We start from the raw sequence: 72089 nt of genomic DNA on the forward strand, positions 1-72089 counted from the left end.
CACATATTTGAATCTCACATTACCTAATCAAGCCTTGTTTTGACCCTTACATTGGTTCCCTTTTTGATGCACCCCCTTTGAGCCCTAGCCTATTTCATTTGGCATAACCACAATAAGCTACATTCCATAATTACCTTCTTTAATCAAGAATGAGTCATATTTGTAGTAGTGAGTTAGTAGGTGTATTGGGTCTTTTGTTAGTGGGTGACATGAGCATTCACTTGGGTCGGAATTTTTGTTTCTATTTGGCAAATTGCATATAAATAAGAGGTCTTGAAAAACAATGGAAAACAAAAGAAAAAAAATTAGAAAAAATTTGAAAAATACAGAAAAAGAGAAGTTGTGATTGTAAATACTTGTTTTTGAAATAGAGAAAGAGCAAGCAACACCCCTACTCATCATTTAAGGGGTATAAAAAGCCGTTGTTAGAATAATGGACATTTGATGTTTTTCCAAAGTGAGTCGGGTTTACACAATTTTTTCTTGATTTTGGGAGTCCGAACTCTTGTTAGGGTGTAGACGTTACTCATTTGCTGAAATAATGGGAGTATTTTCAAGTTTTTCCAATTTGAGTTGGATCTATGCAATTTTTGCATAGTTTTGGTAATCAGTTCTATGTTACGGCATAGACGTGTCTCATGTGTTGCAATAAGAAGTGGGAAGATTGATGTGTTGACTATTCTTGATTTGAACCTTACATATCCAAATGTTGCTTGCAATAATCCCATTTCGTCCTACTCCCTAGCCCCGTTACAACGCTTGTTTCGTATTATGTGCATTACCTTTTTTTGCATCTCACTTGGTCGTAGGATGGTCTTACACATTAGATTGCGGACACGTTCTCACGAGTCGTAGTAGGAGAGTGTTTTGGCTACTTTTTGTACACAAAAACACCCGTTCTTAAAACGAATGACGAGTGAAAACCGTGAGGATGTCGTTGACTTGGGTCCTTTTAGTCATGGGTCTTCAGTTGAATCTTGTGTCGGTCTTGCAAACCTTTGAGGACTAGCTCCATTTCCCCTTTCCCCGCTCTTGAATTTCTTTCTTGAGCTTTGGTAGTCGCAAAGGGGTTTCTTGGGCCATCCTTAGGGGGTTGGCACCTCCGTTGGGATTCTGAGACGGTATTTCCCTACTAAGACCATGTTTTTGAGATGAAAACTCGGCCACTTAGACGAGGAAAGTGGAACATTTTTGTTAGATGCATTCTATTACTTGATTATGTACTTACATGTTGGATGCATCGCATTTTTCTGCAAGCCCTCACTTGCCTTGCAAAGGAGTGCATACCTCGTTAAACCTCATTGTGAGTTGAAGGGACGGAGGAGGCCCGTTAATTGCCTTCTATCGGATATTATTAGTATAGTTAGTCTATCGTTGAATAAGGGTCTCATTTTGACTCACCCACTTACTCGAGGACGAGTAATGATCAAGTGTGGGGAGGTTTGATATAGTATTTATTAACATCAACTTCCTTCCTACTTTCATGCATTACGACTCAATTCGAGTCGGTTTTCTATGTCTTGCATTGCATTGTGTACCCCGATTCCTTAGTCTATGATATTATGTCTGTCTTGCAGGTTTTAGAGCGGAAATAGAGGAATCAGAGCAAGCGAGACGGTTTGGTAGACTTAGCATGAAGATATGAGGAAGAAAGGCTGAGAGGAGCTCCTAGCCGGTAGGCCGGCAGCCGGTCAACTGGCTGGGACTCACCCTTCACTTAACATTTACATTTTTGGGAAGAAGTTACAGAGAACTCCCAGCCGGTCAGGCCACGGGCAGCCGGCCACCCGGCTGGAAGAACAAGAAGAAGGAGGAAACCAAAGAAGTTCCAGCGAACTCCCAGCCGGGCAAGGCACCGGCAGCCGGCTGGGAGTGCAGGATGAAGATCAAAGGCAACAAAGTAAGAGGAAAAGTCAATTGAGCTCCCAGCCAGTGGACCACCGGCCAGAGGCACCTGATGACACCTTTCAAGCTCATTTCGTCCAGCAAACTCCCAGCCGGGCAAGGCACCGGCAGCCGGGCGACCGGCTGGGAGGCCCTCTTCCGCATTATACCCCTCTTTGTAACTCCCTAATTGTTGTGTAACCTATAAATACCTCCTCCCTAACGATTTGAACACACAACCCTATATCTAAAATTATTTCCCTAATCCTTTGCAAACCCTTAATTAAAACCTTAATTTTTTCTTAATCAAATATTAATTACTTCTTAGATTAGCTTAGAATTAGTCATTATCAATTGTTTACATTTAGTATTGAGTTGTTAATTGAAGATTGATGAAGATTATTCTTCTATTTAGTCAAAGATTGCGACTTTGTTTTTAATATTGGTATAATCTCTTCTCTATTATTGTTCATCTTTTAATTGTTTACATATTTGAATTGTTTAGTTAGTAATATTTACAAACATGTTTTCTCTTGCTTGTTATATGCTAAAGTCTCCATCTTTTACCTTTGTTATCATGAGTATGTGTGAGTAGTGCCTTACTAGGATGGAGGGGGAACTCTTGTAGGATTATAGGGGAGGATTAAGGCATAGGAAGAATGAAACTATTGAGTTTATGCTTGTTGATTTTATCATGCACACAAGGTATTTGTGAGAATGCTTAGGTGAGAATTTGAGCATTTAATCTATCTTTCTACTTGTTGTGTGAGAGCTTGACTAGTAATTAGGAAGCACATGTTAAAATCAAGGTTGGGTTAATTAGGTGAGAGCTTAATCAATCCTATCTTAGGGGTTAGTGTCACATCGAGAGATCGAGTCTTCCTCTTATGTATGCTCTTGGTTTTATTTATCTTTGTTCTTGTCCCCCCTTCCCTTCATGAGTGAACCCGATATCCTAGTTCTTTTAACCATCATCTTTTATCATCTTAAACATCTAGTTGTCCTTTCTCTTGTTCTAGTCTAGTTCTTAGTTAGCTTTAATCAACCCATTCCTCTTTAATCGAGCTAAACTAGTAGTTTAAACAAATGATCTTAGAAACATAATTTCGTCCCTAGGGTTCGACCTTTGAAATCTACAACGTTCATTTGTACACTTGCGAAGCTAATACAAATAAAAAGCACAACACCATCCCCATCGCCATTGCCTCCGCCGTCCCCCTCCGTCATCGCCAGTTCAACCTGGCTTCTCCTATTTGAAGAAGTAATAAACCTTACTCCTTCATCTCCTTAATGTATTTATTTTCTTTTTAAGTGGTGATATTATATCCCCTAATTATCTTAGGTTTATTGTGTGTTAAACAACACCTATTATTTTAAGTATATTGTGTATACTTTTTGGTATACTGTGTGATCATTTATTTGAGACGGTGCTCCTGCTATATCGACTTAATGCTTAAAGTTACTAGTTTATTTATTTCTCATTTAGATATGGGTGGAAAGAGGAAAACAAAAGATGGGAAAAAGTCAGGTGAAGAAGATTCAGGTGATGAGAATAATTTGCAATCGGTTGCTCGGCGAAGGCGCCATAGGGTTTCCCTAGAAGCAATAGAAAGAGGGATACCTAATAAACTTCAATGGGATCCATTAACGGGGATGCCAGATGGTACCTATGCTGCAAATTTTGCGAGTTGGATTGGTTGTTGTGTAAGAAAGTATTCGCCTCTCGGTTTGTCGCGTATTAATCAGTTGAGTGAAGACCTGAAGGAACAACTAAGGGAGAGAATAAAGGTATGTATATACAGTAATAAATGCTTTAGATGAAATTATCTTAGTATTCGATATGTGCTATTAGTCGAAACTAACCAAATATGCTCACCATATATGCAGTTAACTTACACTATCCCCAAACAAAATGATGGTTATCTACAAAAAAAGATAGGTGAATCCTTCAGAGCATGAAATTTAAAGCTTGCTTGGAACCACTTGTTCAACAAGAAGACCGGGAAAAAAAGATGCTTAGAGAGAGAGAGAGAGAGAGAGAGAGAGAAAGTAAGAAAAAAAAGAAAAACTTAGGGATTGTTGCGCAGCCATGACAGTTTCCAAAAATAAAGGACGACCTTCATCGTTTTCTTCATCTCATTATAATAAAAATTCCAAAAATAGATTCTTACCTCTAGATTTTACAGTCGCTGGTCCTTCTTCTTCGGTCATTAAAATCTCAAACCCAGTAGATCTTCAACCTTTGGATTTAGATGATTTAGTGACTGATGAGGAAGCGGAGAAATGGATCGAGCAGAACAGAGGGAAAACTAAGCATGTATTGGAAACGGTCGTGGAAAAGCCTGATATGCTGCAGTTTTCAGAAGCGGAAGTACATGTAGAGCTTGATTTGTGGAAAAACTCTGTAATTTGCTATATCCTGGGGGAAAACTCGCCACGGGAAGTGGTGGAGGGGTTTATTCGCCGGTTATGGGCATCTTATAGTGTTGATAGAATCTACTTCCTCCCTAGTGGTGTATTTTTGGTTTGTTTTGCGAAACGTGCTGACCTGGAAGCTGTGTTGCAACAGGGACACTACTTGTTTGATAACAAGCCCCTGGTTGTTAAGCAATGGTCTAGCACTGAGCCTCTGACCAAGAGTACTGTCACTGTTGTACCAGTTTGGATTAGAATGATGCATTTACCTCTAAAATTTTGGGGAAAATGTATTCCCAAAATTGTTGGTCTTGTGGGTGATTTTGTGAGATGTGATGGAGCAACAGAGGATAGGACAAGGCTGGAATACGCTCGAGTAATGATTGATGTACCGTTTGATAAACCAGTCTCTGATAAGGTTACCTTCTTAGATGAGAAAGGGGAAAAAGTTGTTGTTAAACTTGTGTGCGAATGGAACCCTATCTCATGTAAGGTTTGTGGAGGGATTGGTCATGAGGGGCAGGCTTGTGTGAAGAGTAAACAGCGACCTAAACCAAAGGTGGTCCAGAAATGGCAGCCTAAGGTTCCTCCTAAGGTAGTTAACCCTAAGAGTGTTAAGAAAGTAGCAACATCAGCACAAAAAATTCATACACCAAAACCTGTCACTCCTTTGGGTCCCCTTACTACCCCTATGGAGAAACCGACTGGATTTCAGGTGCAATGGAATAAGAATGGTACTTATAAGATGGCTACTCCTGCTAGAGCTGTGATAATATTAAGTAGATAGGAACTCATTGATAAGGGCTTTAGCTCTGTCAAATTTGGGAATCAATCGTTTTTGGAAGCTCTGAATAATGCCACCCCAAAAGTTGGTATTGGTACGCAGAATAGTGCATTGCCCCCTGAGGGGGGTGATACCCAATGATAGGTGTTTGGAACATTAGGGGGTTAAATAGTTCTGCTAAACAGAAGCATATTAAATGGTTTTTACATAAGCATAGAGTGGGACTATTTGGCCTCCTTAAGGCGAAGGTCAAACCTTCTTCTCTAAACAGAATCAGAAGTAATGTTTGTGATGGTTGGCGTGTCTCCACTAATACTCAATGGCACAATGGAGGTAGAATTTGGGTCCTTTGGCAGCCAGGAATGTATCAGATTCACTTTATTGAGTATAATGCTCAATTTATACATATGTTGGTGGATGAAATTGGTACTGGATGCTCCTTTTATTGTACTATAATTTATGCTTTTAATGGAGTTGGGAAGAGAAAGCCTCTATAGGATCAGCTCAAGCCTTTCAGTGTTCAGATTCAGGGGCCATGGTTAGTTTGTGGTGACTTCAATACAGTTTTAAAGCCTACTGAAAGACTTGGAGGTAATAGTACAGAGGAGGAAATGACTGATTTCCAGGACTGTGTGGATTATTGTGACATTCAAGATAGTCCTGCAACTGGGTCTTTTTTCACGTGGAACAACAAACAGGAACCCCCTTACTAGGGTTTATAGTCGACTTGACAGGGTGTTGGTTAATAAGGAGTGGCTTGTTCAGAGACCTGACACTTATGCTCACTTCCTTGTGGAAGGATATTTTGACCACACCCCTTGCCTCATTCAGAATCATTCGTCTACTCATGAAAGGAAGAAATGCTTCAAATACTTTAATATGTGGAGTGGGGTGCCTCAATTTGTGCCTACTGTTCAGGATACTTGGAGAATTTGGATTTATGGTTCTCCTATGTTCAGAGTGGTTAGGAAATTGAAGCTTCTTAAAAAGCCTTTGCAACATTTAAACTCTGAACTTTTTGCTGATGTTGAGCATAATACTATTCGAGCTTGGAAGCATTTGGAATATGTGCAGGAATAACTCAGAAGTAATCCTACTGATGCAGCTCTGATTACTGAGGAAATTGCTGCTGCTATAGAATATAAGGACATGCAGGTAGCCAGGGATAGCTTCCTCCTTCAAAAATCCAAGGTTACCTGGTTAAGAGATGCGGATAGTAATACAAAAAATTTTCACAGTTTCCTTAGGCGAAGGCAATCCATGAATAGGGTTCTGAGAATTGAAGATGAGCAAGGTGTTGTCTGTACTGATGCTAGCCTTATTCAACATGCTTTTCTGAAGTTTTACCAAAACCTGCTGGGTAAGGCTACTCCTGCTAATCCTGTTAATGTACATGTTGTCCAAAGAGGAACTGTTTGTAGTCCTGAACATTGGGACATCTTGTTGCAGCCTGTCTCTAATAATGAAATTAAAGAGGCTGTTTTCTCCATACCCAACCATAAGGCTGCTGGACCTGATGGTTACTCGAGTGCTTTTTTCAAGGATGCTTGGCCTGTGGTAGGAGAGGATCTTTGCCTGGCTGTACAAGATTTCTTCACTAATGGTACAATTCTCAAGCAAGTTAATCATACTTTTGTTAACCTCATTCTAAAAGTGAATATGCCTGAGAGTGTGACCCAGTTTAGCCCTATCTCTTGCTGCAATGTGATATACAAAATAATCTCAAAAATCATTTGCACACGATTAGCTAAAGTTTTACCTGATATCATTAGCTTAAGTCAAGGTGGCTTTGTCAAGGGACAGAATATTATTGAGAATATATTGGTTTGTCAAGATGTAATCAGGCTTTATAATAGAGCCTCTGTGTCTCCAAGATGTTTGATCAAAGTTGACCTCAAGAAAGCCTACGATTCTGTCAATTGGGGATTCTTAAAACAAATGTTGGAGGCACTTAATTTCCCACCAAAAATAATCAAATTGATCATGGAATGTGTTTCCACTGCCTCCTATTCATTGGTGTTAAATGGGGAACCATTTGGTTTCTTTCAAGGGCAGGAAGGTCTCAGACAAGGAGATCCTTTGTCCCCTCTACTCTTTACAATAGCCATGGAGTATTTATCTAGAGTTTTGAAGTTCACTACTGCTGTTATGGACTTTAGATATCACTCTTTATGTGCTAGACTAAATCTGTGCCATTTAATGTTTGCGGATGACCTTATTTTATTCTCTAAGGGGGATACAAAGTCTGTTATGGTACTCCTGAGATCCTTTGCTACATTCTCTGCTGCCTCTGGTCTTCATATAAACCAGAAAAAGTCCAATATATACTTCAATGGGGTACGAAGAGCTGATAGAGATCAGATTATAGCTGCTTCTGGCTGTTCTGAGGGACACTTGCCTTTCAAGTACTTAGGTGCTCCCATTACAGCAAGGAAGTTGAAAACAAAAGACTGTGATGTTCTTATTGAGAAAATTGTTGGGAGAATCAGAAGCTTTGGGGCTAAAAATCTGTCTTATGTTGGCAGGTTGATGTTGGTAAAGTCTGTTTTAACTTATCTCTATACCTACTCGACAAATATTTTTCTTCTTCCTAAGGGTGTGATGAGGAAAATTGATAATATATGTAGGAACTACCTTTGGGAGGGCTCAAGTAATTACCTGAGATCTCCTATGGTGGGATGGGATCATGTTTGCTGTCCTGAAAAAGAAGAAGGCTTAGGTATTAGATATAGTCAGACTTAGAATGAAGCCACTGTAGGGAAGTTAGTTTGGTGGATTTATAGTAAGCCAGATAGCCTATGGGTCAAGTGGGTGAATCAGATTTACATAAAAAGCTCTAGATGGGCAACTTATCTTCCTAAACCCCATATAGGGGGTAATTGGAAGGACATTTGCAGAATCAAAGAATTACTTAATCCTGGTTATAGTCCTGGTGTCTGGCTTGTAGCTCTGAAAGGTTACACTGTTTCCTCAGGTTATGAATGGCTGAGGAGAAAGGAACAAAAGGTTGGGTGGGCAAAACTGGTATGGAATACATGGTGTTTGCCTAAGCATAGCTGTTAGGCCCAGATTAGCCTGGCCTGACCATAACCTGGTCTGACCTTACAAGGCTGACTGAAGAAGACGAAGACCGGACAATTCTAGTTGTTATTGCAATCAGGCTGCCTTATCCTGGAAGAGAAGCCTGATGGTAAGTACAGAATAGCCTGGCAGAGTATTAAAGCAGGCTAAATTAAGCTGAGGAAGAAGAAAAACGGTTATATATAGATATATATTCGTGTCCTATCCTCAAGGAAGACTAAGTCTAATTATAAAACCATATTGCCCATGAACGTGGACGTGCAAAGGAAGAGGAAGTTAAGGATCAATCAAATAGGAACGAGTCAACCGGATTAATAGGGAATATGCCCTATTAATCCGGTAACAGCTCCGACAAAAGGGAAGGGCGTTGAAGACCAGTACAACGTTCGTTTTTATGATTATAAATATTGCAATTCTAGCATTGGCAAATTCATTGATTATTCATTAGTGTGAAACTATTCTATTACTTATCTTTTCGTCATTTTACGAGCATTCACTTACTTAAACAAAATTTGTATTCAGCTTATCAAAATAATATAAACACTATTCTTTTCTCCTAGTCTTTCCTCATTATTCATATACAACAAATCAAACTTATAGAACTAGATACCCAAATTACTCTCTAATCAAAGCCGGATCCGTTCAGGAAAATCCGCTAAAAAACAATTGGCGCCCACCGTGGGGCATCTAGTTCTTCAACAAATAAAATTCCCTTTATCATTTTTCATTTAATATTCACACACAAAAATGGTGGAACTCACCGCATAACAACAATTAGCGGCGCCTGGCCAAGATCAAAGAATTGGAAACAATCCAAGAGAAGGCAGCCCAGGCAGAAGGTAAATCAATAGGTCAAGGAATCGAGTCTAGCACGAGGAAAAATTGGAAAATCAGGCTTCGGGCTCCAAGACCGATTCGAACCAGAACCCCATTCTCATCCATTATCAAAAACATTGACTTTTCTAATTTTGGAACCCCGGAGAAGGATACATTATCCGCCACCCCAACCATTCCCAATGATGAGACAAACAAAATCGAAGCAAACAATAATGATGGCTATGCTTCAGAAATCCAAAACTCCACAACAAAATAGAAAATATACCCGGAGTGCGGACCACTCGTGGTCTGAAGTAGAAGTTGATGACTTTGCAGATTCACCCTTTGCAGTTGAAATTGCAAAGATTGATCTCCCAAGAAATTTCTTTCCATCCATGAGAACTTATGATGGAACCTCTCGATTCACAAAATCATGTTGCCATATTCAAACAGAAAATGTTGGTTGCCTCAATACCCAGTGAACTCAAGCAAGTCCGCATGTGCAAGGGCTTTGGTACAACCCCGACCGGAGCAAAGATTACGGTGGTTCATCAATCTCACAAATGGAGGTATCAAGAATTTTGCAGAATTAATCAATGCTTTCAATCAACAATTCGCAAGCAGCAGAGATATGGCCAAGAGACCCAAGAACTGTTCAGGGTAAAGCAACTTCTGAAGAATCTCTCAAAGAATTTCTCGGCCGATTTGTCAAAGAAAAGGTGGCCATTCCCAGTGTGTGATGAAGAAACACGGTGGAAGCCTTCAGGCAAGGAGTCCCGCTTGACAAAGTGACATCTATGCCGACCGACCAAGAAAGCATACCCAACCTTTGCCATCATTCAGTCCATCGCCTTAGAGCATGTCGATTAGAAGAAGATCTCAACTTCAGAACGAACTCATCCGGCGGAAAGCAAGTCTATGGACACACTAACAGGAAAAGCTCCTACCAGAAAGGAGGCAACCCCAGATCAAAGCACCCTATTCCGGGCCCGAAAGATCCAAGTCAACATAGCACAAGAACACAAAGGTAACCTTTCTAGCTTACCAACTATTCCTGAATATAACTTCTCTATTAATACTGCAGGATTAATTAAACACCTGGAAAGCCTGGGAGATACGGTCGGATGGCCCAAGAAATCGACAATCCCGGGGAAAGACCCAACGAGATGGTGTGACTTCCATCGGGACATCGGACACACCACGTAAGAATGCATCCACTCAGAAACAGGTGGCATATCTCCTCAAGAAAGTTTTCTTGAAGGATTTAATCCAACAACCAAAGAACAAAGATGAAGGACAAAACAAGAGAGATCCAGGAAACAGCAGAGACCCTCCTCCTCCTCCCCCATCTATGAAGTCAAATTCATAAATGGAGGATCGAAATCGTGGTCCGACCACCACACCGCCAAAAGAATATCCGGGGAATCCAGACTTCAACCTCCTTCCAGGCCCAAGTCATTGCCCGCTATTACCTTTGATGACTCGGACTGCAGGGGAATATCGATCTACACCATGACACCTGGTAATCACCATGCAAATTGGCACAAAGAAAGGTATCAAGAATCCCGATAGACGGAGGCGATTCAATCAACCTGGTGATGCTTGGCGTCCTTAAAGCTATGAAGATAGACGAAGGAAAGATCATGGAGAAATCCAGCGTCCTGGTTGGATTGGTGGAGAAACGAAGAACACCCTGGGAGAAATCACCGCCAACCTATGTGGAAGGCGTGGCTTCATATGAAAGATTTGGAGTAATGGATTGCCTATCCTCGTATAATGTAATCCTGGCAGACCATGGATCCACAATGTCAAAGCAATCCCATCAACATACCATCAATGCGTGAAAATTCCAACAGAATGGGGATAACCACCATCAGAGGAGAACAGAGGACGGCTCAGAATGTTACACTCGAGGCTTTGAAACCTTCAAAGTCCTAAGTCCCTTGCATAACAATTAAAGTCACTGTCTGGGAAGAATATGTAGCACAATCACAGATGGAAACAGGAGAAGTCATATTAGACCCAGAATTCCCCTGACAGGAAAGTACTTGTAGGGTCGATGCACCGACTCAATTAGACCAAATCGGGTCGCTTTCTCAAAACTAAAATGTCTTGTTTTGCTTGGTCACATTTTGATATGACTGGTATAGATGCTAATGTTATTACTCATAAGTTAAATATTGACAAATCCTTTAAGCCTGTACAGCAAAAGAGAAGAAAATTCGCTGCAGAGAGGCATGAAATCATCAACCAAGAAGTTGACAAGCTACTAGACATGGGAATGATCAGGGAAGTAATGTACCCGATCGCTTGCAAACGTAGTAGTCGTCCAAAAGAAAAATGGCAAATGGAGAGTCTGTGTAGACTACACCAACTTAAACAAAGCCTGCCCAAAAGATCCATTTCCCCTGCCACACATCGATGCAATGGTAGATGCCACTGCAGGCCACGAAATGTTAACATTCATGGATGCCTCATGGATTCAATCGAGATAAAAATGCATCCAGCAGACCAGGAAAGCCACGACTTTCATCACTGAAAGAGGTATATATTGTTATCTTGCTATGCCCTTTGGATTAAAAATGCGGTGCAACCTACCAAAGGCTAGTCAACATGATGTTCAAAGACCAGATAGGAGACACCATGGAAGTCTATATAGATGACATGGTAGTCAAGTCAAAAAAGGCGGAAGACCACGTCAAAGACCTGGAAGTAGCCTTTCAAATACGGAGAAATTCAATATGAAGCTCAACCCACAAAAATGCCACTTCAGAGTCTTAGCAGGCAAATTCTGGGCTACATGGTGACAAAAAAGGAATAGAAGCCAGCCCCTGAACAGATCAAAGCTATTCTCGGAGCTAGAACCACCAAAGACAGTCAAAGACATACAAAAGTCGATTTGGAAGAATAGCGCCCCGAACAGGTTCATTTCAAGATCATCGAGAGGTGCAAATCATTCTATAACTCGCTAAGGAAAAACAAGGACTTTCAATGGACCCCCGATCATCGACCGCCTTTGAAGACCTAAAGATATATCTATCCTCTCCTCCCTCGCCTGGCAAAACCAATCAAAGATGAGCCCCCGACAGTATACCTTCGATCCCACAGCTAAATCTTTATCGGTGCGTCCTGGTCAAAGAAAGACGGACAACAAGACCCGTCTATTATGTAAGTAAAAGTCTCATCTGGATGCGAGAGATCGGTATGGCTCGCTTGAAAAATATGTTTTAGCTTTAATTATGAGTTGTACAAAATTAAGACCATACTTTGAAAGCCACCTATAATAGTCAGAACCAATCTTCCTATCAAATCAGACTTAGGAAGCCGAGAATTATCCAGGACGAATGTGTAAATGGTCAAGACATGACTAAGCACATACAACATAACATTTGAACCAAGAAACAGCAATTAAGTCACAAGCACTAGCAGACTTTGTGGCTGATTTTAGTCCGACCCTAGAACCCGACCTAATAAAAGAAGTAAATAAACCGACCGGCGACAGCGGACCTAGAATGGACCCTATTTGTCGACGGTGCAGCCAACATGAGGGGCACAGGCCTGGGGGTAGTACTAAAATCGCCACAAGGGGATATGATAGTACAGGCTATAAGCTGTGCATTTGAAGCCACCAACAATGAAGCAGAATACGAAGCTCTAATAGCTGGACTAAAGGTATGTATTGACCTTGGTGTACAAAACCTAAAGGTACGTACTGATTCCCTCCTTATTTCAAATCAAGTAAATGGGATATATACAGCTAAAGACTCAAAGATGATGCTTTATTTGGATGTTGTTCAAATGTTAAAATCAAAATTTCGCAATTTTAATATTGACTAAATTCCCAGGGACTTAAATACCCAGGCCGATGCTCTAGCCGGCCTAGGATCCAACTTCAGTCCCCTAGACTTCGACAAAATACCCATTGTACATTTACTAGAACCTGCAATAAATAAACAAAATGAAAGCTTCCCAATTTATATTGCCAATTCTTGGACAAAACCCTACTATGACTGGCTACAACAGGGAATCCTTCCCCTAAACAAGCAAGATGCCAAAGCACTAAAAATAAAAGCTGCTTCATATACTATTATTGACAACGTGCTTTTTAAGAAATCGCAGGCCGGGCCGTACCTCAGATGCCTGGAACCACAAGAAGCTGAGCAGATATTATCAGAAATCCATGAAGGATACTGTGGAAATCATAAAGGTGGAAGAAGCCTGGCAAGCAAAGTACTTAGAACAGGATATTATTGGCCTACCTTGAGAGCTGATTGCCTGGATTTCAGCTCTAAATGCAAAGCTTGTCAGATTCACGGACCATATATCCATCAACCATCTGAGGAACTACATTCCATATCCGCACCCTGGCCATTTATGAAGTGGGGCATGGATATAGTAGGAAAACTACCTCAAGCACCCGGACAGAAAGTTTTCATGCTAGCAATGACTGATTACTTCTCCAAGTGGATAGAAGCTGAATCATACAGGCAAGTCAAGGAGAAGGATGTCATAGCATTCATCAAACACAACATCATATGTAGATATGGCATCCCCTCTGAAATAGTATGCGACAATGGCACGCAATTTGTGGGAAAAAGAAAGCCTTTGACCTTTCGTGCTCAATGGAACATCAACTGGTAACATCCACACCAGGATATCCAAAAGCTAACGGTCAAAAGAATCCAAAGTAATAAGGTGGTAATCAGTGCATAAAGAAAAAGCTGGAAAGAAGAAAAGGCAGATGGGTGAAGAACTCCCCTGGTCCTTTGGGCTGACAGAACCACGCCTAAAACATCCACAGGCCAAACCCCCTACTCCTTGGTCTATGGATGTGAAGCAGTAATCCCAGCTGAGGTGGACATTCCATCAGCCAGATATAGCCTGAACACAATAACAAGCAATATACCTCTAATGGAGGACAGCCTGGACTTTACAGAAGAGCTAAGAGATGCAGCCAGCATCAGATTAGCAGCATATCAGCAAAGAGTTGCGAAAAGCTACAACAAGACTGTCAAAGCCAGGGTATTCAGGGTAGGAGATCTTGTCCTCAGGAAAGTCTTCCAAAACACAAAAGAAAAGAATCTTTGGCAAATTGGCCCTAACCTGGGAAGGTCCCTATCGATTGATTCAATAGTCGGCCAGGGAGCTTATAGATTACAAACCCTGGACGGCGAAATGATCCCAAGAGCTTGGAATATTGCACATTTAAAACTATTTCACATATAAAATATATCTCTCAATCCAGGTATAATTTTTCACCTTGACATTTCTTGCCTGGAAACTACATGTATGACACTTGCAATTATATGAATAAATGCCGTATATTATTTCTTCAAATTATGTGCCCAAGTACTTATCTATGTTCTCATATTTACTTAGTGAAATCTTCAATACTTGTTTTACATATTGCATTTTATTTAAAACAAATCTTAAAGATTGGGGCCACCCCCACCAAATATCCAACTGATATCCAAATTTCGATTTTGCAAAAACAGCCTTTAAATATTGAGCTCCACTTAAACATACAAAGTCTGGAAAACTCCTTCCGACTTGTATAGCATAGATGGGTCATAAGCCCTCCAGACAGGCAGGGGACGTAAGCCCTCCGGACAGGCAATAACCCCACCCATAACATACAATAAAAATAAGGACTGGCGGATCGACAAAAAAGCGGCCCGATCAATCAAAAAAACTAGTCGATCCAAAAGTACACATCCAACATTTCAAAAGTACCTTGTCAAAACACAAAAAGAAACAAACAAAGACCAAATATTTATTCATCCAAAATAATTGGCCTTACCACACACCTAATAACCATCCATTCCAGGGACATCCCCTGGATGGGCCAATTTTTTTTTCTAAATATTCATTCCGGGGACATTCCCCCTGGATAGACCAAAACCTAAAAGAAAAACAAAACTAAGTTATCTTTGAGCCAGTGACCGACTCACAACCATCCGCCATTTCCTGGTCATCGGACTTTGCCTTGGAAGGAGGAGAATCCACTTCTTCTTCTTGACCCATATTGGCCAAATCGGATGCGGCGTCCAAAGCTATCTCATCCCGGTCCGGATTCCATTAGCCCGGTCGATTCCGGATCCCTCATAGCATCGACCGGCCTTTCCCGAAGAAGTATTGAGCAAAGATCAGCCAACCTCGCCTCCACCAATTCCTTTTCAAAGCAGCAAGCTCCTCATTTTTTCTCAATCGATCCTCGCATTGCACCGCTTCTCGGCCTCCAACTCTTGCCGACAACCTTCTCAAAGCATTTTTGCAGCCACCTCACAAACTATAGCGACCCTACAGGTTGCCTCCCTAGTCATCCCAATCGAGATTGAAGTACTACTTCATTACCCCTGGATGTGTACAGGTCACGGTTAAGTTTATCCAGTTTTTCCTCCAAACTAGAAACCCTGGCCTGGGCATCTCCGAGTGACAAGCGTAGCCAACCCGGCATCCAATCCCTACATATATATAAAATCAATCAGCCAAATACAAGGCAAAACAAAAAGCACATGAACAATTAAAAATATCCCTTTACAACTAACCTCCCTAGCTTGGGAAGCAAGTTCGGCGACCTTTGTTACAAGAGAAGTCAGAATAGAAACCACTCGGTAGACGACTCAAGGGTACTAGCAGACAATAGCTGGCCGCTCATTCTTGCAGAAAACTCATCTATCCGTGCCCGGGCATCATCCATGTCATCAATCCTAGCAGGCACTTGCCTTATACTCTGATTGGCGAGCCTGGATAGGCTCTTTCTCTCCCTCCTCCTCTTCCAGGATAACATCTTCCCTCTTCCTTTTTGAGCCGGACGACCTCCGGTGACGCTACCCAGGTGGATCTTGAGAGAAGGTGGACATCGAAACCAGGATATCAAGCGTTTTGTCACTCCCACTAGCCTCCCGGCTCTTGGGACTATTCAGCAATCCTAGCCACCTGACCTTCAAATCCTTTTGAAAAAGCTGGCCAACCTAGCAGAAGACCTAAATACTGAATATATAAAAAATATACGTAAGTATCAAACGAGAAATGACAAGAAGATACGGTTAAGATTAACATAAAGACATACGAAGACGTACGGGAAAGAGCAAGAGAACTAGGCTTGCCTTTGGGTACTACGACCCCGATCGACTTGGTCTTCATATACCGGGGCAACAATTCCCCGCCCAAACTAGCTGGCAGTCCTCTCTTCTCGGGAATAGCAAGGAAAGCCTCTATCCGGAAATAGCTTCCTCATCAAGAGGATTAAAACTCCAATCGGGAGAGCTGCAAAAACCGTCAAAATTACACAGGTAAGAATCAAAATCCATTAATCTCATGTAATATATATTGCAAAATAAAAGTACAGGGAACCTACCACTCTCCAAAGGAGGATATCTCGAGATAATCAAAGTCGATCCCGAGTCTCGGTCCGGATAAACAGGAAAGTCTTTGCCCAACTTTTATCATCTCCGAGTCCAGTTAGTAATTAATGGAGACATTTTTGACTTGATTCTCAAATTAAAACGACCGTCAACAGGATTTTTCATATGATATCTTTGCCTTGATATCATTAATAGTAATTACAAGATTGTGTTTAGCACATAAATTTTCAATAGAATGGACAAGTTTCCAAACCATTGGCATAATCTGAAAAGGTGATACCTCCATAGCACGAATGGTGTCAATCATTAAGGGAGTAAAAGGTAACTTACAGCCTGCTTTGAACGCCCATTCAAAAATACAGAACCAGCCAGGTGACACCCAGTTAGCTCCCGATCGGACAAGACTCAGGAATCCATACCTCGGTTGACTCAGAATTATTTTCTTCTCCCTTAGAATCTTGTCATAGTTTGTTTTTAGTAAGTTTTCCTCAGGAAAAGAAGAATCCAGAGATTGAAGGGCAGTGAAAACAGAATCCTGGTACTTAAAAGCCACAGCACGAGCAGGAGGATCAATTTCCCTCACCTCTTCCTCCTGAACATCTGAGGGTTCAGGCTCAGCAACAGCCTTCTGAGGTGCAGCAGTTTTCTGGGGAACATGACGTTTTTTGGCTCCCATATCCTTTATTTTTTGATCTACTGTAATGGATGTTAATTATTGAATAATTGTAAGTTGACAAGAGAAGAACTCAGGAGAAATAGGGAAGAATTCTAGAGAGAAATTTAGCAAAGAAAGTGGAAGAAAATTGGTGGAAAACAAATTCGTCCCAAATACCGTATTTATAGAAGATGTATAACGGTATGAAAACCCTAGAAATTGCAAAACTCTCAGCATGACATCACCTAGTCGTTACAGTGTTCAACGGTAACTAGGAGTCTAAGAGTCATTGATTAAGTATGATTCTCTTTATTATTTAACCCGGTAAAGTTGACATCTCACCCCTGGCCTGATCCAGCACGGGTAAAATGTCAAGGGGCAATTGTTAGGCCCAGATTAGCCTGGCCTGACCATAACCTGGCCTGACCTTACAAGGCTGACTGAAGAAGACGAAGACCGGACAATTCTAGCTGTTATTGCAATCAGGCTGCCTTATCCTGGAAGAGAAGCCTGATGGTAAGTACAGAATAGCCTGGCAGAGTATTAAAGCAGGCTAAATTAAGCCGAGGAAGAAGAAAAACGGTTATATAAAGATATATATTCGTGTCCTATCCTCAAGGAAGACTAAGTCTAATTATAAAACCATATTGCCCATGAACCTGGACGTGCAAAGGAAGAGGAAGTTAAGGATCAATCAAATAGGAACGAGTCAACCGGATTAATAGGGAATATGCCCTATTAATCCGGTAACAGCTCCGACAAAAGGGAAGGGCGTTGAAGACCAGTACAACGTTCGTTTTTATGATTATAAATATTGTAATTCTAGCATTGGCAAATTCATTGATTATTCATTAGTGTGAAACTATTCTATTACTTATCTTTTCGTCATTTTACGAGCATTCACTTACTTAAACAAAATTTGTATTCAGCTTATCAAAATAATATAAACACTATTCTTTTCTCCTAGTCTTTCCTCATTATTCATATACAACATATCAAACTTATAGAACTAGATACCCAAATTACTCTCTAATCAGGCCGGATCCGTTCAGGAAAATCCTGCTAAAACAATAGCTTTCTGATATGGTTAATGTTTAGGAATGGCTTGCCTATAAAGGACAGATTGTTTAGGCATGGTATTAGTATGGATGATCAGTGTTGCATCTGCTATGCTTCATCTGAAAAGATGGTGCACCTGTTTCAGAATTGCAGGTATGTAACTACTGTACTGGAACAGATTTCGATCAAGCTGCACATTTCACCCCCCAAAGGCAATGCTATTGTTTGGGTTGGTAGGAGACACTGGTCTAGAGGGGAGACTGCTGTGTGCTTATTTGCGTTTATGTCAAGTTTATTACAATGTATGGCAGCAGCGAAACTCAGCTCGCTTAGAAGGTCTAATTGCTCGTCCTGAATACGTAGTAGAGCAAATATTTAAGTTGTTGAAAATTAGAGTCAGGCAATGTAGTAGTATATTTACTAATGCTAATCTTGTATGGCTCAACTCAATTGGCTTGTAACTGAGTTGATTACAACAAACGGTGATAGCTTGTAATAGCTTTTGTGCTTAATGGAATTACTAACATTTCACCAAAAAAAAAACAAGAAGACCGGGGAGATGAACAAGAAACCACCAACGAAGAAGTATCGGCATGTCAGCCAGGAAGAATGGGATAACTATATCGCTTATAGGAAGTCCGACAAGTTTAAGGTAATTTATCAGCGATTCATTGGGATCACTTTATTAGTAATCACTTACTAAGCAAAGAAAGATGCTTACGTTACTCGATACAATTCATTTTATAAAGACTATAAGTAAGAAGAACATAGAGAACATTTCAAAGAAAGAGAGCATCTTTCGTGGTTCCAGAGGTGGTTATAGATTGATTAAGGCGAAACTTGTAAGTACTTAATTCTTATATTATTAGGTGTTTTATACCGATGTTATATATATATATATATATATATATATATATATATATATATATATATATATATATATATATATATATATATATATATATATATATATATATATATATATATATGGTGCACCTATTTCAGAATTGCAGGTATGTAACTATTGTACTGGAACAGATTTCGATCAAGCTGCACATTCCACCCCCCAAAGGCAATGCTATTGTTTGGGTTGGTGGGAGACACTGGTCTAGAGGGCAGACTGCTGTGTGCTTATTTGCGTTTATGTCAGTGTATTACAATGTATGGCAGCAGCGAAACTCAGCTCGCTTGGAAGGTCTAATTGCTCGTCCTGAATACGTAGTAGAGCAAATATTTAAGTTGTTGAAAATTAGAGTCTGGAAATGTAGTAGTATATTTACTAATGCTAATCTTGTATGGCTCAACTCAATTGGCTTGTAGTATATGTGGAACCTGCATTCTTTAGGCCGAATGGCATGACGTTGTAACAATATATTCCTCTTTCACACATGAATGCCGTCTTCTCTTGATCTGCAGGATCCATCTTGATTTGGTTGTAGCCACTCCATGCGTCCAGAAACGTTAGCATCTCATGTCCAGCTGTTGCATCCACCATTGCATCGATATGAGGTAGTGGGAAGGGATATTTAGGACATGCTTTGTTGAGGTCGGTGAAGTCCACGCATACTCTCCATTTTCCATTCTTTTTAGGCACCACCACCACGTTGGACAACCACTCTGGATACTTTACCTCTCTTATTTTCTTTGCTGCCAGAAGGCTATCTACCTCTTGATTTATTACTTTATTTCTTTCTGCTGGATGGGTTTGCACTTTGGGTCCACACTAAGCTTATGTGTTATGATGGACGGATCTATTCCTATCATGTCGTCGTGTGACCATTCGAAACAGTCCATGTTATCTTACAGGAATTTGACTAGTTGTTGTCTCAAGCTTCCTGTGCATCCAGCTCCAATTAGCACAATTCTCTCTGGGTGCAGCTTGTCCAGGTTAATTTGATCTAGTTCTTCCACTGGGGGCTCGATGTACTCATCCTGGACAGTGCGTCAGAATTGCTATCTTTGAAGGGGCGGTGCGGTTTAGTGCCTTCTTGTAGCAGCCTCTAGCTTTCTCCTGATCTCCTCGTATTGTCTCTACTCCCCATGGCGTGGGGAACTTTATACATTGATGGTACGTTGAAGGGACTGCTTTCATTTGGTGTAGCCACGGCCTTCCCAGGATGACATTGTAAGTAGAGGGTCCGTCTATGACCAGATACCTGATCTGCTTGTTGACTCCTCCCACATAGGTTGGGATGACTATCTCGCCCAGCGAGTTGGCTGTTTCTCCGCTGAAGCCTACCAACGGGATAGTTTTCTTCAGTAAATCCTTCTCGCTGAATCCCATGTTTTCTATAGTCTTCAGCATGATCAGGTTGACCGAGCTGCCTGTATCTACCAAGACATTTCTAACTGTGCAGTTAGCCATTGACAGGGTGATTATGAGTGCATCATGATGTTCCCGCTCGTCATATGTATCTCCTTCATCAAAGGTAACAGCTGGTAGATCACTGTAAGAAATTGTGCAAGATCTTGCTAGTCTCTCTCCTTTGGTCTCGGTGGCATGTCTTTTACCTGCTGAGTACGTTAGCCCACTTAGATCTGAGCCGCCTGTTATCACGTTTATGATTTTGGTGCATGTGGGTGGAGTTGCAGGCTTTGTGGAGCCTACCTTATCCTGCTGCTTGCCCCCTCGTGGTAATAGGTGGCTCAGCTCACCTTGCTCATACAGGCGCTTGATCTCTCTTCGCAGTGTGTAGCAGTCTTCAGTGTTATGCCCGATGTCACGATGAAACTCGTGTAGGAAATATCGGTATACTTCCTCTAATATTCGGATTATAACGAAATTATAATTATGAAAAACTAGTCATAAACGAATTTACATAAACAAAAAGAGTAGAGATTTAGAATTAACCTTTGGTCCTAGCAATTTGGCCTAAGAACAATATCGAAATCGATATTCTCCTAATCGTTGCACCCAAAATGCTTTGAGAAATGCCTCTCAATTTGCTAGAATGAGATCCCCAAAAATTGATAATTATTTTTAGGGTTTTGTGTTTTTTGTGATGAGAGAAAATTAGGTCAAAAGAATAAGAGAAATGATCTCCTCTCTTTGCTCTTTCAAACCGTCCAAAAAAAAATGAGATGATGGGGAAGATATTTTTCTTCCCTTTTATTCTCATATTTCGGTTTTACCAACCACAAAAATAAGGAGAAAAATCTTCTTATTTTTAGTTGGTCTCCAATTGTATATAATGTGTATTATCTTAATTGTCAATTATGTCGACATGTATTAATAAGTCCACACTCAACAGTTTGTAGTCGATTTATTAATACCGGTCTGTCAACATTTTATTATGACAATTTCGCATAATATATACATGAACTATAAATATAACATATTTATAATTTGCTAATTAAATATAACTGGTTACTTTTAATTACGAATTAACATCTTAATTCGTTTAAGCTAACATTATATACATTGATTAAATATAACAGTTTATATTCAATTTACGAATTAACAGTTAATCCGTCTCAGCTAATATTATTTAATTGAATTAAATAATCGTCTCATCATCACATTGACTAACCTTTTAGTCAAATACATGGACTAACCTTTTAGTCATATAAGGCATCAATGTGATTATATTTTCATACAATCACATCTCTCAAACACATCCTTTAGGTGTAACTTTTAGGGACCAGTTGATCACCGCCATCAGTATGATAATAACGTCAAACTTCTAGCAAGCCAACCGTTATTAAGTAAACGTTAATCAACTGATAAAATACTAAGTATACCCTTGTGAACCTATAAGAGATTTATATATGTTATCACACTAACTGTGGAGGACACAAGCTCCAACAAACTCCCACTTGTCCTCACAAGTGTATGTGCGATAACCGATTCTCATATCCTAAAATTTCTCCCACTCAATGTAAAACAATTTGCAAAATCCGTATTCACAAAGGTCGTATTTTACAAGTGATCAATATCAAGAGTGGTTTTCCCGACTAGAGAGTAACTTAACTGATAAACGAATCATCATTCGAGCATGGCCATGCATTTCAGTTACAACTCCTCGAGTGGCCCTATGGAATAACTAAACCTAATAAAGGTTGGATATTTTCTTCAACTCGAATCCTGCAGATATAAGCACAGTATGAAATGACCCAGTGAAAATCTGCTTAGCCTCCTGTTACGGTCGACCATGAGAAAGAAACCAAAGTCACCCCAAAACTGCCTTAATCTCAAGATACAGTCGATAGTCAAAAGAATCGACTCTAGGAACACAATGGACGTCCAATCCACGACCTGGCACCGAATGTTTTTAAACATTTAGGACTCCATTACGTTGTCACAATTTGTCCTACGAGGTATCGTTATAACTAGCATCTGTGATCGATCAGCCAACTGTTTGACTTATGGCTCGTTGAACCCACCATCAATCAACTTCACAAAATAATAGCCAGAGTTATCAGCTCATATAGGCGATTACGGACCAAAACAAATATAATGTAATTCAGTTCACTTTGTGGCGTTCAATGTTGTCGTACAATCCACATGAAAAACAAAATATGAAATAAAACGATGAAGTTATAAATAGCATATGAAAAAGATAATGTATCGAATCCATAATCAACTAATACAACTCAGGAACACGTTTAATTCCCATGGAAATAATGTGCCCTTCATGCTTATCATATGACAATGGTTTAGTGAGAGGGTCCACGATGTTGTCATCCGAAGCAGGTACAAGGGGGAGCAAAGAGGAAGGAGGGTGAGGAAATGATGATGGTGGAGAAGGGGGGGAGATGCTGCGAGGGGTGTGGATAATTTAGCAGTTAGGGAAGAGTTTGCTAATGTTGAGGGGCTGTTTCAGGCTGACAGGGAGGTGGAGACGTACTTGGGGAAGGGAAGCTCTCTAGATATGAATGAAGGATTGGGGGCAGCTGGGAAGGGGACTGGTGAATTGAGGAAGGGTGGACAGGGGAAGAGTGGACACGCTGTGATAGGTGTGGGCAGTGGAAAGGGGAGGAAATGGGTCAGGACTGAAAGAGCGGGTGGCAGGGAAGGTGGGGTGTTGGAGATGTCTGAGGTGGGGGGAAAAACGGGATCGTGGGGAGGAGGAGCTGGCAGGGGGTAATAAGAGGTTTCATGCTATGCAAGATGGGGGTGTCATTGAACCTGAGGCGGTGGTTGAGAGATCTCAACCCCGCCGGGCCCAATGAGTCTTATAAGTATTAACTGCCGGGGCTTGGGTCACCCCGATGCAGTAGGTGCGCTCCGTCATTTGATACGACGGGAGGCCCCGACCATGGTGTTTCTTTGCGAGACGAAACTCAGTGGTCGTGAAATGCGGACTGTCCGGACTAAGTTTGATGGGTACGAGGGTATGGAGGTGGATAGCGTTGGTAGGTCCGGTGGGCTCACTTTTTGGTGGAAGAAGGGGATCCGGTGTGATTTTGTTTCGGCTTCAGTACCCTATATGGACTTTGTGATCCGCGAGGAGGGAGGGGATTGGAGAGTGACTGGGTTTTATGGGTGGCCTGCGGTTGCAGACCATCATCTTTCTTGGCAGCTGTTGCGTATTCTGGGCAGGCACTCTTCTTTACCTTGGATATGCATTGGTGATTATAATGAAATTTTGTATGCTAATGAGATGAAGGGAGGGCAATGGGCGCAATGGCAGATGAATAATTTTAGGGAAGCGGTGGATGATTGTGGGCTTGTGGATGTTCGTTATGAAGGGTATAGTTTCACCTGGGATAATGGGCAAGCTGGAGTGGATAATAGACAGTGTAGGATTGATCGTGTTATGGTTAATAGTGAATGGTTTGACAAATTTCCCTATGCGAGACTTATTCATCTCAGTCGGGAGTGGTCTGACCATTCATCCATTAAGCTGATTAGCGATAGGCGGGAGGAGGGAGGGCAAGGGAGGAGACGGTTTCGTTTTGAGCAGGTTTGGGTGGGTGAAGCTGGGAGTGAGGAGGCGGTTAGGAGAGGTTTCGAGAGAGGTGGGTGGGATATGATGACGGCGTTGAGGGAGAGTGCGGAGGAGCTTCAGGCGTAGAAGGGGGTTAGTATAGGAAAGATAGTTAAATTGATTGCCACCAAACGCAAGCAAATTGAGAGACTAAATGTGGGGTGGGGGGGGGGGGGAGCGTATGGTGGAGGAGGTGCGGGGGAGGAGGAAGCTCGTGGGTGAGGTGGCTGATTTGTGTAGGCAAGAGGAACAGTTCTGGAGGCAAAGATCGAGGGTTCTTTGGCTTAAGGAAGGTGACCGTAATACGAGTTATTTTCATAAGCAGGCGGGACAGAGAAGAGCAAAGAACCATATTAATAAACTGATTGACGAGGATGGGATGGTTCGACATGGGGATGAGGCGGTTGCGAGGGTTGCTACGAACTAATTTAAGGAGCTCTTTACAGCGGCTCCTAGGCGTGATTTTGGACAAGTTGGGTGGGATGGAGGGCCGGGTTAATGACGAGATGAACCGAGTTTTGAGGCAGCCTTATCGTGAGGAGGAGGTTCTTGAAGCCCTTAATCAAATGCACCCGTTGAAAGCTCCAGGTCCGGATGGGATGAATTGTTTATTTTATCAGACATATTGGCACATCGTTGGTCCAGTTGTTACTAGTACGGTGTTGGGAATTTTGGATGGTGCTCCTATGCCGGATGAGGTTAATCATACGCATATCGTTTTAATACGGGAGAAAAAAGCTCCAGACAAGGTTTGTGATTTTCGACCGATCAGTCTATGCAATGTAATTTATAAATTGGTGTCTAAGATTCTCGCGAATCGACTGAGTTTTTTCTTGGCTGAAATTGTCTCTGTTAACCAAAGTGCTTTCACCCCGGGAAGATTGATTTCGGATAATGTTCTCATCGCTTTTGAATTGTTTCACCATATGAAAAATTCGAAGAGCAGGGAGGGGCATATGGCTATAAAACTTGACATGGCGAAGGCGTACGATAGGGTGGAATGGGACTTTTTGGACCGTGTTTTGCGTGTTATGGGGTTTGATGGGCATTGGGTTAATCGGGTAATGATGTGCGTAACTACGGTTGAGTCAGCTGTTTTGCTAAACGGTAATGTGAAGGAGTTCTTTCAGCCGGGTAGAGGACTTCGACAAGGGGATCCTTTATCGCCATATCTTTTTATTCTTTGCGCCGAAGTTCTATCAAATATGCTAAGGAAATCAGTGGAGGATGCCCCACTTCATGGTTTATTCGCATTGCGCCCAAGCACCGGTAATTTCTCATTTACTTTTTCCGGATGATAGTTTTTTTTTTCCTGAAGGCGTGTGAGGAGGAGGTTGTGAAGGTGAATGATATTTTACGTGCTTATGAATTTGCCTCGGGTCAACTGGTTAGCTTGGATAAGACAACTGTGTCTTTTAGTCGAGGATTGTCGGAGGAGAGACAGGCGAGAATTGTGGGGCTGATGGGGGTTCGAAAGGTAGAGGTGCAGGAGTGCTATTTGGGCTTACCAACTGTTATTGGGCGGTCTAAAAAACCGATTACTGATATCGTCCGTAATAAGCTGCTTAAACGGCTCCAAGGGTGGCGGGGGAAGATTTTGTCGAAGGCTGGTAGGGAGATTCTTATAAAGGCTGTGGCCAATTCGCTCCCTACCTATGTGATGAGTATTTTTAAACTTCCAGCTGCTTTTTGTGACGATCTTCGGAGAATGATCTCGAGGTTTTGGTGGGGTTATGAGGATGGTAAGAAGGGCATTTCTTGGGTGTCGTGGAATCAAATGTGTAAACCCAAGTGTGTAGGGGGAATGGGATTTCGAGATTTCTTCAAGTCGAATCAAGCTCTCTTAGGTAAACAAGCTTGGCGTTTGTTAACCTCTCCGGACTGTCTCTGGGCTCAATTGATGCGAGGTAAATATTAACCATGGGCGTGATTTCTTAACGGCAAACCTGGGACATAATCCGAGCTATACTTGGCGGAGCATTTTAGGTGCGAGGGAGGGCTTATTAAATGGCCCGCGTCGACGTATTGGGAACGGAATAGACACTTTGGTTTGGGGCGATCAGTGGGTAACGAATACACAGACGGGGAAGGTCCTATCTCCGTGTTTTGGGGCAAATGTGGGAATGAAGGTGTCTGAGCTTATGGTCACGGGTGGAGGAGCTTGGAGTGAGGAGAAGCTTTCGATGTACTTGCTGCCGTTTGAGAGGGAAAGAGTGCGCAACATTCGGCTGAGTGTGGAGGACCATGATGATATGTGGTACTAGGCTGCGGAGAGGGATGGTGAGTATACTGTTCGTTCTGCCTATAAGCTTTTAGTGGGGTTTGAGAGTGATGCTTCTGAGCCATCGACATGGGAACGAAGTAAATGGATATGGAATAACCTTTAGAAAGTTCAAGTGTGGCCACGGATCAAGCTCTTCTTCTGGTAGCTGTGCAATGACGCGCTAGCAAACAAGGTAAATTTATCTTTTCGTGTCGGTAGGGAGGATGTCTTGTGTCCTTTGTGTCAGTGTCAAGTCGAGTCAAGTCTTCATTTATTTCGTGATTGTGGTTTTGCAAGCGAGGTTTGGGAAAGGTTGGGAGTGCAGGTTGAGGAGGCCGGGGGGATTGGTGGGATAAGGGATTGGGTGGAGGATTGTTGGAGGGAGATGGACAAAAGGGATTATGGGCTGTTGATGGTTGGGTGTTGGGCGTTGTGGAAGGTGCGAAATCAGGCGGTTTTCGAGGGGGAGAAGGGAGAGATTGACAGGGTGGTTAGACGTGTTCAACGGGTCTTGGAGGAGATTGAGGGAGATAGGGTGGCGCAGACCAAACTGGAGGGGAGGCTGGCGGATGAGGGACAGACTGAGCACGTAAGGGGGTGGACGGCTCCTGGGGAAGGCTGGGTTAAATTGAACGTTGATGCGGGAGTCAAGGAAGGTGTCGGTGTGGGGATAGGTGGGGTGTGTAGGGATAGTGCGGGGAAGGTGTTATGGAGTATGGCAGCTCGGAGACTGGTGGTGTGAGAAGCCCATGTTGCTGAAGCGGTGGCAGTGCTCGAAGGTCTTGAAGAGGCGGTCAAGGCAGGTCATGATGCGGTGATCGTCGAAAGTGACTGTTCTCAAGTTATAGACGGACTGAATTCAAGGAAAACGGGTCGCAGTGTTTTCGCTCTTGCGTTGGACGATATTTTACGTCTTTGTAATTCTTTTGTTTCTGTTGTTTTTTCTTCTGTGTCTCATAAGAACAATGAGGTAGCTCACGCTTTGGCTCATGCGCTACCAGTAGTCTCGGGTCGCTCTGTTTGGACGGAGAAACTACCTGATGTAGTAAGTCGCTATATTTCGTTAGAGTAATATACTTACCCCTTTGGGCTTAAAAAAAAAAAAACAATTGGATAAGTATTATCTGAGAAAGTTGTTTTGTATACTAAGGGTTACACCCTTAGGAAATATTGTATGTTTACCAAGTTTATCAATGATATCTTACATTTTCCCAAAAAAAAAAAAAAAACTCTAACATTTCTCCAGCAAAATATCCACTGCCTCGACATCAATATTATATCAACTTGATTACTTCATTTTGGTGACACAAGGCAAAACCAATTTACCTAACACAAAATCTCATAAAGACGGACCAAATATAATACCACATTCCTAATAGGATAAGCAACAAGTGGGGGCAAAAAATGTCACCACTTTCAAGTTATTTGACCCGTCTTTAGCTATAGACGGATATATCCGTCTACTAGTGTTAAACCCGTGCAAAAAATGCACGGGACGTAGTAACAATCGCTAAAATTAGATACGGAAGCATATAAATGAGCATGATTAAATTTGCAATCTCGTGACAATTTAAAAAATCCACAATTGATTATTCGATGTATATGTTATTACGATTGTTACTACGCTAATCACTACCATATGATACAAATTATCCAACAAATGTATAAGTAATATGAACTTTACAAATACTCAAAAAAGTCTTGGTAAACTACGTTGGTTGTAATATTCGACGTACGCTTGTTACTGTTGCAGATTAATAGTTTAAGGCCTTGTTTGTTTGTAACCCTCGAGATCGCGACATAAAGTTGTCCATGACTGAAGACCGGTCTTGGAAGATAAATGCTCACTTGAGATAAGGACTGGCCCTGGCTTTTGTTTATTATCATGGCAAAACAAACAGCAATGGAAAATTGTCTTCTACTGAACCGGACTGGAAATTTACTGGAATCTGAAGGAGTGAGTGTAGTGCGGGCAATGTGCACTCTATCGTCTTTATGACTACCAGTCAAAACTGTACAGCTAATTACGAATAATAATTAAAAAATTAAATAAGAGAAAAATAGTTGTATTTATGTAAATCATATATGTACGGGTACAATTTCAGATAATTTGTTGGCCCATTGTTTTTTTTTTAAGTACAAACAAAGCCCAATAAACAACAATATTGGTAAGAAGAACCCCCAATAATACCCTAAACTGTGTAAATAACGACCAGCCCATCTACACGATCCCATAAAACCCTAATTAAAATCCCCTTATATATATATACTCAGTTCAACCCCTCATTATACCTTACCCTATTTTTCGGCCGTCACTCTCTATAATCACCCCCTTACCCTATTTTTCACCTCATATCTCACACTTCTCTCTGATTTCTCATAAATCTCCTCAAATGGAGCCCATCTCTGATTCCTCATCAACGATTAAAAACATGTGATCATCGTTTCTTTGCCGTCGTCTACTGCCTTTCTCAGTTGCTTTTCCGTCGTCTCTGCCCTTTATTCGGTATGTCAATTTCATTTTAGTTTAACTATTCCTTTTTTCATGTTGATTTTGTTGTAATTATCATGTTTGTTGATAGTTTTTTCAAATTTTCGATTGAATTTTGTTAAAGGTTTCATAGATCTGTTCATATTTCGTTTTAATTTCAATATTATGATTGAATATTGTGTAAGGGTTTGTTTATGATGTTTATATTTGCGACAAATTTGTTGATCTTAATTTTTGTGACATGTTTGATAATGATTTTTGATTTTTTTCGTCTCAAGGAAGTTAATTTATCCGATTTGTTCAAATTTGTGTATACATTGAATTTCTGTGATTTTTTTCGTCACAAGGATGTTAAGTCATCAATGATTTTTTATTATCATTTTCGAATTAACAAATAAAATTTTGTGTATGTTCAGTTTATGTGATTTATTTGTTATTTCATGTTCATTGTATAATTTTTGTGTTAATGTTCTTGTCTTCACCTCAATTTGATACACTAATTTCTGGGTTTGAAACCCATATATTCAACCCCAAATATTGAAATTTAACCTCAAATGTTGAAATCACCAACCCGAGTCTGAACCCGAGTCTGAGCCCGAGTCAACCGAGTCTAAGCCCGAGTCAACCGAGTTTATGCCCGAGTCAACCAAGTCAGCAATAGTGTTTATTTTAATGAGCTGGACATGTATCGTAGATGTTACCTTTTGTGACTACCCTTTCCACGCATTGTAAAACAATAACTGGTTTCTCTGATTTGTAGCGAAGATTTGTTGCTATATGTTCACCGTCTTTAGTGTATGGTCCCCACATCCAAAATGATAATTGAGTATCGCTGCAATTTGATTAGGATTGTTTTGATAAGTAATGTGACATTTTTTTGAAATCAACTTTGAAATTATGTTGAGAATCGAAAATAATATTGGTCTTATGTTTGGTTTGCCAACTCTAGTGCCATTCTTTTGGAGTCTTTATGTACAAAGACAACTTTGTAGTCATCTACTCCTATGACATCTATAATAATATAAAATTTATTTAGTAAATTGTACATAAAATATTAAATGCACTGTGGTAAGCATCAATATGAGATTAAACAACAGTTATAAAATTAAGGTGTTAATGATGATACCTATTAGTTGTCTTACTTCTAGTTTGTTACTAATGATATCTTCAAAACCGACAAACTTAAAACCATGTTTTGGGATTGAGCCACACTCTATTTCATCAATGGTTGTCCGCGTACCAAGTCTGATCCGACACTTGTGTGTTGTTGCAAGGTTGAATCCGTGGTTACGAATTGTTTGGAATCTAGCAATTTTGTATGTCTTCCCTTCTTGAATTCTTCCATCATATTTCTTAATAATTGATTTTGTGATTAATCCTTGAATAACATTTTTCTCTTTATCAACCAATAAGAACTCAACTTTATGAAAATACCCTTTTCCTTGATTGTTCCAATCGTCTTTTTTCCATTTCCTTATCATCCTTGCTTTTATGTATACATTGAAGTCTCCTTCTTGAATTTCAGTAATCGTTTTTTGGGTCGGTTGTTCCATTGTTGAATGTATTTTGTTAATGTGTTGTTTGTTTGGAAATAAGTGGCTGGAAAGGTTTGATGATTTTGTGTTATATGGAGGGAGTTAAATATGGGTTTTGGGTAGTGTGGGAGAGTTAATTGATAATGGCAGATTGTGGATTGTGGATGTAGTAGTGGTAATGTGGTATGTGGGAAGTTATTTGATAATCTGTAATTTTAATTTAATTAATTAATTTACTTAAATTTAATTAATAATTAATGTTAATAATTAATATCATTATTGTGTATGTATTTTCAATGAACTACAGTATTAATATTAATATTCCGATTCTTATTGTGTTACAGTTGTGGACATTCTGAGATTTTATAAAGGTTCAATATCGATGATGAATGGGGGTGAATGAACTCGGTTTTTTTAGCCTTGAGGTAGGTATGATTACTATTGGCAGCTAACTAAAATGCCACCCCACAAAAAGTGGTATTGCGGCATTTAGTTATTGTTACTGAGTTTTCATTAAATCTCGATGATGAGTGGTATGATACCGATCTGAGAGATCTTTTATATTTTTTCATTTTTGTTTAAATTATTTGGTTTTTTTTAATTATTTTTTACATTATTGTATTTTTTTTTCTCGTTTTGATGTCAAGCAAAACAAAATGGAAGCAAAGGCCGTCCAACATTTGATGGATATAACGGATTGTAAATTGTATTCATCTGTCTCTAATTTACTTTATGATTTTTAGATTTTATTTATGTAATTTGTAATATTTTATATCGTAATAATGTAATTTTATTTAATTTTTCGATTTTAGATTTTAAATATCGTTTTTGTATTAGCAGCCAGACGTTATTTAGACTGATTAACACCAAATATATGAATTTCTCTATTTCTGAGAGGGATTAATTCATGAAATTTTGGTAGGGGTCGACATAACTTGTAATTTCTAATCTTTTGTCAAGCTATCATAGAAATTTATTGTAATTTTGTTTTGTAAATAGATTTTGTATGTAGATTCTTTTTAGTCGGTAGAATATTTTTTACACGGAATAAATAACAACTATTGTTCAAGACGGAAATTAAACACGAAAATATCAGCAAATGTGGAGAGAGAGTAATTAATTCCCCAAAATTTTGTTGAGGCCGGCCACTGCTGAATTTAAGCAACCAATAGAAATCCAAGAAAGAACTCAGCTTTTATACTAGGTAGATAGCAAGACTAACTTTTTACTTAATTGCATTACCTATCACCCGCTGTTATATATACTAGTCATCATTCACGGTGACGTAACATCAGAACTTCACTAGCATCATTGTCTTACACAATGATTCGATCTATCCTCATCCAAACGGAAATACTTTTTAAGAATCCAAATCAAAATACTTTCTAAGAATGTTGGGAAAAATAGGGAAAAGAGTATTCAGAATTGGACGATATTGTATGTAAATCAAATATGGTGCTTGTATAAATGTAGAGTCGCAAGGAACCGCCCTCCTTAGAAAGTATTTCGCCCCTTACAAGCCCTGGGTAACAGTGAAATCAATCATAGGATCACTACACCGCCTTTGAATCTTGGGCGAGAAACAAAGAAAACTTTACTGTTTTTATATAGTTTTGATGAATTGGAAATTTTAATTTTCCTTGTAATTTTCTATCACAAATTTCCTCTTATTTATAAGTGTTGTAACGGAGGCGTCCCATTACCCAACCAGTTAATTAATAAGGTGATAAGAACAACAAATAACGAATGTAAATAAAGTTGACAGTTGACACAAAGATTTACATGGTTCACCAGTAAAATAACTGGCTACGTCCACCCAGCGAGGAGATCAAATTTCACTATAGTGGAGAAAATAGTACCACAGCAGACCGATACACACGTGCTCAATATGAGCCAAAAGTATACCTATTCTACCAACAAATATATTAGTTTGAAAGGAACAAAAAAGACTACCCCAATAAGACGAATGATAAATAATCTTGAGGCCTACCAAGATCTGAACAAACTCCTCCGATCTTCAAAGACAGACGAACATCAATAATAGAGTCTGGAACAATGTGAGTTTTCTTCTTCAGAAGGATTCTCACAAATCGACCCTCTTTATTGTGCTTTCAAATCTCTCTTTTAGTTAACCTAGAATAAAACTTGGTTCTATATATATTTATTCCACAAAAATAAAATATCTAGACTAATAAAGAAACGTCATTGCTCTTTCATGGACAAGTTTTACTCTTTCATAGACATTTTTTTTATTATTTTTCCATATATTGCCCTTTTTCTAAGAAAGAGAAAAATCTCTCCTTGTTCTTCTCTATTCCTCACGAATAACCAATCCAAATTCAATTACCCTCCTCGTTGATTTAGTTCTCAAATTGATTAATTAGTCATTCAAATTTGTCTAATCATGAATCAAATGAACAATCTAACCCATAAAACACTACCCATAAATCACAGATCCACACAAATTAAATTGATGATTACATTTCTACGGAGCGTCATGGTGGGTGAGGGTGTCTGGTTCGTCGTGGTCAGCGGGGTCAAAGGTTGATCTGGGTGGCTTTAGAGGTGGGTATAGAGCGGCTGGTTAGGAGGTCAGTGGGGTCTGGTCGAATGAAGTCGCGTCCCGAGGTCTGGTTGTGTGGGTGGTGGCAGGGGTGATACAGTGCGTGGCGAGTCTCAAGGGGCGGGTCTGGCGGCTTTGTCTAGTCGGTCTGGCCGACGGTGAGCAGGGAAGGCGGTGGTGGTTATTGGATGGTGGCAGTTGATAGTTGGAGGGTGGGTTGACTATGTGAACAAAATTGTAAAAGAAGGTTTAAAAATACCAGGGGTATAAATGTCATTTGTGTTCATAATTGAGTAAATCATGTCCATGAATGAGCACCACCCTAAAGAAATAACACATAAACGCTTTCCTAATACAAAGCAAAGACGAGACTAGCACTTACGTAATACTGTAGTTTTACCAAAGAGTAAAAGTCTTTAAGAGCATCCACATTGAAGAGGATTGTCCATCCTCTTAGATGAAAGAGGGTGTTAAGAGGATGTCCTCTTCAATGTGGCAACATCCTCTTTGCATCCTCTTTAAAGAGGAAGAGGAAGACATCCTCTATAAATAGAGGATGTCCTTGTCTTGGCCCTTGTGCCTAGAGGTGAGCAAAACCGGTTAACCGAACCGGATTTGAAAATCGGTTCGGTTACCGGTTTTCAAAAACAAGTTTTTTCCCAAACCGAAACCGCCCCGGTTTTAAACCGCTTCTTAGGTTTTTTAGCAATTTAAAACCGGATCCGGAAACCGGTTACCCGGATCCGAATTTATAAACCGGTTTTAACTTTTTTTTACCCCAAATTGACGTTTTTCAACCCACCTCTCCATCCTAACTCTTAAATTCCTACGTAAACCTTCGTGCATCCCCATTAATTCAACCAAATCACACATCTTTGTTTATTTTAAGTCGTTTTCTTATTATTTTTTTTCGGAAAAAAAGTAAACCGGTTTAAAACCGGTGCCCGGTTTTGCTTTTTTAGGACCCGAAACCGAACCGGATTTCCCCCAAAAAAACCGGTCAAGACGCATCAATCAGGAAAAAAACCGAATTATCGGGTTTCTTAATTCGGTTATCGGTTCGGTTTCGGTTTAAAAATTCGGTTCGGTTTATTTTGCTCAGCCATACTTGTGCCAAATAAGAGAGAAAATGGGTGGTGGGGACTACTTAAAAGAGAGGAAATAAGATCCTCTTTGATGTGGAAAAGAAGAGAGGAAGAGGATGAAAAAAGTAGGAAATTGGGTAGTGAAAAGAGAAAGTAGTATGACCAATAAAAAAATTAGAAAAAATTGAAGAGAGGAAGATGACCTCCTCTTCAATGTGCATGCTCTAACCAATGTAGTTAAAACCAAAGCCCACTATTTCCAAAAAGCCAAGTCAAAGCCATGTAATCAGACGCACTAAACATTGACCAAGAAGACTGATGTCAAAGGTGAGCGCAACTACGGAAACTTCACACCAACAATCAGGAAATAAGCACCCTTTGACAAGGTCGTCAAGAGCGACGAACGGAATTCCATGAATAGATATATTTTGTTTTGGGCCTCTGCTGTATTACTGCATCGGTGTCCACTGTTCATAATAGTACGATATTGTCCACTTTGGGCCAAGCCCTCACGGATTTACTCTTGGACTCCTTCCCAAAAGGCCTCGTACTATTATATTTTGTAGACACTTATAAAGATGATCTTCCATCTTTATTCTATCGATGTGGGACATGAGTTTGCACCCAGGTCAACTGACCTATGACCTACGACCCAGGTCGATCGACCCATCACCCAAGTCGATTGATGTATGCCTTATTCGACTTATTTTGGTTGTCTTGTCTCGCTTTTGTACTGTGTTTCCTTTTCCTTTCTTCCACACTTCCGGTTCATATTATAACATTATAAGCTTCCGTATTATTCTACTACGATATCCAATTATACTTAATCACCAACATAATAAACATATATCCCATTCAAAACACAATAATAACGAAAAATCATAATTCACACATACTACCATACATATCCCACTCGAAAAATAAAAACAAAATCATAAGAGCTAACAAACAAGCTAAGATGAATAAATTAAGGCGAGTAGCCAGCATTAATTCAGCTCATAGCGGAAATAAAGGATTGCATTTTTTTAATTTGACCTCTTCCAGCTTTTCCACATACTTGGCCGAATCAAGAATTTGCCCTCATGTTGTTTATATTTTCCTCTAATGTGTTCCTGGCTTCCAGCATTTCTGCATAATTCATGTCTTGAGCCCTGTATTCCTCAGCCTCAGCTATCAATTTATCCATTTCGGCCCTGGTAAGCCTACTTCGATTCGTGATGGTAATTTCACTTCTGTTACCGTTGGTCGTGTCCTCAGCTGAGACGTTTAAAATGCCATTGATATCGATCTCAAAGCAAACATTAATTAAGCTTGGAGTTCCATTGGATGGAGAAATACCAGACAGCTCAAAGACCCCTAAGAAATTGTTATCCTGAGTTTTATGTCTCTCACCCTCATACACAGGAATTTCCAAATCAAATGGCCGGGGATTGCTGCTTGCTCCAGGCAGATGCTTCTCATTAGGTAACGCTCCATACAGACGCTCTTGTCTTGTTGGAATGGTTGTATTTCTCGGAATTACAACGGACATGTTGCCAAAATTCACCTCCACCCCAAGGGATAATGGAGTAACATCAACAAGAACCATACTATTGTTATCAGATACACCAGACAATATCCCAGCATGGACTGCAGCTCCATATGCAACAGCCTCATCAGGATTGATGGTTTTGGAGAGCTCCCTTCCATCAAAGAATTCCTGCAACAATTGTTGGACTTTCGGTATTCTGGTTGATCCACCAACAAGGACAATATTATCGACATCCTTCTTTCCAATGCCAGCATCTCTCAAACATTGCTCAACAAGGATGATACACTTCTCAAACAAGTCCGCATTCAAGTTATCAAAACGGGCACGAGATATAGGCGAGCTAAAATCAATGCCATCGACAAGGCATTCTAACTCAATACTTGTATGTGTGTTAGCTGAGAGGACCCTTTTGGCTCTCTCACAAGCTGCCCTTAATCTCCCCAAGGCCTTGGGATTTTGACTTATATCTTTGTTGTGTAGCGTCTTCAACTCTTCCATACAGTGAATTACCAGCCTACTGTCAAAATCACTTCCACCAAGGTGCGCGTCACCACCCACCGCCTGTACTTCAAATGTATCATTCTCGATAGAAACCAAGGACACGTCAAAAGTGCCACCACCAAGATCAAAGACCAGAACATTCTTTTTGGAAGCAAAGCCGACTGATTTCTTCTGGCCAAGACCATAGGCAATGGCAGCTGCCGTGGGTTCATTTATGATGCGCAACACATTAAGTCCAGCGATTGTACCAGCATCTTTTGTCGCTTGACGCTGAGAATCATTGAAGTACGCAGGAACAGTAACAACAGCATTCTTCACTGGTGTACCTAGATAGGCCTCTGCAACGTCTTTCATTTTCATGAGCACCATCGCAGATATCTCCTCAGCGGAAAATTGTTTCTCTTCACCCTTGTAGTTTACCACTACCATTGGCTTCTTGTCCTGGCCAAAATCAGGACCAGCAATGACATTAAATGGCCAAAGTTTCATGTCACTCTGTACAACTTCATCGTGAAATCTCCTGCCCATCAACCGCTTTGTATCTGGTGCCAATTACCATGTAAAAAGAGCACAAAATTAAATATTTGTTTGGATAAAGGTGGAAAGGAGGGACGCAAATAGAATAGAGAAAACAGATTGGAGCATTTTTCACAAACCGGGGATCCATTTTCTCGATTTTTTTTAACAACCCCTAAACGAAAATAATTAGCGGTTTATGACTCATTTCAAACTATTTTCTCCCAACACATTCACACTTTTTTTTTTTTTTGCAGATATCAGTTTTTAGGGTAATTTGCTACTCCAAGTAGCGAGAATTTATCCTTTTGGATATAGGCCTCAGAAACCAGTAGGTACTGGAACTCTGGCAGGGTTAAATCACTACTTCCTCTGTCCCGGTCATTTATTGTCCTTTTCCATTTTGAGGTGTCTCAGTCATTTGTTGTCCTTTCTATTTTAAGAATGAATTTGATGAGTAATTTGATCATTTACACTCAATTTATTCCACTTGCCATTAAATTGGCCCCCTCCTCCTTTCCTTGGTCATTGTGCCAAAACCAAAGGACAACAAATGATCGGGACGGAGGGAGTACATTGCTCTGTTGGATGGAAGTCTACAACTCCCACAACAAGTAGCCACTGGTTGTTGGGGCCTTTAGGGGTGATAACAAAATGCCTTAAATCTAGGGATGACAATGGGTCGGGTTGGATCGGGTTTTGCAAGATCCAAACCCGATTCACTTACTTATTGGATCACAGATCCATATCCATACCCGATCCATATCCAAAATTTTAAAATCCATACCCGGTCCATTATATTTTTTTCAAACCCATACCCGCTCCAAATCCATACCCGATCCACTACATAATCCAAAACCCAATCCGAAACTTGATTTGACTACATAAAAATTTAATCGTATATAAGAAAATTTAAATTTCAAGGTTAATAAAGCCTAAATTTTCAAAAATATCCAATTGGATCGGGTTCGGGTATGAATGGATCGGGTTTGGATTTGGTTCGGGTTTTTCAATAGTGGATATGGATATGGGTTTTTAAACAGTGGATCGGGGATGGGTTTTTAAAAGGTGGGTTTGGATCGAATATTTTCCTTCGGTTCGATTCGGGTTCGGTTCGGTTTATGCCATAATTGCCATCCCTACTTAAATCGCTACTTGGGGGTAAATACATTACTTGAAAGAGCGGTTTTACCTAATAGTTGCAAAAAAAAAAAAAAAAAAAAAAAAAAAAAATACAAAGTGATGAGATGATCTATTGGAACAAAATAGTTTGTCGGGAAACCGAAATAATTTGTAAGAACAAAAAATCCATTTCCTCTCCTAGAGGTGACAATCGGGTGGTTGCCGTCGGGTTTGGGTCGGATCAGCTCGGGACGGATCATGTTGGGTTCGTAATTCGTATCATACCAGGTCATGACTACGTCCAGGTCGTGTTCGGGTTGCTTACGGGTTTGGTTAGTCTGGTCAGTTCTTAGTTCGGTTCGGGTCATTGTCGAGTTGGTTGCTCATTTAGATAGATTTGTCGAGCCGGGTCGGGTTTGGGTCGCGTCGTTATCAGGGCAGGTCATTGTCGGGTCAGAAAATTATGATAATTTTTCAAGTTTGGGTTAGGTTTGGCTCATCAATTTATTATCCGGTCGAACTTTTCCGATTATTTACGATTATTTTACGAATTTCAGTTAAGTTATGGTCATTATTTAGTGAAATTATAAGGTAGATTAGTTTTAAATTAAATATTCTATAAAAGTCGTTTGTTTTAGTCGTTATCGCCTTGAGTTTTTGTTTATGACGGCCCTATATTTCGAGTTAAATGTCGTGTTATCTTTCGGCACGGGTTAACGTTCGGGTTAGCTTTCGGTCAATTTCTGGTTATCTTTAAGGCCGGGTCAGTTTTCAGGTTAGGTTGGGCTGGGTCGGGTCAGGTTGGGTCCAAGCTATATAATCGGGTTAATTACGGGGTTTCTCGAGTCGGGTCGGATTCGGTTTAGTATCGGCTTTAATCCTGTTAGCCAGGTCATAATCGGGTTGGGCCAGTTTCAAATTGTAATATTTTCGGGTCTTATACCTAAAACTCCATTTAACTAAACCAAGCAAATGAAATTGCTCCGTTTACTTTCCACTCCTTTCCCTCCAAATTATTTTTTTAAATAAACCCAGCCTCAAATAACTGAAAAAAAAAAATCATGTGATTACTATTTACTCCATGTCGATCAATAAACAAGCAAACTCCCATTTCCCAGCACAACTAACGTTATAAATAATTATCTAGGATTCTACTAGAGATGCGCATTCTTGTAACTTGCATTCTTTTGGTAAAAATAAGGATATAAAGAAAAAGAAAATAAAAGGTGGTTGAGTAGCACAAACCATAGATGGTGTTGGCAGGATTCATGCGGGCTTGGTTATCAGCAGCTTCACCGATAAGCCTTTCAGTGTTGGTGAAAGCGACACGGGAAGGCGTTATTCGGTTGCCTTGATCATTGGCGATAATCTCAACGCGGTCATGAACCCATATTCCCACGCAAGAGAAAGACGTCCCTAGATCAATTCCTATAACTGGCCAATCTTCATTTCTCTGACCCATTTTTATTCTTATTATTAAACCCTTAAAAAACTACACAATAGGTGAGTAAACATTGCACCAGAAGCAGCTATATACTGAAGCCAGAAGGAGTCCGTACAATATGGTGGAATTGAAGGGGAATGTAATCTTTAGAACGTGCAACCTTGGTAGGGAGATACAGAGGAATTAGTGTAGTGTAGATCGTGTGGGGAGTTTATGTCTCTACTTGGCTACTTGCATTGCCAAATCAACTCATCTACTTTTCCTGAATGACAAAGTCTATATCCTTAATTAAGATACAGTTGATATCCCTCTTAAGACATAATGTCCATTTGACTATAGAACATTTTCACAAATAATGTACACTTGATATCCCTCAAAACCATAATGTATACGAGTAGTTGATTAGTCCAATTGTTGGCCCCTAATTTAATTAAGGTACTAAATTTCTTATTTTAAGGATGTGTGGGCCTGAAGACTAAGGAATAAAGTTATTGGGCATAAATTGTGTTGATCCAAGTTGAAGATAAAGGGAGTCCAAGAAGTCCAAAAGGAGGAACATTGGGTTAAGGGGCATGATAAGCGCCCAGATGAAGCATCAAGAAGACTCAGTGGTTTATCAACTGCCTTCCCACTAAGTAATAGTTTCCAAAAGAGCCGGGCGACGCCTATATATAAGGAGGCATTTCGTTCAAACAAACAACTCAAACAACAACTATTACAGAACCCTGCACCAGAAGTGTTAGAGCACACCGTTCCAAAGCAGATGCCAGGCGGTTCTGCAGGTCCATGAACTTCAGGATAATCATAATGTCAGCAACAAGGTCACATGTATGTAATATAAGGCAACTGTAGTGTTTTTGGAACACTAAGCTAGGTGTTCCGTTCAAAAGCAATACACATTTGTTTTTGTTTATATCGATCGTAATGGCCACTGCACTAAGCTAGGTCTTCCGTTCAAAAGCAATGCACGGAAATTTTAAGGCGATGATCTAGTTTTTATTTCAGACGTTAGGTCACTTGTTAGGTTTGATAAAGGATGTGAGCTTTGGGGTTTCCATTTTTTGGGGACAAGCGAGTTTGAGGTATCATTTTATTCTTGTGTCACAGTGGATGTTACTGTTGCATGAGCTACTGGGTGGGGGTGATTGTGGTTCATTCATTATTTGGTTGGGCTACTCTCCACCGTCCACATTCTCCCTGGATGAGCTAGCATCTTCTTGAGATGGAGGATGATTAGTTCCCCCTGAATTTTGGCCAACATCCTCAGGCAACAGTCACTCCAACTGTTGCTCAGCTTCTTCTACCACTTGATCCATATCACGTCGTGTTATTCCAATTTCAAAATCATCATCATACTCATCATCATCTTCATCATCAACCTGTGTATTTGAAACAAAAAGACTAGATTCGTCAAATATTACATGAACACTCTCTTCCATTTTCATAGTCCTCTTGTTGTACACTTTATAGGCTTTACTATGATCGGAATAACAAAAAAAACGCCTTCATCACTACGAGCATCAAATTTACCTAGGTTGTCTTTTCTATTATTATGCACAAAACATTTACTACCAAAGCATTTCAAGTGTGAGATGTTAGGTTTTCTTCCTCGTAGTTGATACATGCATTTTATATAACCTTTTTAAAGTCTTATATGCACGTATTTCTATGTGGTACCCGTAGTTTTATGCTACGAAATGCCCCGAATCGTATACTTTAGTTTGCTTTGTCTTATTGGCAGGATTGGACCCGAAAGTAGCAAAACTGAGCCTGGAACTGTCCCTTTAGCCTGCATTTAGGATCGGAGATGAGTGGATATGGAGCGGAAGTATTACTGCCTCGGGAAGCGTGAAGTCGTCTTGGAAGCAATCAACGTCCAAATGAGCTGGTGCAGTGGTAGTTTGGTCGATCGAGAGCTTTTGCCTGCCTATATTCTCGATCGAAAGCCTAGGATGAACAGAAGACTTCGATCGAGTGCCTTGCTATGCTCGATCGAAAGGTGGAATTTGGAGGTTCCTCGATCGAGTACTTTTGTACCTCGATCGAGAGGTTTTGGCTGAAGAATGTTCGATCGAGCAGTTCCAAAGTGTTCGATCGAGTAACTTGCTATCTGACGTGAGATTTTCTCGCGTAAACTTATTTACTAGATATTTTAAATTATAAAATAAATATCTCTCCTATAAATAAGAGGGACTTAATTAGGTTTTGGGAGTCAGTTTTTACCATTGAGTTCAGACGTTACGCTGCTCTTTATTTCCGGATCTTATTCTTTGTAATTTCCTTTCTCTCTTCTATATTATTTCTTTTTTACACATCTCTTTATCATGTTTGTTATTGCTTTATTCATTGTTATCGCTTTACTTATTATCATGAGTAGCTAGATCCCTTGTGCTAGGGTATAGGGGAGCCATGGTAATTAGGGAGATTGAGATTAGATGATTAGATTTGGCTGAATTTGATTTGTGTTGTTAATCATTGCAATTAACTGTAAAAAGCTGCTTGAGTCGACGCATTTAGCTGATAAACTTTGGTATACTTTGACCTGGATCGAGAGATTGGAAGGGGTAAGACCTGCAATGAACATTAGGGCATTTTAATGAGGGTGAAAGCTAAGTTAGCAATGTTTTAGGACGAATAGCGGACCGAGAGGACCTTTTCACTACCTTGCAGACTGAATTTATGCTGACCTTTGACTCTAGTTTTGCATTCCTAGGAGACCATGGTGAACCGACAATCCTAGCATTTTCTTCTATATTTTGACCACATCTTTATCTCTCTCACTGCCTTCAATTCTGCTTTTAGTTTAGTTAAACAACTCAACCCCCCCCCCCCCATTGTGTGACCATAGTAGACTGAATAAACGAGTACATAGTGACCGCCTCCCTGTGGATACGATACCCGACTTGCCTCTGCTGCATTAGTTAATTAGAGCCTGTTGGTTTTATTTTTGATAGGGTTGCGATAACCGTGTTAAATTTTGGCGCCGTTGCCGGGGAGGCAATTATTTTATTTGCTTGTTTTATTTTTGTCTGTCTTTAGCCTCAAGGAATTTATTCCTTGAGGCAGTTCTTATCTTTTTCCTTTAGTGTTGTTTTGATAGGTCCTACAGGTGCTACCTAGACAGGATTCTAGGAGAAAGATTACCAAAAGAAAGGCTTGAATACCTTTGATTCTTCTGCCAAGATGCCTAGCGTCTCCAGAATTATAGCACAATTTGAAGCTCAGAATGCAAGTTCTGACAAGCTGGAGAGTAGACAATATTTGGGTAGTCCACCTCAGTTCCATACTATGGCGCAACAAGTGGTATACTGTGAGAGATGTGGTGCTGCGGGGCACAATGTTGTCATTTGTCTGGCGGGAAACGACGAAGTCTATGTGTTTACGCAGCGTAGACAAGCTAGGCATTCCTTTGTACATGTGCCGCCACATCCATTTCAGTAATGAGGCTATCAAAAGCCTCCATTTATCTGGCCGCCGCAACAACAAACTCCTCCTCCTGATAAACAAGAAGAAGAATTTGCTGAGTTGACGTCTATAGTGAAGGCACTTGCGCTGCAAGTGCAAGGGATTATGCAAACTAAAGACGTCATTATCAAGAGACTTGAGACTCAGTTGGCCCAAGTCATTGCCGAGCAAACTTCTTCAGATGTTGAAAATACTGTTCAAGAGAAAGTGAACAATGCAATCTCGCCTACCCTTGTTCAAACATTCGATCGAGAGCCCTACTTTGCTCGATCGAATGAAATTACTGAGGAAGTACTCGATCGAGAGGATAAAAGTTCTCGATCGAGCAATGAGGAAAACAAGATCCTCGATCGAGTGACACAAGTTGTTTGATCGAGTACAATTACCGAAAAAACTTCTCGATCGAGCATCTTGAGTGCTCGATCGAGTAATTTTTATGCTCCGAACAATACATTTTCGCCTAAATTTAATTTGGACGATGATTTTGCAAATAAGGTTAATTCCTTTGTTACTTCTTCTATAGGTCTTGACAGGTTGAAAGACCGAGGAGGCGGGCACCATACGTTGAATTTAGAGACTAGAACAGTATGGATTGATGACCCAGGTGGAGGTTTGGACGAGGCTAGGCCGTATAAGAAGAAAGCGCGCGAGGAAGCCAAAGGTGGAGGTCGGCTATGTTGCTGCCAAGAGTCGCTGTTCTTCCAATGCTTTGCTATGGCGACCAAAAGTAAAAATTATTGACGCCAAGGGGACTTCATTCAGTCAGAAGCCTTGTTCTGGGCCATTGATTTGTGTGGGTGGATGAAGAGAAGAAGGTCGGGCTGGGACCTATCTGAAACCAGCGTTGTCCGGGAGGCAACCCAGAGTTTAAAACTTTTTAGTTGGTTTTCGAACATTTCAGTTTTGTTGTGTGCTTAATAATTAGTTTTCAGACTATAAACTGTGAACAATTTAGACTTGGTTTTTGGTCGCCATTTGTAGTCTGCAGGTACATCTCGACCGAGTCCTTTTGTTCCTCGATCGAACACTTCCGCGACCCATTGTACTCGATCGAGTACTATATCCTCTTGATCGAGTTCGCTGTTTTGATTTGCTTCCAGTGATGCTGCTATGACGCTATTAGCGACCTCCCATGTTGCTGGCTGGTTTGGGGAGGTCCCTACTTCGCGTTATCTTGTAAGTTTTCCGCATCTTCACTCTTCTTTTCAGTTTGCATTTCCTTTCCCTATTTTTGAGTACAATGGGGGCATTGTACAATTTGGTTTGGGGAGGGTATATCCATCCATATCTGTGTCTGCATACTGTTTTTATTGGATTTCTGTTATCACGTTTAATTTTCCGCCTGCATTGTCTTTTATTTTCAAAAAATATGAAAATCTCATAAAAATTATAAAATTCAAAAAATTTCACGTTTACTTTTGCATATAGGTTGAGTCGGAACGGTGTATTTCGATGATGAAATTGAACTACTTTTTGTGATTTTGCTTAAGCCCTGTATAAACTAATTATCTTTTTAGCTTTGTCATTTTGCATTGTAAGAGTTAATGTTAAAATTTAGCTGAACGAATAGACTTGACCTGAGATTTTGGCAACCTACTCATATATTCTAAGATTTAGAGCCTTAAAACTGGTGTCATTTATGACCAGTTTATGTAGGATTGTGAGTAGTTACTCCTTGCATAACATGTATCATTAATTTGCATAAGTATGAAATTCAATTGCTTTCTGCCTACATACATTCGGGTTAGTGGTTGGTGTCACATGCAAGGAGGTGCTTACATTTCCCTTTTCTTTCATTTTACCCATTAACTCCATATTTAGCCAAATTTGCCTTTTGACCCTTAACTACCTCCAAATTTAGCCAGCCTTGTCAAGCTAGTTTAGATTAATTTTTGTGGTATTTTACTATTGATCCGAATTTGGTTTGTATTTGATTATCGGAGTTCGTAATATATGGCGAAAGGAGGATGATGAAAAAAAAAGAGGTTGAAAAAAAGGAAAAAAAAAAGAGAAAAAATCAAGAAAAACCGGAAAAAAAAAGATGGAAAAAAAGAATTTGTTTGTTAACGGTTTTTGTTCCTATAGTCTTATTCTATATCTTATGAGGAGTACTACTTTGGTTAGTGAGTTGTATGCCAACCAAGAGCATTTGTGCTTATTTCTAATGGTTTTGAAGCGGATGTTGTTGTTTGGTTTTGTTAGGTAGCTAACTTGATTCATTACCTCACATTTCGAAAAATATTTTGCCCTTCTTACCCATTGCCTCACTTTTCCATACTTTTGTAAGCCCTCGGCTGTGACGGGAACTTGTTTGGTTGGAATGTATGTGTACGGTAGTTAGAATTGTCTATCATATTAGCTGCATGCATGTTTATGTAGGTCGTAGTTTAGGTGAGCGTCTATATTTCTTTCTCTCTTACATTTAATTGCTTACCCTTTGCTTCATGAGAGAAGAGTGACTCGTGAGAGTCCATTATCAAAGGTCTTGCAAGGTCGACGGTTCAGCTTTATTATAGACATCTCATAACTCGTTTGCATTTGACAGTTTTTGCTATAAGTGTTAGTTTGCTTGCATTAAATTGGTTTAAGTGGGCATTTGTAGCCGGCTTTGAGTTTTCTTTCCGTTCCATTAGTTTGCATATAGTTTGCTTGGGGACAAGCAAATGTTTGGTTTGGGGAGATTTGATACGTGCATTTTATATAGCCTTTTTAAAGTCTTATATGCACGTATTTCTATGCAGTTCTCGTAGTGTTATGTTACAAAATGCCCCGAATCGTATACTTTGGTTTTCTTTGTCTTATTGGCAGGATTGGACCAGAAAGTAGAAAAAGTGAGCCTGGAACTGTCCCTTTAGCCTGCATTTAGGAGATAATAAGATATGGAGCGGAAGTATTACTGCCTCGGGAAGCGTGAAGTCATCTTGGAAGCAATCAACATCCAAATGAGCTGGTGCAGTGGTAGTTTGGTCGATCGAGAGCTTTTGCCTGCCTATATTCTCGATCGAAAGCCTAGGATGAAGAGAAGACTTCGATCGAGTGCCTTGCTTTCCTCGATCGAGAGGTGGGATTTGGAGGTTCCTCGATCGAGTACTTTTGTACCTCGATCGAGAGGTTTTGGCTGAAGAATGTTCGATCGAGTAGTTCCAAAGTGTTCGATCGAGTAACTTGCTATCTGACGTGAGATTTTCTCGCGTAAACTTATTTACTAGATATTTTAAGTTATAAAATAAATATCTCTCCTATAAATAGGAGGGACTTAATTAGGTTTAGGGAGTCAGCTTTTAACATTGAGTTCAGACGTTACGCTGCTCTTTATTTCCGGATCTTATTCTTTATAATTTCCTTGCTCTCTTCTATATTATTTCTCTTTTACACATCTCTTTATCATGTTTTTTGTTGCTTTAATCATTGTTATCGCTTTACTTATTATCATAAGTAGCTAGATCCCTTGTGCTAGGGTATAGGGGAGCCATGGTAGTTAGGGAGATTGAGATTGGATGATTAGATTTGGCTGAATTTGGTTTGTGTTGTTAATCATTGCAATTAATTATAATTAGCTGCTTGAGTCGACGCACTTAGCTGATTAACTTTGGTACACCTTGACCTGGATCGAGAGATTGGAAGGGGTAAGACCTTCAATGAACATTTGGGCATTCTAGCGAGGGTGAAAGCTAAGTTAGCAATATTTTAGGGCGAATAGCGGACCGAGAGGACCATTTCACTACCCTGCAGACCGAATTTATGCCGACATTTGACTCTTGTTTTGCATTCCTAGGAGACCATGGTGAACCGACAATCCTAGCATTTTCTTCTCTATTTTGACCATATCTTTTATCTCTGTCACTGCCTTCAATTCTACTTTTAGTTTAGGTTAAACAACTCAAACCCCCCATTATGTGACCATAGATAGACTGAATAAACGAGTAGATAGTGACCGCCTCCCTGTGGATACGATACCCGACTTGCCTCTGCTGCATTAGTTAGAGCTTGTTGGTTTTATTTTTGATAGGGCTGCGACAGCCGTGTCAGTAGTAATTCATAGAGAGTTTTCTCAATGATTTTTCTAATCATGACACAATTGTAGATATAGCAAGATGTGTTAACGGCCTCAGCCCAAAAGTTCCTTGGCACTTTGGAGCTAACGAGCATGGTCCTAGCTATATTTTGAAGAGTTTGATTCATTCGTTCCACAACCCCATTTTGTTGTGGAGTTCTTGCAGCCGAAAATTTGTGGCTAACATAATTCTCATTACAATAGGTTTCAAATGACGAATTCTCAAATTCGGTCCCATGGTCGGATCTTAATGAGACAAGTTTATAACCAAATTTGTTTTGAACCTTTTTGCCCCAAATTAGGAATTCATCAAATTTTGATCTTTAGAACTTAAGAAAAGAAGCCAAACAAATCTTGTAAAGTCATCTATAATGACACAAATGTAGCGACTTCCACCTCTACTAACCATGCGCATTGGACCGCATAAGTCAATACGAATGATTTCAAGAGGTAAGAAAGTGCTAACGACCTTTTTGGATTAAAAGAGCATTTAACTTGTTTACCTTTGACACAATCATCACAAAGTGATTTAAAATCAAATTTGATGTTAGGAATGCCATCTACTAGATCAAGTCTCTTGAGGGTGTTAAGTGTTTTAGCATTAACGTGACCAAGTCGTTTATGCCAAAGTCAAGGGTCATTCTTTTGAACACTCATGCATGATAAGGTTTGGCCTGACAATGAATATAAGTTCGTCGTGTAGACATATTTGACATGTTTACCTTCAAGTATGAGCTCTCTAGTCTTTTGATAATTGATTATTATCGACCATTTTCCCTCTTATTCTCATACCTTTTGACCCCATTTGGCACGGTTTTGACCCCGACTCGCTTGCATTTTGTCCCCTTTGTCCCCATGGTAATATATTATGAATCCCCGCCTCATTTTGTAGGGAATAGACCTAAGAAGAGGTAAAACGGAAGAAGGAGCAAGCTCGAGCTTAGGACCATGCTAGTTTGAGAAGAAAAGAAGGGAAAAAGCTGAGCTGATGCCTCTGCCGGCAGGCCGGCAGCCGGTCCACCGGCAGAGACATCCCTCCCATCCACAGAAGTGAAGGAAAGACTAAGAAAGTGTTCTCTGTCGGCAGGCCAGCAGCCGGTCCACCGGCAGGGAACACCTATAACACTTAGCCGAATGTTGAAGAAGAGTTAGGAGCAAGAATTAAAGAGACTCGCTGCCGACAGCCGGTCTACCGGCACACGCACTCTATATTGAAGATATGAAGAGGAAAATCAAGCAAGAAATAATCTCTGCCGGCAGGCCGGCAGCCGGTCCACCGGCAGAGAGCAACCCAAGCTCAAGTATCGCCTCAAGAAAGAAAAGACGCCCTGCCGGCAGGGAGGCCGGCAGCCGGTGTGCCGGCACAAGACGCAATTAGCAACTTAGTCTTCATTTTTTTCCTTCATTTGTGTTTAATTCAAGGGGTAGTATAAATACCCCCTTCCCTTAATCATTTGCAGAATACCCTAGATCTGTAATTATTTCCTTAATCTTATGCAAACCCTTAGTCAAAACCTTAATCTTTCCTTAATCAATTATTAATTACTCCTTATATTAGCATAGAATCAGTATTGTTGAATTGTTTACATCTAGTATTGGGTTGTTAATTGGAGATTGGTGAAGATTATTCTTATATTTAATCAAAGGTTGCAACTTTGTCTTCGTTATTGGTATAATCTCTTCTATATTGTTGTTTACCTTTCATTTGTTTACATATTGAGTTGTTTAGTTAATAGAATTTTCAAACATGTTTTCCTTTGTTTATTTCATGCTAAATTGTCCATCTTTTGTTTATGTTACCATAAACATGTGTGAGTAGTGTTATACTAGGATGGAGGAGGATCTCATATAGCATCATAGGGGTAGATTATAGCATAGAAAAATTGCAATTCTTGGGTTTAAGCTTTTCAATTTTATTATGCATGCTAGGTATTTGTGTTAATGCTTGAATGAGGATTTAAGTGCTTCAACTATCTATCTTTGCTTGTTGGGTGAGAACTTGGCTAGTAAATAGGATTAGCATGATAAAATTGTAGTTGGATTGATTAGGTGAGGATTTAATCGATCTTAACTGAGGGATTAGTCTCATATCGAGAGATATAGTCTTTTCTATGCTTTTACTTTCGAATTTATCGCCCTATGCATCTCTCCCCTTATCTATACGAGTGAACCCGATATCCTAGTCTCTTATTATTGTTATTCACCATCTTTAGCATTCATCTAATTTTCCTTGTCTTAGTGATTTCTTCTAGTTAGTTAAACCCACTCAAACCCATTTTATTTGAACTAAACTAGTAGCTAAATAATTAATCCTAAAGCCATAGATACCGTCCCTTGGGTTCGACCCTCGTAAGTACAATGACATCGTAATCTTGCGAGGAATTACAAATAAAATTCACACCAAGTTTTTGGCGCCGTTGCCGGGGACGGCAACGTTGGATAGGATTATTTGTTTTCATCTAGGCTTAGTTCTTTTATTTTTGCTTGTTTGTTTTCTCCCTTTGTCCTAGTGCATCTCTTGCATTAGGACTATTTGATCTTTTGTCAAGTGCATGAATAGGTGCTATATCGGACCTCTTCGCCCACTTGATCAAGAGATTGAGAGGACACTTCGGGCAAGAAGAAGATTAGCTCTTTCGGCATTTCGAGGATCTCCAATAACTCCCAACCCACCAATTACCCAAAATTCCACAATTGATAACTTAGACCAACCTCCCTCTTCTTCCACCCTATCACCCCTTCACGTCCCACATAACTCTCCACTGCAAAACTCTCCCATTGATTCTCCACAAAATTCACCAACACACTCCACCCACACAAACGAAACCGAATCTCGACGAAATAATCCCATAAACGAAGACATGGCGGACCAATCAATGGGCTATTACAATAGATCGGACCCCAACAGTGCATGCTCGTCTATCAACTACAGAGCTCTTGCTCCCAATACATTCGAACTCCGGCATCATGTAATCAACTACATGCAACAAGACACTTTCCATGGAATGAAGAATGAGTATGCACACCAACATCTTACCTCATTCAAGGAGAAAGCGGGTTCCATTAAGCATAACGATGTGACGGAGGAACAAATTCTTTTGATGCTCTTCCCCATCACTTTAAATGATAACGCTAAGAAATGGTTAAATTCCCATGATCCGGGCACGTTCACTACTTGGGAAGCTCTATCCAAGGCCTTCATCACAAGTTCTATCCACCTTCTAAAATCGCAAGAATTCGCCATGAGATTCAAACTTTCAAACAAAGACCAATGGAGACTCTAAGTGAAGCTTGGGAGCATTTTATAGACCTTCTCTCATCTTACCCACATCATGGCATCCCAAAATGGATGACCACCCAAACCTTCTTTCAAACTCTTGAGCAAAGGTTCCGGGACATGATAGTGGCGGCATCGGGTGGAAATTTTGATGGAATGAACAACGCTCAAATCACGGAAATGATTTAAAACATTTCCGAGATGGAGAGTAGTTATGCTAGAGATGTGGATTACAAAAGTGAAGGACCTTCCAAGATAGAGATGGAGTACAAGGCAAAATTGGATACCTTGACAAAGGAATTTGAAGAATTCAAAATGGCAAAGAAGCAAGGGGAATCAAAGCGTGCTAATGAAGGTGGACCTAGACACTCCAAGGTTTATTACGTCCAAGACCGAGGTCTCCACCTATGCACTATCCTCCTCCAATGCTTTGCGATTATTGTGGCGGTGTGGGACACACCATTGAGTATTGTTCATCTATACTGGAAGATGACCAACAACAAGAGTGCTTCGCTCTCCAAGGGCAAGGTGCACCGATGGTCTCCTACCAACGTCACGAGACCCTCTACCGTGCCTTCCCTAATCAAGACCCGAAGCTTTCATATGCGGGGCAACCGTTGGATCCCAAATATCAACAACCTCAATATATGCCTCCACCCAAACCTGATCACTCTCGGCCATACCACCAAAACCAAGGCCAAGGCTCTAACTACCGAGGCCAAAGACAACATTACAATCCAAACTACATCCCACCCCATCAAAGAGAAAACTACCGCAAACAAAACCGAAACCCTCCATACCAACAACAAAACTACCAATCAAACCAACAATCTCAACAACCATTCAACCAACAACAAGGATGCCAACAAGGGTATCAACAACAACAAAATTCCTACCAACCTCCACAAAATCAACAACAATACATAGAACCACCCAACCCTAACTCTTCTCTTGAGAAATTATTGAGGGACATGGATGCCAAGGTTGACAATCAATTCAAAGCCCTGAAGACCGAACTTTCTAATGTCCAAGCAGATCAAAGGACATTTGACTCATATATGGCCAACCAAAACCCTTCCTCTTCACAAAGGGGTCCTCACTCATTGCCTCCTCAAGGCTCTCATTCTAGGGATGGACCACCACCACACCAACAAGCTCATGTGGTAGCTTTGAGGAGTGGGAAAGATTTGGAGGACCCTTACAAGGATTATGAATCAAAGAAAAAGCGAGATGTCATGACAGATGGGGAGGAGAGTCCACCTCCCTCACCATCAAGTAGAGTGGACAACACTAAGAAGGGGAAGGTGAGTGACTATGTTGAGGAAGATGATCACTTTGTTTTGGAGGAGATAGTGGTTGAAAGAGACCAAGAAATAGTGGTTGAAAGAGACCAAGAAAGAGTGGTTGAAAGAGACCAAGGGAAAGGAAAAGAAGCAAATGAAGTAGCTAACACCAAGCAAGCCTCAACTCCCAAAAAGACCATTAACTCTCCAATCCCATTTCCTAATAGAAGTAGAGCCAAGAATGAGGAGAGGAAGTTCTCCAAATTCTTAGATATGTTGAAAAAGCTTGAAGTTTCATTACCTTTCACCGAGGTATTGACACAAATGCCACTCTACACAAAATTCTTGAAGGAAGTGGTGACCAAGAAGAGAAGCATTGGAGGAGACGGTCTAGTCCCTCTTAGAGGAGAATGTAGTGCAATCTTACTCAATCCCATGCCGGAGAAACTACAAGATCCGGGTAGTTTTTACATCCCGTGCACGGTGGGTAATGTGAGCATCAAAAGGGAACTTTGTGATCTTGGTGCTAGTGTTAGCATCTTACCTCTTCCCATTACAAAGAAAGTCATACTACATGACATGATTCCCACCTCCATGACATTTCAACTTGCCGATAGATCGGTACAAAGACCGATGGGTGTGATTGAGGATGTGCCGGTTAAGGTTGGCAACTTCTACATCCCGGTGGATTTCGTGGTACTTGACATTCCGGAGGATCAACAAACACCAATCAAACTAGGAAGACCTTTCCTAGCAACCGAAGATGTTAATACTAGTGTCAAGGAGGGGAAACTCACCTTCAAGGAGGAAGGGAATGTTGTTGAGTTCTCTTTGACCGGAGCCATGTCACAACCTATGTTTGAAAGTGTCTATAACGTAGACATGTTGTAAGAAGTTATTGAAGAAGCTAAGGACAAGTGCTCGGGGGAGCATTTGGAGAAAGATTATGAAGCTCTACCGCCTATCTTGGATGAAGGTGAGGCTCCGAGCCCTCCTAAGGTAGATCTCAAACCTTTACCCCCTTCCCTTGAATTTGCCTATCTCGATGAGGCACACTCCTTCCCCGTGATCATCAATACGGACCTAACGGCTTCCCAAAAAGAAAAACTCTTGAAAGTTCTTAAGGAAAACAAGAAAGCCATTGGGTATAGCCTTGATGACATCAAGGGAATCGATCCCCGAGTGTGTATGAACCGCATCACACTTGAGGATGGATTCACACCTTCCGCCCAACCGATGAGAAGGTTAAATGAGAAATTGAAGTAGGTGGTAAAGAAGGAAGTTGATAAGTTGCTTGAGGCCGGAATTATATACTCCATCTCCGGGAGCGAATGGGTTAGCCCGGTTCAAATCGTCCTCAAAAAGGGCGGTATGACCGTGGTTGAGAATGAGGATGGTGAACTCATCTCCACCCGACCGGTCACGGGATGGAGAATGTATATCGATTATAGGAAGCTTAATTCCGCCTCAATCAAAGACCATTTCCCCTTACCTTTCATTGACCAAATGCTCGAGAGACTTGCAAACCATGAGTATTTTTGCTTTCTTGACGGTTATTCCGGGTTTTTCCAAATACCCATCTACCCGGATGATCAAGCAAAGACTACTTTTACCTGTTCTTACGGTATCTTCGCATATCGGAGAATGCCGTTTGGCCTTTGCAATGCTCCCGGGACATTTCAACGGGCCATGATGTCTATCTTTTCTGAGTTTATTGAGAAGTCTATGGAGGTGTTCATGGATGATTTTAGTGTCTATGGCACCTCATTTGATGATTGCCTAAAGAATCTCTCCCTTGTTCTCCAAACTTGCATCCGATATAACTTGAAATTGAATTGGGAGAAGTGCCATTTTATGGCACAAAAGGGAGTAGTTCTAGGACATGTGATTTCTAAGGAGGGGATCCAAGTGGACAAAGCAAAGTTTGAGGTGATTGAGAAATATCCCCCATCCACAAATGCCAAGGGTGTGAGGAGTTTCTTAGGCCATGCGGGGTTTTATCGACGTTTTATCAAAGATTTTGCAAAAATCGCTAAACTCCTCACCTCACTTTAGGCTAAGGACACTCCCTTCATATTTGATCAATCTTGTTTTGAGAGTTTTTGTAGGCTCAAAGCAAGCCTTGGCATCGGCTCCAATTGTTCGACCACCCAATTGGGACCTCCCCTTCGAATTGATGTATGATGCAAGTGACTTTGCATTGGGGGCGGTTTTAGGTCAAACAGATGACAAGAAGCTCCATGTGATAGCTTATATAAGCAAGACCCTAGACAATGCTCAATGCAATTACACCACCACGGAAAAAGAGATGTTGGCGGCGGTGTATACTTTTGAGAAGTTCCGACCTTACCTCTTATGCTCCAAAGTCATTGTCTACACGGATCACACTGCTATCAAGCAACTTATGATCAAGAAATATGCTAAGCCGAGATTGGTTCGTTGGGTATTGTTGTTGCAAGAATTTGATGTCACAATCAAGGATAAACCGGGGTCCGAGAATCTTGTCGCGGATCACCTATCAAGATTGACTAGAGAATCCCGAGGGGATGTTGATGATGGAATCCCCATTTATGAGTGGTTGCCCGATGACTCTATCTTAGCTATCACGTACTCCGACCCTTGGTATGCGGATATAGCTAATTACTTGAGCTCTAACTCTATCCCGGAAGAACTAGACAACCAAGCTAGGAAGAAGTTGAGATATGAGTCTAGGAGTTATGTATGGGAAGATCCTTTCCTATATAAAAGATGCAATGATGGGATTTATCGAAGATGTGTCACCCAAGAAGAGGGTCAAGCAATCCTTCAAGCTTGCCATGCTACTATATATGGAGGGCATTTGTCCACCTCAAGGACCCAAGCCCGGGTTCTTCATTGTGGATTCTATTGGCCCTCCCTATTCAAAGATGCTTATGCCATGGTTCACTCATGTAATTCTTGTCAAAGAAGGGGTGATATAGGAAGGAGAGATGAAATGCCTTTAAACAACATTTTGGAAGTGTAGCTCTTCGATGTATGTGGCGTGGATTTCATGGGACCGTTTCCATCATCATTTGGCAACCAATACATATTGGTTACGGTGGATTATGTGTCCAAATAGATTGAAGCAATAGCCGCCCCTACCAATGATTCAAAAGTAGTGACCAAGCTATTCAAAGTCTTCATTTTCCCCCGCTTTGGAGTGCCTCGAGTCGTTATAAGTGATGGTGGATCATATTTCATCAATCGCACCATCTACTCCCTACTCAAAAAGTACGGAGTCCAGCACAAAGTAGCTCTTGCATACCACCCCCAAACCAACGGGCAAGTGGAAGTATCGAATCGTCAAATCAAGGCTATTTTGGAGCGGGTTGTGAACAAGTCTCGAAAAGATTGGAGTTTCAAACTCAATGACGTGTTATGGGCTTTAAGAACCGCTTACAAAAGCCCAATCGGCACCACCCCTTATCGCTTGGTATTTGGCAAGTCTTGCCATCTACCCCTTGAGTTAGAGCATAGAGCAAGATGGGCTCTTAAGCAAATCAACTATGATTTGTATGCTGCGGGGAATAAGCAGTTCCTTCAACTTAATGAACTTGATGAGTTGAGGATGGATGCTTATGAACATGCTAAACTTTACAAGGAGGGGACCAAGCAATGGCATGCCTCGAAGACCACAAGGAAGGAAATCATTGTCGGAGACAAGGTACTACTCTTCAACTCCCGGTTTCAATTATTTCCCGGGAAGTTGAGGTCCCGGTGGTCGGGACCCTTTGAAGTAGTGACCGTGTTTCCATATGGATCATTTGAGTTGAATAATAGCAAAGGTGAATGCTTCAAGGAAAATGGACACCGAGTGAAGTACTTTTATGAGGGTCAACCCATCGAGACCCGAGGTGAAATTGATTTGGAAGACCCCCCATCCTTGGGGGATGAGTAATCTCAAACGTGAACAAGAAATGGTTTGATGGAGTCCCACAACAACCACCATTTGTATATAGCATGCATGTAGTTAGAAATTGAGACAGTTTGGAAATGTCATTCTTGGCAAAAATTTGGATTGCGAAGCGGGGTCCTTCACCTTACCCAAAATCCCGATATGACGCGTCGGTTTGAAAGCGGAAAACTCGAAAAAAAGGGGTAAGTGAAGGAGTCGGGAATTAGTTTTCAAAAGCAAAGGAAGAAAAAAGGCGGAAATTGAAGCAAAGTGACCTTGTGGCGGCACACCGGCAGGCGGTGCCTCCCACCGGCACCGAGTCAAAATATTTTTGACGAAAAATTGAAGTTACAAGTAAACTGAGGTCCTCTGCCGGTGGACCGACAGCCGACTCACCGGCAGAGAGACCCAGTTATTGAGGAAAAATGAAGTATAAGGCAAGGAGGAGTATCCTCTGCCGGCAGGCCGGCAGCCGGCCCACCGGCAGAAGGACCCATCACTTAGGAAAAGAAGAAAAAAAAAAGGAAAAGAGGTAGTCCCTGCCGGCGCCCTCCATCGGCACCGAGTTCAAAATTTTCTTGGTGAAAATTAATTTTTTTTTTTTTGGAAAGCAAGCATGTGCTCTCTGCCGGCAGACCGGCTGTCGGTTCGCCCACCGGCAAAGACACACACTTACAACAAATATACAACCCGTAAAACCCTTTCTTCCTTCATTCTTTCTCAATTTTTTTTCTCTCTTATTTCCCCTTTCTCCTCTCCTACTCCACCAAATCACCATAAAACTCCATCAAATCAACACCAACCTTCACCAATCCTTCACCCTTCATCAACCCTTGACTCCTCCTTTACCTTTTAATCTTCACTCAACCAAAAAGATGGCTAGCAAGAGGACTTGGGCAGATTTGGCATTGGCTCAACAAAGGCTAGTTGAGGCGGCGGCTTCCGACACCAACCCGGATCCCGACTTTACGGATGTGGTGTTTGCTACTCAAGCACAGAAAGGTAAATTTATTTTATTTAAGAATCACCCCTTACTCCGACTAGGTTCATTTGTCGCCCCGCAATGAGAAATTTGGGATTGGATACGGAAATCTTTGAATTGTTTAAGGGCGTTTGGATGATAGGGATGTATGACTTGCATGAGGAAACCTACCCCCGTCTCACTTGGGAGTTTTTTAGTAGCTTCCGCCTTGACAAAAACCGGCAAACACAAATGGTTGCCCAAATACATTTCCGTCTCACGAACCGAGACCACACCATGTCTCTTGCTAGGCTATGTAGAATTTTTGGTTTAAAAAATTCCCCAAACCACAAGCCACCCGAGAATATGCACTTTTCTAGGGTTTGGAAGGCCATCTCGGGGTTAGAGGATCAAAAAAGATTGAAACGACCGGCAATTGCTTGCCATAATGCCCCTATGAGAATATGGCACCGATTCATGGGGTGTAGGGTTTTTGCAACCGATGAACCAAGGGTGTCCCGTGTCATTGAGCTAGAAATTTTGGGCTCTTACTTGCTCACGGCCCCAACCACTTACCAGATAAATGTGGGTCATCATTTAGCCCTTCACTTGAGCAAACTAGCAAAATCTCTGGGACAAAACGTTCCCCTTCATGTGGGTGGCCTCATCACCCTAATTGCCAAGTGTCTAGACAACCCGGTGGATTTGTCCACCTTCTGTTGGATTCGTGGAGAAACCTATATCACGAAGGATTGGTTAACAAAGAAACTAGAGTGGATAAAAACCAATCCTTTCGACGGGATTGACTATTGGCAAATTCAAAAGAAAAATTCGATCCCGATTCCTAATGCATCCAAATTTAAAATAAAACCCGGTGAAGACTCATACCTCCTTGAAATTGAGGCGGAGGCCGACGAATCCCAACCTCCCCCGGTTCAAACAATTGTCTATGGGAGGGACAACCGTACAGAGACCTCATCTAGTCTCCAATACTCCATGCCTAACCCACCCTTCGAACCTCAACCATGGGGTGGAAACTTTGGTGAGAGCTCATCTAGCCAACCTCCTCCCCCGGCACCACTCCACGCCGACTTGATCGCTTTCATGAATGATATGCGGTTGGGTATGCAAACCACCGCGAGTGAGAGGCTCGGGCTACAACAACGATTAGACCGGATTTACTATGACCAATCGGTGGGTCAATTTCCTGTCTACGATGACAATAGGAGGAGGAACTACGAGCACCCATCCGGCCTCTACCCTTCCTATTACCTCGACCCGGATGGTGGGTACCATAACAAAGGGAGGTTTATTTATGCCGACATCAATCTTCGCCCGGATTACTTCGCCGCCCCGGTTTTTCCCCCTCCCGCTTCTCAAGGGGAGGGGCATGATACGAAATGGTTTGGAGGTGCACCCTCCATTTTTGGGGACCCGAGGTTGGGAGTGGTTCGGGAGCGGGCACGGAGGTTTTCATCGACTCTACCACGGGATTTGGCGACCCCTCCGCCCTCATGAACACCGACGATTTCCTTAGGGAGATGGAGTTCGGCACCGGAGAAGATGATGATGATGATGATGAGGACAACGAGTCCTAGGAGGCCTCGTCTTTGGCCTACTTTTGCTCCCTTTTAAATCCAAGGCCAAGTATGATTCCCTAAATCCAAACCTTTTCATTCATATTTCCCTTTTGTATGCATTTAGTTAGTTGTATGATATGTAGAATAGCTAATCATGTAGTTGCATTCATCCAAGCTTGCATAGATTTCAATTTTGTAATATATTGTCACATAGAGGAATTACATTCATTTAGCATAGCTTGCATTGTTATTTCAATATTGCATGTAGCCTAGTTCATGCATTGCATCCTCATTTAAAAACACAAAAAAAAAATAAAAAAAAAATAAAAAAAAAATAAATAAATTTCACAAAAACACGCATCTTAATTTCCGAATCTCCTCCATACACTATGTATATAGATGTGTGTGGGGAGGAGATCCCATATATTCCCAAAAAAAATACAAAAACATGTCCTCTATTTTCAAAAAAAATCAACAAAACACAAAATTACGTTCTTTTTCATTACTTTTGCCTCCCACCCACACTTCGCCCGTCACCGGGTGTTGTATATAGCGAGTGTGGGGAGGAGGCCCAAAAAAAACATGTTATTTAATTTCGAGAAAACCCCAAAATACAAAAACAAGTTCTTTATTTTGAAACAAATTAACAAAAATACAAAAAAAAAATATTATTTCTTTTTCCATTTCCTCCCTTTATTTCGTTCCATCGAGGACGATGTAAGTCTTAAGTGTGGGGAGGGAAATATCTACTTCGTATATATTTGTAAATAATGTACATTTGTTAATAACTTGTAAATTTGACAAAATTTCAAAAAATCCAAAAAAAAAAAAAAAAACCTTCAAAAAAAATAACAAAAATATTGCATTGTATATATATGTTTGTTTGTTGGCTAACCTTTGGCATAGACATTGACAATTTGAGGCAAAAAGGAGACCGCTTAGTAAACTCGTTCTAATCTCTTACTCCTTTACCGTTCTTTCTTTATATATCTTGTATATTTGAAGGAGGATGGGATTTTGTGCCTTGGATGTTCCTTTGGGGAACTTTTGGATTGTTGGTGTAGATATGCTGCTAGGTTTAGTCAAAATTGTTGCACGTCTCCTTTATGTCATTTCCATTACTTGCATGCATTTTCTCACATGTATATATATGTTGTGTTTCCTTCTTGTTACACTTAGTTTCTATATAATGTTGTGCTTGAAATGTGGTCGAGGGAGGGAAGCATATACCATAAGGATGAGTCAAGTCCCAATTGTGCCTTCCCCCTCCCCGTGGCTTGCACCCGTGTCCATAGGTTAGCCGTAGAAAATTTGGGACCCGACTAACGAGTCTAGGCCGCCTTGTGAGGCCATTGACCGTAGGCTAGACCTAAGTCTCGACCTAGCTACTCATATGTGAGGATTAGAGCCTCTTGGGGTCGGTACATTCATAATCGACTCCCGTTAGGATTGTGAGTAGGTCTCCTCCCGGGACGTTTTATGTCTAGACGCATAAGTGTGTCATTCCGTCCTTAGACCATGATTTGCATTTCATTTTTGCGCCCAAGTTATGAAATAAAATTTGTTTTCACATGCATATGAACCTCACATAGCCAAATAGCCTTGTTTTGTCCCTTCCGTTATCTCCCTTTTTAATTCACCCCCTTTGAGCTTTAGCCTTTCCATTTGGCAAACCCACTAAAATAGCTACATTCCATATACACCCTTCCTTGATCAAGAATTGGTCAGTTTTGTAGTAGTGTTTTAGAAGGTGATTTGGGTCATAGTGGTGGATAGTGTACATATCCACTTGGGTCGAAATTTGGTATGCATTTGGCATTGTATATAAATAAGAGGTATTAATGTTGAAATGGAAAAAAAAATAGAAAAGTGAAAAAGTTTTGAAAAATCCAAAAAGAGCTAGTTGTGTTGTATATATATGTGTTAGGAAAAGAAAAAGGCAAGTAACACCCCTCCTCATCATTTAAAGGGGTAGAAAAAGCCGTTGCTAGAATAAGGGGCAATTTGATGTTTTTCCAAAGTGAGTCGGGTTTACACAATTTTTGCATGATTTTGGGAAACGGAACTCTTGTTAGGGTGTAGACGTTGCTCATTTGTTGAAATAAGAGGAGCACTTTCAAGTTTTTCCAATTTGAGTTGGGTTTATGCAATTTTTGCATAGTGTTGGTAAACAATTCTATGTTAGGGCATAGACGTGTCTCATATGTTGCAATAAGAAGTGGGATGTGATATGTCGACAATTCTTGATTTGAACTCCACATGTCCAAACGGTGCTTGCACCAATCCCGTTTCGCCCTACTCCCTAGCCCCGTTACTACCCTTGTGTCGTGATTTGTGCATTGTTACATTTTGCATTTCATTTGGACATAGGACGGTCTTACACATTAGATTGCGGACACGTTCTCACGAGTCGCAGTAGGAGAGTGTCTTGGTTACTTTTTGTACAAAAGCACCCATAATTCAAATGAGAGACGAGTGAAAACCGTGAGGATGTCGTTGACTTGGGTTCCCTTATTCATGGGTCTCTTGGTTGAATCTTGTGTTGGTTTTGTAATTCTCGGAGGTTTAGTCCCTCTTTCCTCTTACCCCCTCTTGAATCCATTTCCTGAGCTTTATTGGACACATTAGGGTTGCCTAGGCCATGCGTAGGGGGTTGGCACCTCCATTGAGACTCTGAGACGGTATCTCCCGACCGAGACCATGTTTTTGAGCTGAAAACTCGGCCACTTAGATGAGGAAAGTGGACCATTTTGTTAGATGCATGATATTACTTGGTTTTGTGCTCACATGATTGGATGCATCGCATTTTTCCTTGCAAGCCCCCACTTGCCTTACGAGTTGTGCCTTATCTCATAGGCATGACTACGTGAGTTGAAGGGACGGAGGAGGCCCGTTAATTGTCTTCTATCGGATATTACTAGCATAGATTAGTATATAGTTGATTAAGGGTCGTGTTTTTGCTCACTTGCTTACTCGGGGACGAGTAATATTTAAGTGTGGGGAGGTTTGATAATTGATTATTATCGACCATTTTCCCTCTTTATTCTCGTACCTTTTGACCCCATTTGGCACAATTTCGACCCCGACTCGCTTGCATTTTGTCCCCTTTGTCCCCATGGTAATATATTATGAATCCCCACCTCATTTTGTAGGGAATAGACCTAAGAAGAGGCAAGACGGAAGAAGGAGCAAGCTCGAGCCTAGGACCATGCTAGTTTGAGAAGAAAAGAAGGGAAAAGGCTGAGTTGATGCCTCTGCCGGCAGGCAGTCAGCCGGTCCACCGGCGGAGACATCCCTCCCATCCACAGAAGTGAAGGAAAGACTGAGAAAGTGTTCTCTGCCGGCAGCCGGTCCACCGGCAGGGAACATCTCCAACACTTAGCTGAATTTTGAAGAAGAGTTAGGAGCAAGAATTAAAGAGGCTCGCTGCCGGCAGCCGGTCTACCGGCACACGCACTCTATATTGAAGATATGAAGAGGAAAATCAAGCAAGGAATACTCTCTACCGGCAGGCCGGTCCACCGGCAGAGAGCAACCCAAGCTCAAGTATCGCCTCAGGAAAGAAAAGACGCGCTGCTGGCAGGGAGGCCGGCAGCCGGTGTGCCGGCACAGGACGCAATTCGCAACTTAGTCTTCTTTTTTTTTTCCTTCATTTGTGTTTAATTCAAGGGGTAGTATAAATACCCCCTTCCCTTAATCATTTGCAGAATACCCTAGATCTGTAATTATTTCCTTAATCTTATGCAAACCCTTAATCAAAACCTTAATCTTTCCTTAATCAATTATTAATTACTCCTTATATTAGCGTAGAATTAGTATTGTTGAATTGTTTACATTTAGTATTGGGTTGTTAATTTGAGATTTGTGAAGATTATTCTTCTATTTAATCAAAGGTTGCAACTTTGTCTTCATTATTGGTATAATCTCTTCTCTATTGTTGTTTACCTTTCATTTGTTTACATATTGAGTTGTTTAGTTAATAGAATTTACAAGCATGTTTTCCTTTGTTTATTTCATGCTAAATTGCCCATCTTTTGTTTATGTTACCATGAACATGTGTGAGTAGTACCATACTAGGATGGAGGGGGATCTCATATAGCGTCATAGGGGTAGATTATAGCATAGAAAGATTGCAATTCTTGGGCTTAAGCTTCTCAATTTTATTATGCATGCTAGGTGTTTGTGTTAATGCTTGAATGAGGATTTAAGTGCTTCTACTATCTATCTTTGCTTGTTGGTTGAGAACTTGGCTAGTAAATAGGATTAGCATGATAAAATTGTAGTTGGATTGATTAGGTGAGGATTTAATCGATCTTAACTTAGGGATTAGTCTCATATCGAGAGATATAGTCTTTTCTATGCTTTTGCTTTCGAATTTATCGCCCTATGCATGTCTCCCCTTATCTATACGAGTGAACCCGATATCCTAGTCTCTTTATTATTGTTATTCACCATCTTTAGCATTCATCTAATTTTCCTTGTCTTAGTGATTTCTTCTAGTTAGTTAAACCCACTCAAACCCATATTATTTGAACTAAACTAGTAGCTAAATAATTAATCCTAGAGCCATAGATACCGTCCCTTGGGTTCGACCCTCGTAAGTACAACGACATCGTACACTTGCGAGGAATTACAAATAAAATTCACATCATCTTTCCATTTATTATTCTACATTCACTAGCATGAAATTCGACGATGTAACCTCAATCCCATAGTTGTGAAATGCTTAAGAGATTGTGTTTCAAACCTTTGATAAGCAACACTTTGTCGACGCATAGTTATTTTGACTTACCAACCTTTCCAATACCAATGCTTTCACCTATTTTGTTGTCACCAAATGTCACCATGCCACCATCGTAGGCTTCTAGCAAGAGGAATTGTGTAACACCCATATCTACCAAGGAGCCTTAACAAGACCTTCCCTAGTTGATAAGGGCGTTACCACCTTGGATGCCCGAGGTCGGTAATAATGAAATGTCGATTAAAGAACAGTTATGTAAAATTACAAGTAATACAACCAAAACAAAAGTACAACTCTTGAGTACTATCAACTACGTAAAACTACTTCTGCCATGACTCGTGGTAGACTCGTCCCTCCAAGCACCCAGCTATGATCCATACACCAACCTGCTAAGACTGACTGCTCACCATAGTGGATCACGACAGACACAACACAAGAAGACAACACAACAATACCACACAAGGTCAGTAACCGAGGTAACAAATACAAAAGCAGACACAACGAACACAACCACTGCCTCCTCAAACCATCCAAAATCTCTTACTGCCTGAAGGTCTAGTCCTGCCAGTGGGGGACCGCAGCCATTCCCACCTAAGCCCCGCTCATCTAATCCGAGCGATAATCCATGTTCCTTAATGTGCACATCCCTTCTATGGCGGGTTCCACAGAAGGCGAATCAAGGGCGTGAAGCCACTCCCGCAAGTGACTCCACTCAGCCGAGGGCGCACCTCGCGAACCACAGACACACAACCATATTATTCAACAACAACAATCAGCAATAACCAAACTACACTACCAACAGTGACACTAAGCCAAGCACACAACAACAATCGACGCTCTAGACAATTAACAGTACTGAGTAGGAAAACCTACCTTTAGTAAACCGCAGCGATTCCGCTCACGACCACAAGGTAACAAGCAATCACCTTACCCACCTATAACAACCAGCATAACTATCTATTACTACTACCAATATCAAACTTAAATCGACGGAGACAATGATCATGATGACAACATACCTACACAAAGCAATCCGGCGTCAAGATCACTACCCGACTCAAGCATCCCATCCCTCTGGTGTAACCACTCTCAAAAGCCTCAAGGAGATGAACCATGGTGAAGGAGAAGTGAAATGGCGGCATATAGGTTTAGGAAGAAAGGTGGAGAAATTATTTGGGTTTCACGATTTTACGATTTATAATTCCCCGCTGAACTCACGTACTCGATCGAGTAACCCACTTACGCGATCGAGTGGTCTCTACTCGATCGAGTAACCCACTTCCTCGATCGAGTAGCCTCCGCTAGATCGAGTAACACAAACTCAAAGGCTCACAACGTCACAAGGTTTAACTCGTAAGGTTTCTGAAGGTTAAGATAGGTGTCTAAGGTCAGTCAACGTCGGTCAACGGTTCACTAAAAGGGCGGGTATTACAGTCTTCCCCCCTTAAAAAGAACTTCGTCCCCGAAGTTCAACTCATCCTCCCCCACGACACAAGGCGAAAGGAACTAACGTAACCTACAATCACCTACTCTGACAACGACAAGTGTAACCGCTCATGACTACCACCCCACTATGAATACTCATCGACCATCATCATCATCTACCTTAGCACATATTACTTAACACGACTTCCTATCAAACCGTCAATATAAATTATACGCGAGAACAAACCAACATCACCGTTACTTCCACTCATCTCATGTCATTACTCAAGTATAAATCAACACGACTATCTGTTTATTCTTCCTTCCATTACTCGTCAACAACCATTAGTTATCAAACATCCAAAAGCAGCAGATTATCGATCACTTACACATCGAACAAATAGCACTCATCTTAACTTAATTCCTTTAAATCATTTCCATTACTTCACCATGCAACCACAATTCAATTATATAACAACTTGTGAACAATTATTTGGAAACGAGATACAACAACATGATAAATTTAATCAACAATTGCCAACAATTATACAATAATCACTAACAATTACTCAAACAACTACTCAAAATACTATGAGATTGTCATAATTTTATCATTGTCCCATGCGACATTACTCTTCCCCCCTTAAAAAGAACTTCGTCCCCGAAGTTCACCATCAAAACAACTGTAACTATTACGCAAGGCGATAAATTTTTATTCCACATTGACATTACGAACAAATCATATTATACATTGAGACTCACAACGACCATGATACTTTCTTGTCATTGCATAAATATGACTCTTTTATATGAAAACCATCGGAAAGGTGAACAACACAACTATGCATCCTGTCATCCATTGTCATACATGACATCAACTAATTTCCCACACAACATTACAAAACAAGCAACATGGATTATAGCCGCCAATCAACATATCACTTGAAGCAATTTAGTGTATGATTTCAACAAGGCTGAAAGCACAAAACCATGTTTATAACGCAAAACTGTACTTGAAACACAACCACGTGAGCACCAACAATAAGGAAGGAACATATTATCAACAACGTCCACAAGCATGAAGTCCCAAATCAAATTTTAAAATGAAATATCCAACACACAAGGGTACTTGATCCAGTTAACAAGATACTCGATCGAGTTGACGTTACTCGATCGAGTTCATCAGCTACCCGATCGAGTATGTCGAGTCCAGAGAGCATTTTTAAATCCCTCCTGCAGTTACTCGATCGAGTGAGGGGCACTCGATCGAGTAGCCACAAGTCCAGTTTCTTCCAAGTTGTTACGTGCAACACCAAAGGAGCATAATTGAGTTGCAACTTCATTTTCGACACTAGTAACCTGCATAACAGTTCTAAAAGCATCCCAAAATACTGCCTTATGGCCAAATACAAACCTAAATGTAACAACAATCCAAGTACCAAGAAACCAACAATCCAACAGTCCAAGTACTAACTATGACAAATCCACGGGAACGAGTATATATAAAACAAGACCAAAGAGACAAGCATCACTCCACGGCCGGCTCCTCCATCTCCTCATCGCCACTGAAAGAAAAGTAGATCTATATACTTACATATTCATATATATTTTAATTTAATTTGTCATAAAATTAATGATTGATCTTATGCATGCAAACATTAAAACAAAATAAGGAAGAAACATTATTCTTACATTGTGATTTTCGGTTAATAGGGCACAAGAGAGATCACCTTTCTCTCTTGTTCTTGTGCTTTCCTTTAATGGAAGAACTAAGATCCAAGTGTAGGATCTCTCCCAAAGCTTAATACCCAAGACTTACTCTTAATTAAAATTAATATTATAAGAACTAGTACAATATTAATCTTGTAGAAAATGACCCAAAAATATTATATAACACTTAATATTTTCGGTTTATGGGAGAGGAAGAAGGAAGCTTATTATCTCTCTAGAATTCTTATTTTAGATGAGTGAATGAATTAGTGAACCAACAATTACTTTATTGTGTAATTAGGTAAAAATATAAGAGAAAAACCAAAGAGGTTTTCCTCTTGAAAACCGGATGGAGGAAGAGGGTGGAGGGAGCCAATGCATGCACTTGTTGCTCTTCACAATAAACAACAAGGTTGCATGGCTAGTCTAATAGGCAATCATCATGCCTTCCACTAATATAATCAACATATAATTAGCTTAATCCCCTCTTATTTTTCGGCACATACAATAAAATGGAACCCATTTTATTTTGTCAATTTTGTCAATATGTCACATGTCATATGTAACATAAATTTGTTATGTATTTTTATCATATTAAAAATTAACGTATTAATAAAAATACGTCATATACAAAAACTGACTTAGTAATTCATAATTACGTGTACCAAAATATTTTACCATTTATAAATCACAACAGATTGTATTTATAATAATTCATTCAATTTCAATTGTTTCTTTAAACAATAATTTCATCCGAGTAATGATACAATTCGATTACTCAGACCGTATCTCATTTAATCACATTTCAATGTGATACGTAAATTTTACTTCCAAAATCGTCCGTCAATTTTCAAGTAATTTAATTAACTCGTAACATTATACGATTAATTAAATGATCAATTAAGAGTGCTGCCCTATAGGTATGACCTAGGGGATCAACTGATCACCACCTTCGCACGACAGTAATGTCAAAATCTAGTCAGCCAATCATTACCGATATATGTTGACCAGTTGACAGTAAAAATTACTTCCCAATTGTTTTCTTTAAAACGAGACTTAAACATGTGATCATCATGATCAACAGTCGTGATCGCATTATTGTCGGAGGACACAAATTCCAACAATCTCCCAGTTGTCCTCGACAAGTGTGCGTCACCAATTTTCTTGTCCTATTACTATCGCCCACTCAATGCAAGGTGTCTTTCAGGTCGTACTTGCAAGTGATCATATCGAGAGTGGTTTCCTCGATCTGGAGAATAACTGATTGACCGGACTTATCTATCATAGATACTTTCCGAGCGTGGCCACGCATTTCGATTCATTACTCCTCGACCGCCCCGAGATATTGTTATAACCCGACTAGGGGTGGACAATTCTATCGCACTCATTCCCTTCGACTAGCCACAGCCATCATAACCCAAAATATGCCCATTTGACCCCATTTACGAAGGTCGTAGTAACACAAATCAAAGTTAATCTTAAACTGTGCCATCTTAGGTGAACAGTCTTTAGTCAAAAGAATCGACTCATTCGAATACTATAGTAGCTCTCGCCACGACCAGGCTATATAAATTTGCCAGAACTCTATAAGCGGTCATTAAGCCCGACAAAATGTTCCTAACAGTCTGCCTATGTGATCGACTAGTCATTTCACATGACTCTATGGCACTTGAACTTGCCATCAATCGCATCACACTCTAGTCACTTCGAGACGTCACCTCATACAAGTAACTATGGGCAAATACAATGTTAATCCGTGTTCACTTTAACGGGGTTCAATTGTCTCCACAACCCGTTTGGATATAACAAAGTACAAGGTGAGTTAATAATAACTCAAACGACAAATGTCAACATCACATTCGGTTAGTCAATATCATATTACAACCTTGTGATGTATATCGTAAGTGTAAACACTTATTGATTGCAATAGAAGTTTAACATGCCATGTGTCCATGTGTTCAAACTTCTTACACTTTCAATTTCCTTTACATTCATGTTCTCTCTCATAGCATGAATCTTACCAAGTACACATCAAGGTTCCCGACCTTGGTTTTGGTTCTTTAACTTGAAAGAACTTCCTTATCGATTATCTCATAACGAACGAATTTGTGATGAATGATATAACTTGTACTGATCAAGTACTCCATCCACACACAATGCACTAGGTACATGTTTTGTAGAGTCTTGCAACAATTTATCAAGATTATTAGCCTAGCACTTCTTACAAGTCCTAGCTTAGTTAGGAAAGATTAGTTTTGAGTAACTTCTTATTCAACTAAGTATCTTTCCAAAACTTCTTATTTCTTTTTCTAGCTTGAAAGGTTAAGGATTCTCATAAATCCTTGCATGTGAACGGATTTTCTATAATATGTGCAACCTCTTGACACACAATAGAGCATTCCGTCAAACACCGAAATCGCTCATCGGATTCTACTCGAGAATTCATGACGTTTCTATTGTGGCTTACCAATGAATCATCATGCTCTTATGCATATGATTCATTATTTGGACATGTGCATGATTATTCTAATGGCGGAAACATTAGTAACTTTTAATCATGACATTAACTATATTTAGGTTCAAGGAACGACCATGACTGCTAATGGCAATTCCATTTCATTTAGATGAATAACCTATGTTTCTGTTGATTCGATGTGTATCTCCCAATACTTATCCAACATCCCTTGATGTAATTGGATTCATCATAGTCCATTTTCATCCAGAATTGAAAACTCAAATGCTTCTTTGTGAAAGAAGGTATTAACTCGTCATTTCTTCAATGAGTGATGAGTTGTAAACATTCAAAGGATGATAGCTCCCACTAAATTCCATGTCTTCACGTGACAATTTCATAACTCCCACTCAATTCTACATATTTCAAAATTGACTTCTCAATCGAAACTTTTCAAGAATTGAAATATAAATTGCATTGCCAAGTTATTAAGATAAAACCATATATGTTCCCATCATATCCTTTCAAAATACCTATTTTGAAGTGGTCTTATCTTAACCTTATGAAAAAAAAATTAATCTCTAACTCTCACATATCATAATGATGTGTAGCGATGTCATTATTTAAATATAAATAACATCTAGAATACGTCCTTCGAAATACCCTTTCGGAAGGAGGTTTAACCATTTCATAATGAGGTTAAGCAATGACATTTGCGTGGTTAAAACTTGGCCATTGAAGATATCGGTATATCAATCTTTGCAACTCGATCATAACTAGTATGTTACTATGATTCATTTAGGCTCTTAAGTAAATCTCAAGGTTGAAACTATTGGTCAAAATTTATTATATAGAACTTAGTCAAAAACTTGTTAAGACTTTACATTAGTCATTTTTCTTCCAAAACTTTCTTTTGGTCTCCTCGTGTAGTTATCTTGAGAATATAGAACTAACTTGAGACCATAGATCTCATCTATTCGGTATACTATGTAAATAGATATACCTTCATTCAAATCATTCTTTCTTGCGTAGATCTTCATTTACACAAGTACACAATTTTTATCTTGTCTCGTGTGTTGTGTCCTCATTTTTCTCCCACTCTATCTTTAGAATAAATACACTATAGATTCAAAGATAGCATATGAGACACAAATAATGATGTTGAAGTATAAGGAGAACTATCTCATAGATAGACTAATAGTTATAGATTTCATATGTGTACTTGGTGATTGACATTCCTTTAAGAGAGTTCATAGACTCAAAATCGCTTTATAAATGATCATACACAAGCCTCAAGCATGTGGACATATAATGAAACCCGTCATTATATTTGTCTATTAGATCACTTTAAGTTATATGTTTCTAAGAACAAGCATTTAAACATGAATTTTAGAACAACCGGATAAAATGATAAAACGGGTGACTTGGGTTGCAAACCAAGTCACCATTATCCAAATACAACCCATTATCCAAAATACCTTTCCATGTCGAACACGGAAACTTAAGGTTCTAAAATCCAAAACATAATTTAAAATAAGACAATGAAAAGCAAAGCTCCATGAAAGCTATCCCTAGCTTCTAGATGGCTTCTCATGCTTGCTTTTCCTTTCCTTTGTCTTTGCTTGGTGGAGGCCCTATTTACAATAAAAAGGGAGATACATTATCACAACTTTGCATCATAATACCATAGTTGAACTAGAAACATAAAAGAAGGATAGTCATTTACCTACTGGAGTAATCTTTCCAGCCTTTATATCACCAAGGTATTTGGAACAATTTCTCTTCCAATGTCCCATACCATTACAATAATGGCATTTATCAAGAGGACCCTTCTTGATTTTTGAAGTGCTAGCTTCACAAGTCTTAGCTTTGGTGAATGTGGGAGCTTTCTTCTTACCCTTCCTTGCATTCTTTTTGAACTTCCCCTTACTCTTAGTGCTTATGTTAAGCACAACCTTTGGTGGGTTCACATTTAACCCCATGTCCCTCTTGGCTTGCACAAGTAACTTGTGCAACTCCTCAAGAGACACATCCTTGTCTTGCATGTTGAAATTCACCCGGAATTGAAAATATGCTTTGACTTTGGACAAGGAGTGTAGAATCCTATCTACAATGAGTTCTTTGGGGATTTCAACCTTTTGAATCTTCAAGGTCTCGACAAGCTCCATGAGTTTGAGCACATGAGGGCTAACCTTTTGGCCCTCTTTGAAGTCGAGATCAAAGAATGCCGGGGCCGCCTCATATTGGACGATCCGCGGAGTTTGTGAAAACATTGTCACAAGCTTGGAGTAAATCTCATTAGCATTGCCCATTTTAAAGGCTCTCCTTTGGAGGTCCGCCTCCATCGCAAATATCAAGACATTTTTCATTGCGGCGGACTCCTTTTGGTAAGCCTCATATGCTTCCCTAGTGGCGGCGGTCGACCTAGTAGTAGGTTAGGGTGGAGAGGCCTCGGTAAGGTAACGAAGCTTGTCGTCACCTTGGGCGGCCAATTTGAGTTGGGCATCCCAATCGGAGAAATTTGACCCATTCTTTTCAAGTTTACATTGATCCATAAAGGATCGGAGCCATGATGAACTAGCGAGAGGTGTGGCGTTTGGAGTTGGTGTTGCCATTTGTTATGAGCAAAAGAAGTGGTCTACAAAACAAAATATAAGGAGTAAAACAAATGTCGTTTTAAAAATAATACTCGTAAAATGTATGATTTAAACAAGTTTTATGCATTTTTCTAGTGACCTCTACCCAACTAGATAAATGATTACAAGACCCAAATTCATATCGACTTAGGCACGGTGGGGCCGATTCATCCTTTATCAATATAACTTGGTGGATTAACGTTTAATCGATTCTACTTTTAGAACTCTTGGTCGATAATATTACATTAACAATTATCTTTAGCCCAAAACACATCCGACAAGGGCACGGTGGGGCCGATACATCCCTTATCAAAAACTTTTGTTGAGTTCAATCCAAATTTCGAATAAATGTGTCCATGATCCAAACCCACATTAACTTGGGCACGGTGTGGCCGATACATCCCTTATCAACATGAATTCGGTGGATAGACATTTATCACCCACTTCCCCTACGTAACAAGGTTTGTACCCCGGTGGGGCCGAGCACACTCCCTCGCGAAATAGGTTTTCATGGTTTCTACTATTTGGTAAGGCTATGTCGCAATTAATTGTTTTAGCGAGAGATCATGTCAATTTATTATCTATCACGTTTTAAGTGAACTAAAGCGGTGAACTACGATAATTTTAATTGACACGGTCGATAAACTCGATACAATAAGGATACATGTTTTAGTTATGGCGATTTAGCGATGCATGTGACATAAAATAAAATGCAAGCATAAAAATAAATAAATAAATCCTAGTATGGCCTTTCCTAAAATAGAAAAACTATTTAACTATTACATATTCGGAAACCAACTAAATTGGTCCCTTGAACTTCGGTTGTGACACGCATCTCAAGGTAACACCGTCTTTATGTATCGCCATTCTTGAAGAAATCCGTCTTTGGGAACTCCGGAATGAATAAAATTACATAATAAATTACATAATTTCCTAATATACATTTGTAACTAAAATAAAATAAATCTATTAAATTACAAAACGGTGATACGAGATCACAATAAAATTACAACCGAATCGATATTCCCATACATTTCGGGAAATACCAATTAAAAACTAAGGCCATACTAAGTAAAATTACATAATTCAAAATTACATAAATTAAAATTATGACAATCATAAAGAAAATGCAGCATTATAATATGTATGAACATGCTCAATTTTATGCTAAATCGCCTTTAATTAGCCAATATCGTATATTACTCGGTTTTTACGGATTTGCGTGATTTCAACATTTTACAATCACAAAAAAACTACATAAATTCCTATTTATGCATAAGTTAATTACCCTAACCTCTTAGGACTCAAAATTTAGTCTTCACTAATAATTTGACCATAATTAACTCATATTTATAAAATTGTTCATTAATGGACTAAAAAATACAAAAATAAGCTATAAACTTCAAATAAATCACAAAATTTCAAATAAATTTGAAATTTAAACTCATGAACATTCTGGAAAAATACCATGACACTCATAATGTTCAAAAACTTAGGTCAAAAATTTCGAAATTTTTCCGGAAAAACAATGTTGCGGTTTATCGGTT

The 72089-nt window shown here is 40.2% G+C and overlaps 3 protein-coding genes across 3 annotated transcripts; 2 read left to right on the forward strand and 1 right to left on the reverse strand.

Annotated features, from left to right (window-relative positions):
- Positions 1 to 23319: 23319 nt before the first annotated feature.
- On the forward strand, positions 23320 to 24078 carry LOC141589849 (uncharacterized). Its single transcript, XM_074410472.1, has one exon. The coding sequence runs from the start codon at positions 23320 to 23322 to the stop codon at positions 24076 to 24078; it is 759 nt and encodes a 252-aa protein (XP_074266573.1).
- Positions 24079 to 24365: 287 nt separating this feature from the next.
- Positions 24366 to 26996, forward strand: LOC141589850 (uncharacterized). Its single transcript, XM_074410473.1, has 4 exons — positions 24366 to 25052; positions 25310 to 25898; positions 25978 to 26248; positions 26552 to 26996. Exons 1-4 carry the CDS (start codon positions 24366 to 24368, stop codon positions 26994 to 26996), a joined length of 1992 nt encoding a protein of 663 aa, XP_074266574.1.
- A 7787-nt stretch (positions 26997 to 34783) lies between these two features.
- On the reverse strand, positions 34784 to 39222 carry LOC141590950 (heat shock cognate 70 kDa protein-like). The gene is made up of 2 exons (XM_074411456.1): positions 38844 to 39222; positions 34784 to 36502 (listed from the first exon to the last, which is right to left on the reverse strand). The coding sequence occupies exons 1-2, from the start codon at positions 39058 to 39060 to the stop codon at positions 34995 to 34997; spliced, it is 1725 nt and encodes a 574-aa protein (XP_074267557.1). The 5' UTR covers positions 39061 to 39222; the 3' UTR covers positions 34784 to 34994.
- Between the last annotated feature and the right edge of the window lie 32867 nt (positions 39223 to 72089).

Source organism: Silene latifolia, chromosome 7 (genome assembly GCF_048544455.1).
Source record: "Silene latifolia isolate original U9 population chromosome 7, ASM4854445v1, whole genome shotgun sequence".
NCBI lineage: Eukaryota > Viridiplantae > Streptophyta > Magnoliopsida > Caryophyllales > Caryophyllaceae > Silene > Silene latifolia.

Coding starts and splice junctions, on each gene's coding strand:
- LOC141590950 (XM_074411456.1), bottom strand. CDS start 39,060: ATGGGTCAGAGAAATGAAGATTGGCCAGTTATAGGAATTGATCTAGGG. Junction 36,503..38,843: donor TCCTGCCAACACCATCTATG/GTTTGTGCTACT, acceptor AATTGGCACCAG/ATACAAAGCGGTTGATGGGC.
- LOC141589849 (XM_074410472.1), top strand. CDS start 23,320: ATGGTGTTTCTTTGCGAGACGAAACTCAGTGGTCGTGAAATGCGGACT.
- LOC141589850 (XM_074410473.1), top strand. CDS start 24,366: ATGGGATGGTTCGACATGGGGATGAGGCGGTTGCGAGGGTTGCTACGA. Junction 25,899..25,977: donor CTGGGCTCAATTGATGCGAG/GTAAATATTAAC, acceptor GGAGCATTTTAG/GTGCGAGGGAGGGCTTATTA. Junction 26,249..26,551: donor GAGGACCATGATGATATGTG/GTACTAGGCTGC, acceptor TGGTTTTGCAAG/CGAGGTTTGGGAAAGGTTGG.